This window comes from Mobula birostris, chromosome 5 (genome assembly GCF_030028105.1).
Source record: "Mobula birostris isolate sMobBir1 chromosome 5, sMobBir1.hap1, whole genome shotgun sequence".
In the NCBI taxonomy this organism is placed as follows: domain Eukaryota; kingdom Metazoa; phylum Chordata; class Chondrichthyes; order Myliobatiformes; family Myliobatidae; genus Mobula; species Mobula birostris.
In genome coordinates, this window is record NC_092374.1 from 181,089,275 (window position 1) to 181,160,578 (window position 71,304).

The window sequence follows — 71,304 nt, forward strand, 5'->3', positions numbered from 1 at the left end:
GTCAGCTGGCTTTCTGGTAGACACACAGCAGAAACGGACACTGGCTGAGCTTTGAGCGCCCACAAACGGGTGGGCTTTGTGGATCGATCGGGAGAATCGACCAGTGGCTCTCGCAGTGTGGAAAAGGGGTGGCCGGTGGAAAGCTATCAGTGTGTTTAACCCTTGCCTGGGTTGATAGTTTTACCACGTGAAGACGGTACCTTTAGTGTGGTCACATTCCGTGACCTTAAAGGATTCGGAGGACCACGGAAAGATCGACGGCATCGGTTTACTTGGATAACAAATCACCCCTCTGTCTCTCCTCAGTTCTACTCAACTCAATATCACGAACTGAACTGACTTCGTTTACCTACCATCGTAAGACTGTATCAATTACTACCTAAACACACCTATATATGCATAAACTCTGCTAACCTGTTTGAATTATCTGGTTTTATGTTACTTTATTACGTAGTTACTAATAAAATTGTGTTAGTTAACAGCAAAACCAGACTCCAGGTGTGTTCCATTTCTGCTGGTTCTTTTAACCGGTTACGGGGTACGTAACAACTCTCTCTACATAATTAATTATAGATTAATTATCAGTAACAGGGCTCTTCCAGCCCACAAGCCCGTAGTACCCAATTACACCCATATGACCAATTAAATTACTAATGTGGGTGGAAACCGGAACACACAGAGGAAATCCACGCAGGGAGAACGTAAAAACTCCTCACGGCCAACGGCGAAAATTGAACGTAGGTTGCTGGCACTGTAATAGCATTACAGTAACTGCTACACTAACATGCTGTCCAATGGCACTGTGTGTATGTATAGCAATACATATGTATTTCTTATTGTAACGGAGTATTTTTTTTCATGTGTTGCACTGTACTGCTGCAGCAAAACAACAATTTTCACCACGTGTCAGTGATAATATACCTAATTCTGATTCTGACTTGAGACAGCAGAATATTGTTGTCCACCTTCACCAACAGATGGCTCACGAGATTTGGAAGGTGGTCCATATATTTTAGTTCCCAGAAGATAGCATTGTGCAGTGGTTCAAGGATTGCAGTTTCTTTGGCGTGGTACTGCAGTTACATCCATAGAATAATACCCTGGCATCAAGTTTTCAACAAACAATTACACAAAGAAAAGATTCATGGTCAATGTCTGCGGATTCATCCAAAAGAAATACTTTCCTGCCACTTTGAAAGTCTGTGCTTGTTTAGGTGTTAGTCATACACTCACAAGCTTCTATAGATGTACCGTGGAGAGCATTCTGACAGTCTGCACCACTGTCTGGTATGGATGGGGGTCGAATGCACAGGACCAAAAGAAGCTACACAGGGTTGTAAATTTATTCGGCTCCATCTTGGGTACTAGACTACAAAGTACCTAGGACATCTTCAAGAAGTGGTGTTTCAGAAAGGCAGCGTTCATTATTAAGGACCTCCAGCACCCAGGACATGCCCTTTTCTCACTGTTACCATCAGGTGGGAGATACAGAACCCCGAAGGCACACACTCAGCGATTCAGGAACAGCTTCTTCCCCTCTGCCATCTGATTCCTAAATGGACATTGTGTCTTTGGACACTACCTCACTTTTTTAATATATGTTATTTCTGTTTTTGCATGATTTTTAATCTTTTCAATATACATATACTGTAATTGATTTACTTTTTTTTCTTCTATATTATGTATTGCATTGAACTGCTGCTGCTAACTAACACACTCTGGTTCTAATGGCTTTTATCACTGGATCAGGCGTGATGGGTTCAAATCTCAAATAGCTCAGGGAGTAAGTACCTCTTCATGTCTTGATAAATTTAAAAATCAAACTGTTGGTGGGGAGGCCAGCTGTATCTAGGAAATGCTTTGATATGGAAATTGGTTTTTGTATACACAATAAAAGAAGATTGAAACGTGGTTTTGGAGGCAGGTGAATTAAACACATTTATTGTGGTACTTTTTTAGAAGGGAAGTTGAAAATAAATATACAGACACCATAATATCATAGATGAAATACACTGATGCAGATGCCAATGGAAAAGGTATCTTTAAAAATACAGCAAAAATGAGTGACTAAATCACCAAGTCCTTGTACCAAACAAGTCAGATGCAAAACAATCTAACAAGAATTTTCCTGGGAAAATGGATCTTGAGAGCAATTAATGTGGCCCCTCTGCTCAGGGATAGAGAAAAGAATAAAATGAGTACCAATGGACAGCAAGTTTAATGTATTGTTCGTTAATTTTATAAAATGGCAGGTTGGGATAAACAAGAAGGAATAGGTGGGTAATTTCTCCTTTGGCTCCTCCCACTTCCTCCAAACTAAAGGTGTAGCTATGGGCACCCGTATTGGTCCTAGCTATGCCTGCCTTTTTGTTGGCTTTGTGGAACAATCTATGTTCCGTGCCTATTCTGGTATCTGTCCCCCACTTTTCCTTCACTACATCGACGACTGCATTGGCGCTGCTTCCTGCACGCATGCAGAGCTCGTTGACTTTATTAACTTTGCCTCCAACTTTCACTCCGCCCTCAAATTTACCTGGTCCATTTCCGACACCTTCCTCCCCTTTCTAGATCTTCCTGTCTCTGTCTCTGGAGACAGCTTATTCACTGATGTCTACTATAAGCCTACTGACTCTCATAGCTATCTGGACTATTCCTCTTCTCACCCTGTCTTTTGCAAAAACGCCATCCCCTTCTCGCAATTCCTCCGTCTCCGCCGCATCTGCTCTCAGGATGAGGCTTTTCATTCCAGGATGAGGGAGATGTCTTCCTTTTTTAAAGAAAGGGGTTTCCCTTCCTCCACTATCAACTCTGCTCTTAAACGTATCTCCCCCATTTCACGTACATCTGCTCTCACTCCATCCTCCTGCCACCCCACTAGGAATAGGGTTCCCCTGGTCCTCACCTACCACCCCACCAGCCGTCGGGTCCAACATATTATTCTCTGCAACTTCCGCCACCTCCAACGGGATCCCACCACTAAGCACAATTTCCCTCCCCACCCCGCTTTCCGCAGGGATCGCTCCCTACACGACTCCCTTGTCCATTCGTCCCCCCCATCCCTCCCCACTGATCTCCCTCCTGGCACTTATCCGTGTAAGCGGAACAAGTGCTACACATGCCCTTACACTTCCTCCCTTACCACCATTCAGGGCCCCAGACAGTCCTTCCAGGTGAGGCGACACTTCATCTGTGAGTCGGCTGGGGTGATATACTGTGTCCGGTGCTCCCAATGTGGCCTTTTATATATTGGCGAGATCCGACGCAGACTGGGAGACCGCTTTGCTGAACACCTACGCTCTGTCCGCCAGAGAAAGCAGGATCTCCCAGTGGCCACACATTTTAATTCCACATCCCATTCCCATTCTGACATGTCTATCCACGGCCTCCTCTACTGTAAAGATGAAGCCACACTCAGGTTGGAGGAACAACACCTTATATTTCGTCTGGGTAGCCTCCAACCTGATGGCATGAACATTGACTTCTCTAACTTCTGCTAATGCCCCACCTCCCCCTCGTACCCCATCTGTTACTTATTTTTATACACACATTTTTTCTCTCACTTTCCTTTTTCTCTCTCTGTCCCTCTGAATATACCCCTTGCCCATCCTCTGGGTTCCTCCCCCCCCGTCTTTCTTCCCGGACCTCCTGTCCCATGATCCTCTCATATCCCTTTTGCCTAGGCTGTTGGCTCCATCCCTCCCCCTCCTGTCTTCTCCTATCATTTTGGATCTCCCCCTCCCCCTCCAACTTTCAAATCCCTTACTCACTCTTCCTTCAGTTAGTCCTGACGAAGGGTCTCGGCCTGAAACGTCGACTGCACCTCTTCCTAGAGATGCTGCCTGGCCTGCTGCGTTCACCAGCAACTTTTATGTGTGTTGCTTGAATTTCCAGCATCTGCAGAATTCCTGTTGTTCACATACAACCATCAAAGGTTTGTTAAGTAAAATTCTTTTGACAAATGGATGGAAATTAGTGAGTGGCTGCTTTTGGATCTGGACCAGAATATATCTCTTCACACCTCATTTCAGGGATATGGATTTGAAAACTGAGGACTCATTCAAAACTTTCAGAGTGATAGGGCAAAAATGGAATATAACTGTGTTAGAATGAAGCAAAAAGTGAGTGTTATTAACCCATCTGTCTGATATATAGTGTCATTATATATTCTATAACAGAACATTAAAGAAGAGCACATAACCGCCACTGATTTGATCATCTGCTCTTTGCTTTACTATTAATTTCTAAAGCTGAGAGTTTTTAAGGTGTTATTTCGATGTGCTGTCAGTGAATTTCTATGACTAGAAGCAATATTCAATGAGGAACGTATGCTTGCATGAGATCCTAATCAGGCATAATCAGATCTGATAGGAAGACCGCATTGTCTGGCTGCCACACATTAGCCTCATGAAACTGTCATATTAATCTGAGGTCTATCATGGCAAGTGATTTCCAGGGGCTAAGACAACATCTCAAGGACTTTCAAGGACACATCCTCATCAATCTGCTGGAATCCTTCGCACATGATTAATCAACTTGGAGATGTTTCATCCAGGCAATGTGCGCTGAAGCTCCCTTGAGTCATTGGAATGGATCTTACCTGCCATCCTGAGGTTATGAGTTTAATGAGAGCATCAAATGAAGCAATGGTGACATAGTACAGTATGATCCAGCCCATCTGATCCAATTGTTGGAATCATTTGATCACCTGAAGGCCAGTGAGGCAGTCGTTCTACGGTTTGTGCCACTGTGCCTGAAAGGCTTTGCATGTTCTCCTTCTGATGTGATGTTCCTCCTAATGCTCTGGCTTCCTTCCACATCCCAAAGACAGGCAAGATGGTGGGCCAATTGGCCACTGTAAATTACCCCAGCTGTGCAGGTAAGTGCAACATCTGAGGGGAGTTGAAGAGAATGGTGAGAGAATAAAAAAAACATTTAAAAAATGGTATTAACACGGGATGGGTGGGTGATGGCTGATACAGACTTGATGGGCTGAAGGGCCTGTTTCCCTCTAACTCAACTTGAATATCAATAACTCAAACCTGGCACAACACTCACAAGCTATAGGATGTAACTGATCTCACCCTCCCTGTGCACTTCAGTGACAGACTACCCACAGCATGTAGCTCAACACACTGAAGAGGCAGCAGCAATGCCACCTCCACAAAGTCCTCAGGCAGAATAGGAGAGAAAATGACAGTGGCAGCAGCCACATCAAAGGCTTTGGTTACAGTCGACCGGCCACATTATTCACGCAGAAATTTCATGAAATTTTATCATGGCAAGAGATTAGCTGGAGAAAAGGGGAAACTAAAAGTACCTGTGCAAAGCCATTTTTAAAACAAAAATACAACATCCTCACTTCACTGAGCTGTGGGAATCTCTGGGCTTGTGCCTGCTCTAAATGGAGATCAAGCATCCTGGGTGGAAGTGAGACACAAGAGACTGCAGCTGCTGGAACCTGGAGCAGCTCAACAAGTCAGGCAGCATCTACAGAAGGAGATGGACAGTTGACATTTCACGTCAAGACCCCTCATCACATTTCCTTCTTCAAAAGATTTGAATGAAACAGATGGCCTTTTAATAACAATGCATGAGCTTATTGAGGCTAGTAACTCTCCACACCTCCAATACGCCCCCTGTTCCAACTGTGGAATCATCTGGAGATCATACGTTGGGCCTCATCCGCCAAGTGAAGTGATATAGAACTGCAGTGGAAACAGGCCATACTGGACTGAGAAGGACTATCTGAGAATGAAGTGATAGGAAGAGGATAATTTGGAGGAGGAGGAGGAAGTAAAAGAAAAAGGACAGCTAGAAAATGAGGCTGGAGAAATAATAATGGGGGACAAGGAGATGGCAGATGAACTAAATGAGTATTTTGCATCAGTCTTCACTGTAGAAGACACTAGCAATGTGCCAGATGTTGAAGGGTGCAAGGGAAGAGAAGTGGGTGCAGTTACTATTACAAGGAAGAAGGTGCTCAAAAAGCTGAAAGACCTAAAGGTACATAAGTCACCTAAGACAGATGCACTGCACCCTAGCATTCTGAAAGAGGTAGAGGTAGAGATTGTGGATGCATTAGTAATGATCTTTTGAAAATCATTGGACAAAGTCAGCATGGTTTTCTTAAGGGAAAATCCTGCCTGATGAACCTGTTGGAATTCTTTGAGATTAGAAGTAAAATAGATAAAGAGTATGCAGTGGATGTTGTATATTTGGACTTTCAGAATGTCTTTGACAAGGTGCCACACATGAGGCTGCTTACCAAGTTAACAGCCGATAGTATTACAGGAAAGTTACTAACTTGGTTAGAGCATTGGCTGATTGGTAGGAGTCAGCAAGTAGGAATAAAAGGATGTTTTTCTGGTTGGCTGCCAGTGACTAGTGGTGTTCCATAGCAGATGGTTTTGGGACCACTTCTTTGTATACAAAATATCAATGATTTAGATGATGAAATAAATGGCTTTGTTGCCAAGTTTGCAGATGATACAAAGATTGGTGGAGGGGCAGGTAGTGTTGAAGAAACAAGTAGCCTGCAGAAGGACAGAGAGATTAGGAGAATGGGCAAGAATGGCAAATGAAATACATTTTCGGAAAATGCATGGTCATGCACTTTGGTAGGAGGAATAAATGTGCAGACTATTTTCCAAATGGGGAGAAAATCGAAAAATTGGAGATACAAAGGGACTTGAGAGTTCTTGTGCGGAACAACCTAAAGGTTAATTTGCATGTAGAGTTGGTGGTGAGGAAGGCAAATGCAATGTTAGCATTCATTTCAAAAGTTCTTGAATACAAGAGCAGGGATGTGATGCTGAGGCTTTATAAGGCACTGGCGAGGCCTCACCTTGAGTATTGTGATCACTTTTGGGCTCCTCATCTAAAAAAAGATGTGCTGGCATTGGAAAGGGTTCAGAGAAGGTTCACAAGGATGATTCCGGGAGTGAAAGGGTTATCATATGAGGAACATTTTATATCTCTGGGTCTGTACTTGCTGGAATTTAGAAGGGTGAGGGGGGAATCTAATTGAAATGTTTTGAATGTTGAAAGGCCTAGACAGAGCAGATGTGGAAAGAATGTTTCCCATGGTGGGAGAGTCTAGGACGAGAGGGCACAGCCTCAGGATACAGGGACGTCCATTCAAAAGAGAAATGCGGAGAAATTTATTTAGCCAGAGGGTGGTGAATTTATGGAATTTATTGGCACAGGCAGCTGTGGAGGTTAGGTCATTGGGTGTGTTTAAGGCAGAGCTTGAGAGGTTCTTGATTGGACATGGCATCAAAGGGTACAGGGAAAAGGCTAGGGAATGGGGCTGAGGAGGAAAAAAGTAGAATCAGCCATGACTGAATGGCAGAGCAGACTCGATGGGCTGAATGGCCTGATTCTTTTACTATGTCTTGTGGTCTTATGGAATTGGGGACTTAAATACCTCAGTGTCAATTACAATGATGAAAACAAAATGGGTGTTTAAAGTAGACTAAAGCTAACTCAGAAGTTCCTCTCTGACCTCCACACCAAAATTCCTCTATTCAAATCACTTACTTCCACATCGCCAGATACCCCCTCATACACTGATCTATCTGTAAAATCTGGGCAATGCAAGTTGGTGGTCTAGGTTACTGTCAGAAAATTAACACACACAAAATGCTGGAGGAACTCAGCAGGCCAGACAGCATCTACAGAAAAAAGTAAACAGTCGACGTTTCGGGCCGAGACCCTTCATCACTTCCTTCACTTTTCACCTGCACCTTCATCCTCCGATCAAGAAATTGCTCAGAGTGATATCTGCAGCATCAGTTATCAAGCTCGAAGGAAATTATTTCAAACACCATATTAGAAAGGAAGAGTACTTGTTAAATGAGGAGCCCCTGGGTAATTTTAATGCTCAAAGCAGGACTTAAGTGCATTGAGTACAACTCAGTGAAGGCAGTATAATATTGGAAAGGCTTGATTATAGAAGTACAGAAATCTTATTGTAATTGTGCACAGCTGAATTACTGTATACAGTTTTGGTCATCTTACCTAGGAAATAATGTACCTACTGTGGAAGGAGTGCAGTAAATATTCGCTAGGCTGGTTCTAGGGAGGGTGGTTTCACTGCAGAAGGAGAGACTGATTAGACTAGGAATATATTCTTTAGAGTTTAGAAGTATATGAGGGAATATGATCAGAACCTACTTGACAGACTCGATGCAGGGAGGATGTTTCCCTTTACTGAGAGTCTAGAATGAGATATCACAATTTCAAAATAATGAGCAGAGCTTAAGACTGAGATGAGGAGAAATCTCTTAGGTCAGGGGAGGAGGACCTGTGGAATTCTCTGTCCAGGAGGTACAATCGTTACATCCATTCTAATCCTGTCCCTATTCCTTATCCTGTATGTTTTACCCAGCGAGCAGCCCAGCCTCAACCTGGACACATATCAAGTGTTAACAAACTGCCAGGCAGGGCCGGATTTAGTGGGGCTGGGGCCCCTGCCGACACCGTAAAATGCTGCTGTACCAAGCAAAAAAAAGGCAAGAACAAGAGCAAAGGTCGTACTGGTCTAAATATCAAAGCTGTGGACCAAGACATTGGTTTATTACAATACGTAGACTATAAGCTTACAGGTCTTAAGAGGGAGGACAGAAAGTAATGCAGATTCTTAGTTTGCAGCATCTAAAGCATTCAAAAATTGACCTAGGCTTAGTTGGCTTAGTAAAGTTATGAAGGAGATGAAGTATGATGTACCCAATCTTAAATCTTTATTTAGCTATTGCTGCACATACCATAGGCCTTATTTCTCTAAAAATGCCAAAGCACTTTTATCTAGGTATTTTTCTCAACCGTGTGTTCTGAGAAAGTAAAATGGAAATTAGAGACAAAAAGGCCAAGAGAGATGGCACTATAGCAAACTAGGAAACTTGACAATACTCCAACAGTCTTTTTGAAAAATGAGATCAGGCACATACTAACCTATTGCTGTGCTGTGTGGCTTGCAGAGTAAAGACCACTTATTACTTACTAGGTTTGTAAGAAGTCAACTATTAGCCTATTGCCACAAAAACAGGAACAGCACTGACACACAAGCCGAGATAGTTTCAAAGTTTTTCAAAATTAAAGCCTAGTTATTCTGGATTTCTTCACAGCAAGGTCCTTGTTCAAATCACTAAAATCCAGTTTCTGAACAAGATCACTTTCAAATGACATCAGAGAATTATGATTCAGCCTGTCCTGTCCCATTGTGGATCTGAGCCTATTCTTCACTAGCTTGAGCTTGGAGAAAGATCACTCACCACTTGCATTTGTGACAGGGAGAGCCAGGTAAAGCCCCAAAGCAATGCTTACATTTGCGAAGATGACCTGCAAGTTTTTTTTTCTCTCTGAGGAAGCATAAAAGCTCTGTTGTGGATGAAATATCTTTGCCACTTACAAATTCCCTGAAATGGACAATCTCCTCCACAAGGTCTAACTCCAGGTCAGCTGGAGATCAGATGCTCTCTTGCGCAGATCTTGTACAGACAGAGAAGGGATATTGTTTAGGATGCAAAATGTGTTGTTAAGGTCATTATATGATGCAAATCTGCAATCGTTTTCTGCAAGTAATCTATACATCACGACTGAAAAAACAGTAGCTGAGAATTTTTCTCTGGCTGACCAGTCAACATCAGGTGTTGTGGATTCATCCAGAAAGGCTTTACCTTTTCTTTTTCGTTGGGTGTCTTCTTTGTACATTTGTGAGACTGTTGGAGACGTAGTTTTAGCTTGGGTCTCTAAAGTATTAAATTGATTACACAAGCTTGCTATGTATCCCCGTAGTGATCTCACCAAATCCACAGCATTACAAAGGTCTAGATTTACAACTTGCAATGCAAAATTTGCACTTTCAAAGCGCTGAAGAATGCAATGCCACAATTTGCTCAGAAAAGCTATCTCAAGCTTGTCCATTTTTTTCTATAGTGACCTTGCTTCAGTTCTAGTTGCTACATTCTGATTAATGTCATCTGCAATGCTCTTTAACAAATCTTGAATATTGGCATAATTTCCGCACAATGCCTTCTGCATGTGCAGCCCATCCAGTATTAGAGAGAGACTTCAGAGTTTCAATGGCGCTTGTTCGCATTAGGCTGAAGTCCTGCAGTCACCACCTTCCACCTAGAAGTTGACTTGGAGCAGAAGTTGAACACATTCTGCACGAAGCTGAAAAAAATCAGCTGTTTCAACACAACAGTTGACACTGTTGATTCCAACGAGATTCAGTGTGTGTGCTGCACATGGAACTCACTCAGCAAGTGGATTGATTTCCTAGATGCGGGATTGTAAGCCTTTGTATGCACCAGACATATTTGCAGCATTGTCACAGCACTGCCCCCTGCAGTTGCTTATGTCAATATTCATCTCTCCTAAAACACTGAACACGGACTCACATAAAGCCTCCACTGTGTGGCTCTCAGTGGGTAAAAATCGCAAGAATCGCTCCTGAATGTTTCCATCAGTTGACACATAACGTAAAATGCATGTGAGCTGATCTACGTGTGCAACATCTGTGCTTGAATCGATGCTAATAGAAACGTATTTGGCATTTTGACTTCACTGACGATCTCTGACAGAACTCGATCGCTCATGAGCTCAATAAACTCCTCACATGTTTTAGGTGAAAGATATGAAGGGGTGCCTGATCCTGCATTTCCAAATTTTGTATGTGCCCCTTCAAAAATGGGTCAAACTCACTTATTACCTCTAGACTGCCCATGTAGTTGCCCTTATCAGGCCTGCCAAATATGTCACTGGAACTTCGGATAGCCAGTTCCCTCTCGACCAAAAACTTAACAACCGCCACCACTCTTCTCAATACGTCGGTCCAGTAGACACACTCTGCCTCGAACTGGTTTTGCAGTTGTAAGACTGTTGTAAGACGCGAGTGTAACGTAGGTCAGTATCGGTTTCCTGTGGCGGTCGCTATTTTCATGCTGTCCTATGCGCTCAGCGGCATGTTTCCAGTCGCCAAAGTCAGTTTCGAAGGTGGACTGACAGTTACCATCACTGAAGATGCAGCATGCAAAAGGAGAAAATAAGAGTCATTGCCTTGATATATACTAACGATTTACGAGCTTGCATTTGAAGTGAAATTTGGAGAAAAAACGTCGCTGCTGTTTGTACACTCGTTCCGAAGCTTTGATACCCACATCCTTATTCTGGCAGGACTCCGGCCCTTGCTTAGCCCAGTACGCTCGGACTGAATCATCTAACGTCTCCTTTCCCCAGCGAGCAGGATCAGTGCTGTAAGGATCCTCAGTAGCGGTAACGTTAACATTAATGGTGGCCCGACCTGGTTGTTCGGAGACCTCTGTGGTCGCGAATCCCAAGGTCATGCTCTCTGCTTCTTCAACGTTAGCTGCTGACTGTGGCAAGGACGGTGACCCTGTGCTAACGCTGGTGCTAGCGCTAGCTGTTGAACAAGTCTCCATTTGTCCACCGGTCTCAGACTGTGACAAGAACGATGGTACTGCTGCATCGTCGAGAACAGGTTTAAAAAATTCTGTCAATTTCAATGTCTTTTTGAATGCTTCCTTCTCACGGTCCTCTTTTTCTTGTTTATTTTTTTCTTTTCTGTGCTCCACTCTCGTATTTTTGTTTTGTCCGCCATGCTGATAGCTACATATTTTGCGCCCCTCTGCAGCTCTGGCCCCTGGGCTGCAGTTCAGCCTAGCCTTGCCTAAAGTCCAGCCCTGCTGCCAGGCCATTAGAAGATTCAGACATTATCGAACGCAGACATCCCACCCTGCAAAAACTCATTTTAAGGAGGTAGCACCCCCGCCCCCCGCAACCCCATATTCGCCCCTCCCCCACCCCGGCCGACCTCCAAGGATGTATGTAATACTTTGTTTAGTGATTTTGTCTAATCTGTAAACCAAGTTGGGTATATGCAGAAAATGTGACATTAAAATATGTACGTATATTATATTATATTATCATGTTTATTCTATTACAACTTTAAGCAAGTCTACAGGGAGTTTGGCCTCATCACGTAGGACATCAATAGCGTAGCTCCTTAGCAGCTAGCCAGCTAGTTTAAATAACGTCAGCTATGCTAATGAACGAATGAAACCTGTTAAACTCACCTCAGCATGTCTTTTACATTTTAACCCACCATTGGCAATAGAAACGTCACTGTTGCAAACAGTGCAGCGAGCAACACTGTCATTATTTTTGAGGTCGACTGTGAAGCCCGCCCACAGAGAAAACTGATAGGTCTACTTAGCAGGGGTCCCCAACCTTTTTTGCACCGCGGACCGGTTTGATATTGACAATATTCTTGTGGACCGGCTGACCGGGGGGGGGGGGGGGGGGGAGTTAATCACGACTGGAATATAAGTGATAAGTCACTAATACACTCAATTACGTTTCTAAAAGGGTTTATCTAACAAATTTAATATTAAACACACAGCGCATATTTTCCTCGCATGAATATAGTGATGTCAATTATAAGTCAATAGCATCATAACATTTTAAGTATTAAACACACAGCGCATATTTTCCTCATATGAACATATAGAATCACTGCAACACACCAATATCGCTGAATCAGTGGGAGCCCTGGGCTTGTTTCCCTGCAACAAGACGGTCCTATCGAAGGGTGATGGGAGACAGCAATGCTCATAGGGGGTTCCTTATGTCCAGTCTATTCTGAAATTTTGTTTTCATTGCATTTATTGAAGAAAACCCTGCTTCGCAGAGGTATGTTGGAAATGGAAGCAACATTTTCAGTGCTTCAGTGGCTTTCTCAGAATATTCAGCCTTGACTTTGATCCAGAATGCCGGCAAGGATGTTATGTCAAACATACTTTCCAGCCCACCGTCATTTGCAAGCTCGAGGCGTTGATCTTCCCGCGCTGACATGGATGATACGTGGGTAATGACCTCGAGTGCGCTCAAGTTCAACAGAGGGCATGACAGGGAATGATGAATGGTGCAGCTGACTCATATCATTTCATATCGCCAAATCATATCATTGCCTCACGCCCCGGTGGTTGGGGACCACTCTTAGCACGAAGAGAGACCAATCAGGATGCTTGCTCTCCCTCTCCCTCTCAAAAAAATCGATTTCCGGGATATTGTATATAATTTCTGGGCATCAGGGAGTCACTATCAATATGCGGGAGAATCCCAGAACTTCTGAGAGAGGTGGTATGTCTGCATTCCGAATGTGTCACTGCCAACAGGAAAAGGAAGTGCAAGAAGCAACGTGCAATTTACAGTCACAAAGTATTTCACAATCAAAGAATTTGCTTCAAGTTATAATCTATTGTACTGGAGGAACACACATGGTAATACAGTAATGTTGATGAATAGAGTGATACTAATGATTCAGGAACAACCTCTTCCCCTCTGTCATCTGATTATTAAGTAGTCCATGAAAACTACCTCATTATTCCTATTTTATGCACTATTTATCTGTTTTGTAATCTATAATTTTTATGTCTTTGAACTATCCTCCTACAGCAAATGAAAAGATTTCATGTCTAAGACCAGCGGACACAGCCTCAGAATAGAGGGGTGTCCTTTTAGAACAGAGATGAGGAGGAATTCCTTTAGCTAGAGAGTGGTGGCTCTGTAGAATTCTTTGCCACAGGCAACTGTGGAGGCCAAGATTTTATGTATACTTAAGGCAGAGGCTGATAGATTCGATAGGTCAGGGCATGAAGGGATAAGGATGAAGGCAGGAGATTGTGCTGAGAGGAACATTGGATCAGCCATGATGAAATGGTGGAGCAGACTCGATAGGTCAATCACCTAATCTCCTATATCTTATGATCTATGATCTTCTATAAGACTGTAATAATAAATATGATTCGAGAATACAAAGCCATGGATTTCTAAGATAACTGCACTGCTCCAAAGAGCACCATATGAGGTCACTCTTACCCTTGGCCATTAGACTCTATAATGAGTCAACCTATAGCTGGGGGAGTGATGATCCCCTCCTGTTTAAAGTAGGTAACTTATTTTTTATTTTTTCTTACTTCTAATATTTGTATATCTGTGCACATGCAATGGTACTGTGACACTGTAATCTCCTTGGGATCAATTAAGTATCTATTTATCTATCTATCCTTACCATTTAAGCACAGGTAGATATGGTAGGCACATAAGACATATGGGATGTTTACCTTCATCAGCCATGATAGAGAATGTAATAACTTTATATTGCTTAAACTATGCTTACAATATTATGTTCAGTTCTGGTCAGCACACTATAGGAAATATGTGATTGTGCTGGAGAGGATGCAGAGGAGATTCACCAGGATGTTTCCTGGGTACAGCATTTTAGTTCTAAGCAATGACTCCTTGTTTTCCTGGAGCAGAGGAGGCTGAAGGATGTTATGAGGGGGAATAGGTAGAATAGATAGCCCGAAGCCTTTTCCCTTGATGGGTCTGCCTAAACAAGAGCTCATGGGTATAAAATGTGGAGTAGAAGTTTTCGAGGGCAGATGATGCCCAGATGAGTGCTTGGAATCTGGAAAGTGCTACCTGGTGGAGGCTGGTTATCTCAACTGATCATCTTGAAGGCATGGAAAGCCTTGGATGAAGTGTGGGTAAAATGGGAATCAGACTGATAAGTAACATGGGGGTAGGCTGTTTCTGTGCTGTAAAATACTATGACTTGAAATGTCTCAGACAACTTTGCACAAAGGAAGGTCCTCAGTCAGTAGTGTGATGATTCAAGTTCAAAGTACGTATAGGTCACCATATATAACCCTGAGATTCATTTTTGCATATGGGCATACTCAACAGAAGATACTTTATTGACCCCAAAGGAAATCACAGTAGCATTACAAGTTCACAGATATACGAATATTAGAAGAGAAGTAAGAAAGAATCAAAATAAGTTATCTTATAAATAAGATGCACAAGATTTACAAGTCAAAGGTGGCAAGATTTACAAGTTCACACTGATAAGATGGTAGTGCAAGAATTACCGTAATATTATACAGTAATGGGTGCACATTCACACCATCCAGATAAGAAGTGTTGGTGCTATTGCACAGGGTGTCCGCGATAGCGGGGTGTGGTAAACAGAGGTTAATAATGGTCTAACAGGAGGGAGTAGGTTGACTCATTATGCAGCCTAATGGCCGAGGGTAAGAATGACCTCACTCTTTGGAGCAGCACAGTTGTCTTATTCTACTATTGAAAGTGCTCTTCTGTTCAGCCAAGTTGGCCCACACAGGGTGGGAAACATTGTTCAGAAATAGCCAGGATTTTCCGTAGGGTCCTTTGTTCTACCACAGCCAGTATGTCCCATTTAACTCCTATAGCAGAACCAGCCTGTCTATACATCTATAATAGAATAACAACCATAATAGAATCAATGAAAGACCGCACCAACTTGGGCTTTCAATCAGTGTGCAAAAGACAACAAAATCTGCAAGCAGAAAAAGAAAGAAAGAAATAATTATCAAGAACATGAAATGAAGAGTCCTTGAAAGTGAGTCCGAATGTTGCGGGCGCAGTTTAGTGATGGTGTGAGTGAAGCTGAGTGAAATTGTCCCCTCTGGTTCAAGAGCCTGATAGTTGAGGGGTAATAACTGTTCCTGAACCTGGTTGTGTGAGTCCTGAGGTTGCTGTACCTTCTTCCAGATGACTGCAGTGAGAAGAGAGCATGTCCTGGATGGCTGGGGTCCCTGATGATGGATGCTGCTTCCCTGTGACAATGTTTTGTGTAGATGTACTCATTGGTGAGAAGGGCGTAACCGTGATGGACTGGGCCACATCCACTACTTTTTGTAGGATTTTCCATTTGTTATCAGATTATTGACCGGGATAGAATAGAGAATTCCACAGGGAATAACCGGATGCACAAATAGCAAATGAAAAGGGAAACAAAATATTCATAGTATCTTACAACATGGAGAATATGGACCAAGATGCTAATCCAAGCTACTACCATTTTCTTGCATCTGGCCAATATTCTTCTAAGCCTTTCCTATACATGTCACTGTCCAACTGTCTTTTAAAGGTTGTTATTGTACCGGCCACAATCACTTCCTCTAGCATTTCAGTCCATATACATAACAGTCTTTGTGTAAAAAATGCCCCTTGATACAGTTTAAATCTTCCCCTCTCACCATAAAACTATATCCTCTAATTCTTGATTTCCCTGCTGCGGGAAAAAGACCCCATCTATGCCCCTCACAATTTTATACATCTTTGTAAGATCACCTCTCAGAGACAAAGGAAAATTGTCCTTGTCTGTCCAAGCTCTCTCTATAACACAGACCTTTGAGAAACTCAGAATAAGATTTCAGTGAGTGCTTACCAGCAGAGACACCCTGAACCAAAATATTAAGCTATACTGCGTGCCCGCACAGACAGAGACCAGGTAACTCATCAACTCTTTATTGGCCTTTAGCCCAAGAGGGTTAGAAGACAGCAGTTGTTGAGGTCCTGCTGAAATTTTACAGGGCTTTGATAGATTACATCTGGAGTACCCATTTGCAATTTAGTTATTTCCATACAAGGAAACATATACTTGCAAAAAAAGCATGTGGATTGATTGACGCCGTAAGTAATACAGAGAATAGGCTTCTGCTGTGCTCATTTTAGAAGAGTGGTTGACGCACACTCAGTCACCACTTTCCCAGGTGCAGGAGTGGAGGCTGGTGTGTTCTTCTGCTGCTGTTGCTCATCCACTTCAAGCTTAGATGTGTTGTCCATTCAGAGATGCTTTGCTGCACACTGCTATTGTAACGCATGGTTATCTGAGTTCCTAACACCTTCCTGGCTATTCTCCTTGCACCTTTCCTATTATCAAGGAATTTTTGCCCATAGAACTGCAGCTCACTGGATGATTCTTGTTAATCGTGCCATTCCCTGGAAACTCTCAGGACTGTTGAGCGTGAAAATCCCAGGAGATCTGCAATTTCTGTGATGCTTAGACCACCCTGCCTGGCACCATTAATTATTCCATGGCCAAAGTCATTCAGATCACATTTCTTTCCCCCACTCAAGTGTTTGGTCTGAACAACAACTGACCCTCTTGACCATGTGTGCATGCTCTTGTGCATTGAGTTGCTGCACATGATCGGCTGATTAGATACTTAACCACCAGCTGTACCTAATAAAGTGGCCACTGAGTGTAGAACACAATCAGGAACGATGAGAAGACCGTGGGCCTTTAGAATTTCTTTTAGACATCAGAAGGGCAAACATAGATACAAGAATAAAAAAAAATACCAGCATGAAGAAAAGTCCAATGGGACCATTAATCTTGTCCATGATTCATTAAGATTAAGGATGATCAACTCCCTATTCCTGCAGAACTACAAATATTTAAATTGAAATCCAAAATCTCTTTCTCAGCCTTGAATATACTCAATGACTGGATGTTGCTCAATAGTAGATCTTCATGGAAGAAAATAAAATTCTGTGATGAATTGATTGTGTGGGTACTAAGTGGTGAAGTCCAGAACTAACAAGCAGGGTCGGAGAGGTGTTTATTGTTGAAGACCGAGATGAGGGAAAGTTCTTTACTTGTAGATATTTGACTTTGCAGAAAGCTCTGCACAATGTTCAGTCATCAAATATGTGCACAGTTGAAGGAGGGTTATTTAGGATTTCACTTAAAGGTGCAATTACTATTCTGAATGAAGAGACTGTTCCGGCTCTCCCAATTCACGCCAACCAGTCGATCGCGGTCGATCAGTCGATCTTTGAGACTTGCCCAGTAGATCCCCAAAAAAATTAAAAATAAATACACGAATACATTATGCCTGATAAACCTTTTAATGCAAATATGTAGTAACTTCTACTTTGAAAAAGGACCACTCGACAACTTCATGCCCAAAAGGAAGAACTTTATCTAGGACGGTAAAATGATATTCGCATACAGAGCTTTTCACTAATGCGCACTGGGCAGAAAAGACCAGAAGGAAAACCCCACAACCCTGGAAACAATCTCTCTTTACAAACAGCTTTACCATGATCCTAATTGGTATTAACTTATCTTTATGATGCTCACATTACAACATCTCTCCCCCTTTAAATTCCAACATTCCCCAAATGTAAAGAAATGCGAAACAAAAACAGTGGTGTCATTAGCTTGTGTTCCTCTGAAACTTATACTAGTGTTTCAGTAACAGTTTAACAACACCAGGAAAGTTGAGGAGCTGAAATCGGGGTTGAAGGCTCAGAGGACGTGGATCGACAAGTGTTAAAGGACTTGTCACTCTGTGAATATTTTTCACGACAGTTCGATGAATCCATGGATGCAATGCAAACAGCACAGTTTGTTGTATTTGTCAGAATGGTTTTCCAGGATTTTACAACAAAGGAGGACTTCCTCACTCTTTTGCACTTAAAGGAGAGAATGAGAGGTGAGGATATTTACAATGAGTTTTAAAAAAATCTGTGAATATGACATGCCCATTCATAAACTGGTGGCAATTACTACTGATGGGGCCCCAACAATCCACGGTATGTGTGTTGGTTTCATCGCACTGTGCCATAATGACCCTGATTTTCCCAACTTCCTAGATTATCAATGTGTGATTCATCAGCAGGCCTTGGCTGGGAAGGTCGTGGACTTTTCTCAAGTAATGACACTGGTGGTCAAACTGATAAACTTGATTCAAGCAAAAGTGCTTCAGCACCGCTTATTCAAGGCGTTATGGGATGAGCTCGATGCTGCTATGGCCTGTTTGATATGCTAGTTAAACCTTTACAAGAAGGGTCAGAGCCGTCTCTATTTCCTGAGGAGACTGAGGTCCTTGAACATCTGTTGGACGATGCTGAGGATGTTCTACGAGTCTGTAGCGGCCAGCGCGATCATGTTTGCTGTAGTGTGCTGGGGCAGCAGGCTGAGGGTAGCAGACACCAACAGAATCAACAAACTCATTCGTAAGGCCAGTGATGTTGTGGGGTTGGAACTGGACTCTCTCACGGTGGTGTCTGAAAAGAGGATGCTGTCTAAGCTGCATGCTATCTTGGACAATATCTCCCATCCACTGCATAATGTACTGGTTGGGCACAGGAGTACATTCAGCCAGAGACTCATTCCACCGAGATGCAACACAAAGCGTCATAGGAAGTCATTCCTGCCTGTGACTATCAAACTTTACAACTCCTCCCTTGGAGGGTCAGACACCCTGAGGCAATAGGCTGGTCCTGGACTTATTCCCTGGCGTAATTTACATATTATTATTTAATTATTTATAGTTGATATTGCTATATTTATACTCTATTCTTGGTTGGTGCAACTGTAACGAAACCCAATTTCCCTTGGGATCAATAAAGTATGACTATGACTGGTTACAGTATTTTCTTGGTTGAATTAAATTGAAAGTTTGACAAAAGCATTTTATGTAATTCAGATACAATTACCCCAAATAAAAGGCCTCAAGTTGGAAATGCAACCTAAGCTGTTTTTTCTCTAAATGATTTAGTAGGTCGATCTTGCCTTTCAGTAAGGCCGAGGTAGGGGATCTTGGGCTTAAAAAGGTTGGTGACCGCTACTATACAACCAGAGGAGATCAAATAGATTTCCCTCTTGGCATCTGGCCATTAAACAGATGCTGTCTCTAAAGCTTTCAATGAAAATAGAAAAACTCAACAGAAGTTTAATAACTCTGAACTGAAAATCATACTCATCTTTAGAACTCCAAATAAATAGCCTTGCGAACACCATTGTATTTCACATTTTGACCTTCTCTCTTTCAGTGTATACACTAATCTAGGTCAGCATTACCTACACACATCAAAGTTGCTGGTGAACGCAGCAGGCCAGGCAGCATCTGTAGGAAGAGGTACAGTCGACGTTTCAGGCCGAGAGCCTTCGTCAAGACTAACTGAAGGAAGAGTTAGTAAGAGATTTGAAAGTGGGAGGGGTAGGAGGCAATCCAAAATGATAGGAGAAGACAGGAGGGGGAGGGATGGAGCCAAGAGCTGGACAGATGATTGGCAAAGGGGATTTCAGAGGATCATGGGACAGGAGGCCCTGGGAGAAAGAAAAGGGGGGGAACCCAGAGGATGGCCAAGGGGTATAGTCAGAGGGACAGAGGGAGAAAAAGGAGAGAGAGGGAAAGAATGTGTGTATAAAATTAAATAACAGATGGGGTACCAGGGGGAGGTGGGGCATTAGCGGAAGTTAGAGAAGTCGATGTTCATGCCATCAGGTTGGAGGCTACGCAGACGGAATATAAGGTGTTGTTCCTCCAACCTGAGTGTGGCTTCATCTTTACAGTAGAGGAGGCCATGGATAGACATGTCAGAATGGGAGTGGGATGTGGAATTAAAATGTGTGGCCACTGGGAGATCCTGCTTTCTCTGGCAGACAGAGCGTGGTCGTTCACCAGCAACTTTGGTGTGTGTTGCTTGAATTTCCAGCATCTGCAGAATTCCTGTTGTTTGTAGCATTACCTACCGTTGGATCAGGAGATTCTACGTTCAGCATGTTCAAGGAAGTTAATTTACAGTATTTACCACATATAATCTGTCATCAAAGTATTAAAGGTTTTATATTGGAATTGATTTATATATTTGGAATGGGTAATATAGTTCATTTCTGCATTGTGGCCATCTTGAGTATTCTTGTCAGCTCCTGTCGATTCCAATAAGTTCACTCAGTTGGATTGCTGGTTGACAAATTCTGAGAACGATTTAAAAAGATCAAAGCTTGTGTTAGGAAATAGCTGGCAAAAACAAAATAAATACATTGAACAATCTTGTCTGAGAAACAAGTACGTAAAACCAACAGGAGGAAATGCCAGACAATCTGGGTTAGTGATTTTTAGTTGTCTTTTATAAACTATTTTGTAATTCCTTTTACTGAATGAGATATTAGCTGAACATACTAGTAGTAGGCAGCCATCGATCCCAGGGGATCAGGGGTTTGCGCCTCTGGTGGACTGTGTCCTCTCCAGGGCGCAAGCCTGGGCAGGAAGATTTGAAGAACCGGCTGTTGTCCATGCAGCAGGTTCCCCCTCTCCACGTCGCTGATGTAGTTCAAGGGGAGGGCAAGCACTGATACAGCTTGGCACCAGTGCCATCGCAGAGGGTGCCAGAGTGAAGTTGTAAACAACATCAAACTGCCCCAGGGACCCCAGCTCTGGGTTTCTTCTTTGGGGTTTACTCCAGAAACCTTTCCCATGGGTGGGTATGGCTGCAAGGCAGCAGAGGTTTAAAATCAGAGTTTCCCTTCTCTTAGGCAGATTGCCGTCGAAGGCCGACGAGCCCCACCTGCCTATTAGCTGAACATACTGTAACTCTGAATAATCCAAAGATTCTTCCTTTTTCTAAACATTGCATGTCACACACAGGGATGTTACACACACACACACACACACACACACACACACACACACACACACACATCCAGTGAAGCCTATTTTATTATAGACCTATTTTTAAGGTTTGGTCCCTGTTATATCTGTGTTGTTTTTTTAATATAGTGGATGTAGTTGTGCTGTTTAGTTCACTTATTCAGGGACAGGGCATGATTTGAGACATGTCGGCAATTTACAATGTTTAATACGGTTGGATATAGTGTGGTGTAAGATCATGAGCTAGTTTTAATCTCTGTGGATCTATCTTGCTTGTAAAGTGACTATGATTTGTCCTTTCCTGAAGAATAGTTGGAAACCAAACATATAAACTCAAACATGAGGAAATCTGCAGATGCTGGAATTTCAAGCAACACACATAAAAGTTGCTAGTGAACACAGCAGGCCAGGCAGCATCTATAGGAAGGGGTACAGTCAACGTTTCGGGCCGAGACCCTTCGTTAGAACTAACTGAAAGAAGAGCTAGTAAGAGATTTGAAAGTGGGAGGGGGAGGGGGAGATCCAAAATGATAGGAGGAGGGGGAGCGATGGAGCCAAGAGCTGGACAGTTGATTGGCAAAAGGGATATGAGAGGATCATGGGACAAGATGCCTAGGGAGAAAGAAAGGGGGAGGGGGAAGCCCAGAGGATGGGCAATAACGGATGGGGTACGAGGGGGAGGTGGGATATTAATGGAAGTTAGAGAAGTCAATGTTCATGCCATCAGGTTGGAGGCTACCCAGACGGAATATAAGATGTTGCTCCTCCAACCTGAGTGTGGCTTCATCTTTACAGAAGAGGAGGCCGTGGACAGACGTATCAGAATGGGAATGGGACGTGGAATTAAAATGTGTGGCCACTGAGAGATCCCGCTTTCTCTGGCGGACAGAGCGTAGGTGTTCAGCGAAACGGTCTCCCAGTCTGTGTCGGGTCTCACCAATATATAGAAGGCCGTATCAGGAGCACCGGGCGCAGTATATCACCCCAGCCGACTCACAGGTGAAGTGGCGCCTCACCTGGAATGACTGTCTGGGGCCCTGAATGGTAGTGAGGGAGGAAGTGTAAGGGCATGTGTAGCACTTGTTCCGCTTACAAGGATAAGTGCTGGGAGGGAGATCGGTGGGGAGGGATGGGGGGGGAACGAATGGACAAGGGAGTCACGTAGGGAGCGATCCCTGCGGAAAGCGGGGGGGGTGGTGGGAGGGAAAGATGTGCTTAGTGGAGGGATCCCATTGGAGGTGGCGGAAGTTACGGAGAATTATACGTTGGACCCGGAGGCTGGTGGGGTGGTAGGTGAGGACCAGGGGAACCCTATTCCTAGTGGGGTGGCGAGAGGATGGGGTGAGAGCAGATGTGCGTGAAATGGGAGAGATGCGTTTGAGAGCAGAGTTGATGGTGGAGGAAGGGAAGCCCCTTTATAGAATAGTACAGCATATTACAGGCCCTTCGGCCCATAATGTTGTGCTGAACCTGAAACCCTGCCTCCCATATAACCCCCCCCACCTTAAATTCCTCCATATACCTGTTTAGTAGTCTCTTAAACTTCACTAGTGTATCTGCCTCCACCACTGACTCAGGCAGTGCATTACACACACCAACCACTCTCTGAGTAAAAAACCTTCCTCTAATATCCCCCTTGAACTTCCCACCCCTTACCTTAAAGCCATGTCCTTTTGTATTGAGCATGGACATCTCCTTCATCCTGGAATGAAAAGCCTCATCCTGAGAGGAGATGTGACTGAGAGAGAGGAATTGCGAGAAGGGGATGGCATTTTTGCAAGAGACAGGGTGAGAAGAGGAATAGTCCAGATAGCTGTGAGAGTCAGTAGGCTTAGAGTAGACGTCAGTAGATAAGCTGTCTCTAGAGACAGAGACAGAAAGATCTAGAAAGGGGAGGGAGGTGTCGGAAATGGACCAGGTAAACTTGAGGGCAGGGTGAATGTTGGAGGCAAAGTTAATGAAGTCAACGAGCTCAGCATGCGTGCAGGAAGCAGCACCAATGCAGTCGTCGATGTAGCGAAGGAAAAGTTGGGGACAGATACCAGTATAGGTTTGGAACATGGATTGTTCCACTAAGCCAACAAAAAGTCAGGCATAGCTGGGACCCATATGGGTCCCCATGCCTACACCTTTAGTTTGGAGGAAGTGGGAGGAGCCAAAGGAGAAATTATTAAGAGTAGGAACTAATTCCACTAGATGGAGCAGAGTGGTGGTAGAGGGGAACTGGTTAGGTCTAGAATCCAAAAAGAAGCGGAGAGCTTTGAGACCTTCCTGGTGGTGGATGGAAGTATATAGGGACTGGACATCCATGGTGAAAATAAAGTGGTGGTGGCCAGGGAACTTAAAATCATCGAAAAATTTCAAAGCTTGAGAAGTGTCACGAACATAGGTAGGAAGGGATCAAACAAGGGGGGATAAAACAGTGTCGAGGTATGCAGAAATGAGTTTGGTGGGCAGGAGCAAGCTGAGACAATGGGTCTACCTGGACAGGCAGGTTTGTGGATCTTGGGTAGGAGGTAGAAACGGGAAATGCGGGGTGTGGGAACTATAAGGTTGGTAGCAGTGGATGGGAGATCCCCTGAGCGGATAAAGCTGGTGATAGTGTGGGGGAGAATGGCCTGGTGCTTCTTAGTGGGGTCATGATCGAGGGGTAAGTAAGAGGAGGTATCTGCGAGGAGGTATATAAACTCAGTTCATTACAATGTTATTACAATTACCTTCAGTAGATTAAGATGGAGGGCTGTTTAAACAGGATGGTGCTATTTTCACATTCTATGGTAAAGAACAGATGGGTCACTATTGTGGTCATCCATATTTTTTCCACTCAATCATTTTTGTGGTTTAAGATAATGATACCATCATACTATCAGTAAACAGAAAACGGAAATAAAAGTTAAACTCTGCCACACCATTACTTCTGTGCTAACTGGAACATATGTTTAAGCACCACCGAACTAAAGGTGTAACCTTGCAGAGAGCTAAAAATAAATAAGATGGGCAGATGTTTCCTATAACCTTGTGCGGGGCAGCTCATGTCTTAATAACTTGCTGAAGTTTTTGAGAAGACGATGAAGATGATTGATGAAGGGAGGACAGTGGATGTAGTAAGGCATTGAATAAAGTTGCTCATGGTAGACTCATCCAGAAGAGTGAAATGCAATCTGATTCTCAGCCAGGTAGCAGTTCGGATTCAGAATTGGTTTGCCCATAGAAGACAGAGGATATTGGTCGATGGGTCTGTTCTGATTGGAGTGATGACTGGTGTTCCATAGGGATTTATACTGGGACCTCTGCTGTTTTTGATATATATGTGTGTGTGTGTGTGTGTGTGTGTGTGTGTGTGTGTGTGTGTGTGTGTGTGTGTGTGTAACTGGATGGGTTAGTTAGACAATTGCCAAAGGGAGTCATCAGACTATACATCTGTCACAGAACACATAAAAGTTGCTGGTGAACACAGCAGGTCAGGCAGCATCTTGTGTTCACCAGCAACTTTAATGTGTTTTGCTTGAAATTCCAGTATCTGCAGATTTCCTCGCATCTGTCACAGATATGGTTGCAGAAGTATTAGATGTGAGGTATTTAATTTTGGGAGAGGGGAAGTATACAGTTAATAACAGGGTCCTCAACAGAGAAGGATCCCGACATCCAAGTTCATAGCTTCCCGAAAGTAGCCTGACAAATCGGGTGATGAAGAAGGCATATGGCATGCTTGCTTTTATTAATCAGTCACTGAGTTTGAAGACATGTTGCAGCTCTACAGCGCTCTGGTTCGGCCACTTCTGGAGTTTTGCATTCAATTCTAATTGCCCCGTTACAGAAAGAATGTGCTGGCTTTGGAGAGGGTGAAGAAGGGGTTTATTATGATGGTCGAACAGGGCATACGTTATCAGGAAAAGTTGGGCAAACTTGAGCTGTTTTCTTTGGAGTGGCAGAGGGCGAGGGAAGCTGATAACATTATGAGAGGCAGAGACAGAGCAGACAATTGGTATCTCTTGCCAAGGGTAGAGAGCATGCATCGAAAGTGAGAGGGGGAATATTAAAAGCAGGAGTGCATGGCAGGTTTTATTTTACATGGAGAGTGATGGGTGCCTGGAATGAGATGGCAGGGGTTGAGGTGATGACATTGACAAGTGATGCAGTCAAGCGGCTTTTAGATACTGTAGGTATGTGAACCTGCAGAGAATGGAGGGATATGGACCATGCGCAGGCAGCAGGATCATTGTAATTAGGTATCATTAGCACAATTAGTTTGGCACAACATCACGTTCCTGTGCTGTACTGCTTTATTTTCTATGTTCTAACTAAATATTGGGAAGTTGGAACCCTTATCTTAGGGACCCACTGCACTCTCTGTACCATCATTATAAGTTCCACCTTATTCCCTTGACTGACTGAGGCTGAAGCTAATAACTTGTAGCCTTGGTATCCGACTTGATCCCTTGATGCGTCAGAGACCTATGAACCCAGAAAAGCTGCCCGATAACCATTTCTTAACTTATTCCGTACCCCACCCCAACTGGTCTAGAAACCCCTCTCCTGAGTTACCTCCAGAGTCCAACACTCTGCTGGTCAGCTTCCCTTGTTCTTCTCCTGTAAGCTTGAGGTCATTCAAATATATGTTGACTGCTTCCAAATTTGCATCTTTGCTCGAAGACCTGCATTGCTTCCCTGTGAGTAAAAGTTCTTGGCGCCATTTTCAAAGCATCCCTCTCTGTCATCTTCTCTAGCCTCCATTCCTGGCCTCATGCACATCTCTGATTTTAGTTTTGATGGTGTCTTGCCTGAACATAAGCTTTTAAATTCACTTCCAAAACCTGTCATTTCTACCTTCTTTCAAAAGTTGTCTCTCATCTGTGCTAATACTTCCTTACATGTCTCGGTGTCAAACTTAGTTTGACTGCACACCTACAGTATAAAAGTAGCTCAGTGGCTACTTTATTAGGCACAGGAGTGAAACCTGCTGTGGCCTCTGCTGCTGTAGCCCACCGACTCCAGGGTGTGACATGTTGTGCATTCAGACATGCTCTTGTGCACACCGCTGTTGTAACACGTGGTTATTTGAGATATTGTCACCTTCTTGTCAATGGGTTATGGCCTAACAAAACAATGGCTGGAGTCATTTAGCACTTTAGTGCAAGAGTGTTTCTTAAGTGTGTCAAAAATCAAACTGACAAAATTTAATGAAAATAGTGAAAAGGAAACCGCCAATATTTCCAAAAATATATCTAACTGATATAGCTCCCTACTATTTTTGTTCACTCTGAACTCCTGGCAGTCCTGTTCTCTCTCCCTCCCACTAAGAGCAAAGAGTTCTGTTTATTACCATCTTTAATTACCCATAAAGTTAATTTAAGACTACACATGAATTAGAATATGATGTACCCCATAACGTAATTATAATCCTGTTGCAAAATAAACAGAAGTACTGTATCTACCTTAAACACAGTATACAAACAACATACACACATTTACATCACTAAAGAAATGTAATATTCCACTGTGTATGGCAGGAAAGGCACCATGAAGCAAGCCTAATGCATCAGCCTGATTTGAAACTGAGGAAGACACTGCAGACAGCACAGTGACAGCAGAATGACAAGGCAATGTGTGTGTGTGGTGTGTGTGTGTGTGGTGTGTGTGTGTGTGTATAAATTCCATGTAAGGAGTGCATTTACTGAGCGCTCTCTGTTACGCACACTATTCTCTGTAAATTCTAGAGACTGCTGTGCATGAAAACCCCAGGAGATCAGCAGTTTCTAAAACACTCAAACAACCCCCTCTGATGCCAACAATCATTCCACAGGCAAAGTCATTTCTTCCCCATTCTGATGTTTGGTCTGAACAACGACTGAACCTCTTGACCATGTCTGCATGCTTTTACGTATTGAGTTGCTGACACATGATTGGCTGATTAGATATCTGCATTCAGCAGCACAGGTGTACAGGTGTACCTAATAAAGTGAGCACTCAGTGCAGTTTGAGATCTGAAAGGAGAGATATAGTGAAGGTACTAATTACACAGAGAGGTTAAATAAATACAAGTTATACTTAAGGTTAATAACTATAACCAAGGTTAAGAAAATACAAATTGCAATTAATAAACTTTCCCCAGATTCCAAAAGAATTTAGCAGAAACAATATTCACTTCAACTAGCAAAGTTATTTTTACATCTCCCTCACAAATGCTTGTGTTGCCCTGTGAGGACATTATTCCCAAAGGAGGAGAAGAGTCTTTGAGTAGTATTGGTTCAGCAGAGCTGAGAAAGCAGTCAGGGAATTGTTAATAGAAACCAAACAGTAGGGAACTCAATCTCTTTACCTTTTCACAAAGTTCCCCACTTTGATCTTGAGCACTTAGTGTTTCTCTTTGCACTTGAGTTCGTTTGCAACCTGAAAGGAAAAGCCTTTTTTTAAATGTTTCTAGGTCATGATTCATTGTTATCTCCCTGAGCCTACAACCATTGACAAGAAATGAAACCGGACAAAGCACGTTAATACTGTAGGTGCAAGAGAAGAACAGTGGCTGGCTCTCTTCTAACCTCCCACAATCTTTCCATCATCTACAAAGCATGGTCAGAAACATGATAGAATACACCCCTCTGCACTGCTGAGTGTTCACCAATAATGCTCCAGGAGCACCATCCTGGAGAAATCAGGCCACTTAATTAGCACCCCATCCATCAGCCTAAACATTCATTCCCTCCGGCACTGGTGCACCGTGGCTGCAGTGTGCACAACTTGCTAAAGTGAACTGTGGTACCTAATTTGGGCATTTCAAAACCAGTGCCACGTCGGGCAAGCGCAAGGGTTCAATGCAAACACCCCCTCCAAGATGCATACATCCCAACTTGGAAATGTTCCTAAACTCCCTAAGCAGAACACGTCCATCAGAAAGGTAAGTTAAGTTCAAGATGATAGGTTGACACATTCTTCAGGAACAATTGGAGATGATATGGATACACAGGTCCAGAAAAGATTGTAAATAAATGAAGAGGACACACAGTCTTGATCAACATAACTTGCATTAAAATTATTACACCTTAATAATAGCTACCATTAAAACAAAGTTAAAGAAACTGAAACGTGGGGAAAAAAGAAAAAGAAGTATATGTTGGGAGAACTTAAGCAACAATTCAAAACAGCTGTAGAAGAACACCTTAACAAAAATGAAACAACACCTATTTGGGACAGATTTAAATATGCTATACAGCAATCAGCAGAGGAGATAATCCCAGTACAAGAAATCCAACACACCAACAAGGGCTGGATATCCCAAGAAATTCTAGATCTGTTGGAACAGAGAAGGTTAGCGAAGAATAATGAAGTGCAATACAGACAGCCAGACAGGCAGACCAGACAGTTGTGCAATATTGCAAAGGAAGAGTGGCTGAATCAAAAATGCAATGAAGTAGAAGGCCATATTAACAACAGCAAAGAAAGGCACAAGAAAATTAAGGAAATTACTGGAATTAAGAAAACCTCTTCTACAGGATGCATAAGATCAGCAGACAGATCCATACTAACAGATCCAGATAAAGTATGTGAGAGGTGGATTCGGTATATAGAGCAGCTGTTTGAAGATAATAGAGGGGAACCCCCAGATATTAAACATCCTAATTCTGGCCCACCTATTACCAAAGAAGAAATAACTAAAGCAATGAAAAGCATGAAACATGGTAAAACCACTGGACCTGATGAAACTTCAGTGGAAATGATACAAGCCCTAAAAGATCTGGGCATAGATATTCTTTTTGAACTTTTTACTGGCATATATGAGTCTGGTGTATTGCCTGACGATCTCTTGAAATCAGTATCTATAACTCTGCCAAAAGTTCCTGGAACTATTGACTGTGAAAATCACAGAACAATCAGTCTTATGAGTCACATAATAAAGATTTTGTTGAGAGTTGTTCTGAGTTGAATTAAAAACAAGCTAAGACCAGAAGCTTCTAAACTGCAATATGGGTTTATTGAGGGTAGGGGAACTAGGAACGCAATTTTCCTACTACGAATGCTTTCAGAAAGGGCAATTGAATATCAAAATGATGTCTTTTTATGTTTTATTGATTTCACGAAAGCATTCGACAAAGTGCAACATGAAAAATTATTTCAAATTCTCGCTCAAATAAACATTGACGGAAGGGACCAACAACTGCTTCAAAATTTATATTGGAATCAAACGGCAGCGGTAAAAATTGATGATAATATAAGCAGTTGGACTAAAGTTCAAAGAGGGATTTAGACAGGGATGCGTTGCCTCACCGGAATTATTTAATATCTATAGTGAAATGACTCTCAGAGAAATAGAAAACCTAGATGGGATAAAAATTGGAGGTGTTAACATCAACAATATACGATATTCAGACAATACCACCCTAATAGCAAGTGCGGCAGAAGACCTACAAATCCTCCTAGACAAAGTAGTACAAACAAGTGCAGATTTTGGTCTAACCAACAACTGTAAAAAAAACAAATGTATGGTAATATCAAAACATCAGGATACTCCCAACTGCCAATTGTACATTGGTAACCAAGAGATTGAACAAAAGACCAGCTTTAATTATCTTGGTAGCTTTATATCACAAGATGCTAGAAGTAAAGTAGAAATAAAAAGAAGAATTGCCATTGCCAAAACCAACTTCCAAAAACTGAAACCCATTTTTACCAACAGACACATTTCTATGACAAGAAGGCTTAGGCTACTAAAATGTTACATCTGGTCAATCTTGCTGTATGCTTCTGAAACATGGACTATAACACCAGAACTCCAAAGAAACTTAGAAGCAACAGAAATGTGGTTTCTTAGAAGAATGCTGAAAATATCATATAGAGATAGGGTAACTAGTGAGACAGTACTCCAACGTACCCATACAAAAAGATCTTTAATGAGAACATTAAATGAGAGGAAACTTAAATTCCTGGGCCTCGTCATCAGAAAGGGAGAAATAGAATGCCTTACATTACACGGTCATATACCTGAGAAACACAGAAGAGGAAGGCAAAGAAGAAAATATATGAACACTGTGAAAGAACTAACAGATCTAAGTGTGCGAGATATCATTGGCGCTGTGAGGGATCGTTCAATGTGGAGAGCAATGATCGCCCAAGCGTGTAACACGCAAGGCACTGAAGAAGAAGACACCTTAAGAGAAATACTTAGAACTGCATGCCACTGTAGTTCCAGATCTGATACTGCAGCCTTTTTCACAGGTCATTATCTGATCAAATATCACATTTTTAACAACACCTCTGTGTCAAGCACACCATGAGGAAGACTGTTTTGCACTGATGGCAGTTACTGGTCATTTAAACTGTGTGATGAGACCTGGTGTTCAGTAGGAGAGAAAATATCTCGGAACTGCAAGGCTTCTAAGGTTCTTGAATAATGATAAAAGGAAAACATCAGGATTGTGCAGAATTATTATTTCATTTTTATCTGTATAGTTAATGCATAGCATTGATATTTGTGAAATACTTACTGTCTTACATTTATCAGAGATTGTAATCTTACCTGAATATTGGGGAAGCAATAGGATTGGGCAGAATCCCAAATGTTCATCTTTGCTGATCTTATTCTCTTTTGAATTTAATGGAATAAGGTTTTGAGCAGTGTGTGCAGTGGGCATACTTTCCAATCCTGGGGATTTTCATTTGACCAACTTGGTTAAAATCACACTACTGTTTTACCCAGTATGAGGAACAATTAAGGTTGGGCAATGCTGAGCCATGAACAAGAACATTCATGTCACTTTCATGAGCACAATTTGAACAAAGGTTTAAACCTTCAATTAATTACTGTGATCTACAGAAGAGCATTTGTTTGAACGTAGGCTGTCAGTGATCTATTTGAAGGCAACAGTGAACACAGAGTGTACTGGAGACTATGTCACAGCAGTCCTGCTTACCTCCATGGGATTTCACGATCAAATAGAGGAAGATAACGTAAACAACAAGTCCAATGTATCGAAGGTTAATTCCAATTCCCAGCAATGGCCCATTGTCTGTATCTGTCCAAGATGTGAAGAGAGAAATGGCAGATACTAATTATCATTTCAGTACATCCATCCCAGAAGCTTCAGTGTAGATAACTTTCCGATGCATTAATAATGGAATTAATGGCTTCCCATTGACTAATATACCAGAAAACGATAAGACCATAAGACATAGGAACAGAGGTTGCTCTGCCATTCATACCTGGCTGATTTATTTTTCCACTCAACCTCATCCACCTGCCTTCTCCAGGTAACATTTGATGGCATTACTAATCAAGAATCTATCAACCTCTGCTTTAACCATACCAATGACTTGGCATCCAAAGCCATCTTTAGCAATGAATTCCACAGATTCACCACCCTCTGGTGAAAGAAATTTCTCATCTTGTTCTAAAGGGACATCCTCCTATTCTGAGTCATTGATCTCTGGTCCTATCCTCTCCCACTGTTGGAAACATTTACCCCGTGTCCACTCCATCCATGCATTTGCCTTCCTTACTACCAATTCAACCTGCTAGTTAACCTACACTAGGTCCCCCAAGTTCCTTTGAACCTCTGATTTCTGAATTTGCCCCATTTAGAAAATAGTCTACACCTTTTTTCTTCTACCAAAGTGCATGACCATGCACACCCCTATACACTATTCTGTCTTCCAATTTTTGCTCATTCTCCTAATCTATCTAAATCCTTCTTCAGACTTCCTACTTCCTCAACATTACCTGCCCTCTACCTATCTTTGTATCATCTGAAAACTTAGTCACAAAGCCAAATTCCACCATCTAGATCATTAACTTATAACATGAAAAGTAGCAGACCTCTGTGGGTTATCACTGGTCACCAGCAGCTAACCAGAAATGGCCCCTCTTCTCCCCACTCTTTGCCTTCTGCCAGTCAGCCAATCTTCTGAATTTGCTAGTATCTTTCCTGTACATAATACCATGGGCTCTTATCTTGTTTGGCAGCCTCAAAGGCCTCTGAAAATCCAAATAAATAAAATCCTATGACTCTTCTGTGCCACATCTTACTTCCTCAAGAATTTTTTTAAAAACTGTCAGACAAGATTTCCAGTTGAGGAAACCATGTTGACATTGGTTTGCTGATAGAACTTCTGCTAAGTTGCTTCTGAATATGTAGAAACTTCAAAGGCCAGAAGGCTTTACTCTATAATATTATGAAGTTTTATTAAAAGTAAGATGAATAAAATAGAACCTATCACTGTTTTTCAATCTTGATCTCAATCTTCACTCAAAGGGTGTTTTGCAGGGTGCAAAGACAAAGGTTTGCAACATTCCTGGCTCGAAGGTGAAAGTTAAAGCAAGTGTCAGCCTTGCAGTTATTTGTGGCAATTAATTTTAAACTGTTTAAGTTGTTCCTCACATGCTTTTCACTTTTAAAATTACTTGCATCAGGTTTAATATGTTAAGAATGTTTCAAAGGTTCAATACAAATCCTTCCAGTTTTGACCAGAGATGAAGCTGCTGACCTGCCTTTTGTCAACAGCCGAGGACATGCACTGCGACTCAGTGGAAGGCCTGTAGGTCCTATGCTGTCTGAATCCTGAGTGCAGTGGGTCAGAGAGAGTCAGAGGGCCAGTGGGTGCAGATGGGTGATCGTGTGTGGGGAGATCAGATGCTGGCCCAGACCCAGTGAGATCTATCCCATTAGCGAAGGTGGAGAGATTTGTTCCCAAGTATATACAGCACTGTAACAAGGCCGCTGGCTGTCCATGAAGCACATAGTTTTGCACATACTAATCCTGTCCTAATACATTTCGTTCTGCACACTTTCCCATCAACTACCCCCAGATGAGGGAATTCTGTCAACTGGACATGGCAGAAGGGCAAGAATGGGCAAGGAGGGTGGAAAGGACTGAGGACACTCGGGAGTGTAAAAGAGGGTTGAAGGAGGGAGGGAGAGGGTGAGGAAGGAAAACAAAGGGGGGTGTCATAGTGGGGATGGTGACAGCAAGGTGCATTGTGAAAGTGAGTTGTCAATATGTGGTGTAAATAACAGGAAAAAAAAACAAACTGCTGGAGGAGCTCATCAGATTGAGCAACATCTATGGACATCACCCAATGCACCCTCTAATCTTACAACTTCCAATTCCCTGGCTTTACCTGCCTTATCTTCATGTTCAGTGTTCCAGCAAGCTCGATGGCAGCTTCCACCCTGCTGTGATATGGCTCTCATATGGACCTCTTTAATGATAAAGATGAACTCTTGGTCTCTCAGTTCACCTCACAATGGCCCTTGAACTTTATCAGTCAACTTGCATTGCATTTTCCTTGTGACAGTAAAGCTATAATCTATCTTCTCTATTTTTGTTTTCTTTTGTACTACCTCAATGTTGTGATGAACTTAGGTATGGGATTCACTCAGCGATTCAGGAACAGCTTCTTCCCCTCTGCCATCCGATTTCTAAATGGACATTGAATCCATGAACACAACCTCACCACTGTTTTATTTCTGTTTTTGCACTATTATTCTTAATTTACCTATTATATATATATATATATATATATATATATATATATACACACACACACACACACTGTAAATCCTTTATTTATTTATTTCTATATTTATCATGTATTGCATTGTACTGCTGCTAAGTCAACAAATTTCACAGCGTATGTCGGTGCTTTTAGACCTGACTCTGATTTGGCTGAATGAATTGTAATCACAGTACCTCAGCATGACAGTAGTGAACCAATGAACAATTACCTATCTTTGCACACCTCCAAATTCCCCAGCAGCAAGGTCTTGGGGCCCTTCATTTTTTTCTGGAACAAAGACCCAACCAGTTCTCCTCCTACTACTCTTTTCGTTCACCTCCCTGAAAACTATTTCTCCACAGAAGTAGGTCCAGTCCTTTTCCTCCACAGATGTGGTTTGATCCACTCAGTTCCTCCAGCTGTTTGTTTTTCACCACGATCCAACATCTGCAGACTTTTTTGTCTCTGTGCATTGGAGGAGCAGAATCCACAGGAGCACGGGTAAACAGGAGTGGTAGTAGGCCATGCAGCCCTTCAAGTAGATCCTATTCAATATGATCATGACTGATCCATCCCAGGCCCCTTCTCCTCTCTGGGAGTTCCTCTTGGCCCTCAATTCTCCAACCCTTCAAAAACCTACCTACATCACTTGAAGTTCTATTGATCTAACCTCCACAATTTTCTGGGGCAGAGAATTCTTGATTCAGCACCTTTTAGACAATAGACAATAGGTGCGGGAGTAGGCCATTTGACCCTTCGAGCCAGCACCGCCATTCTCTGTGATCATGGCTGATCATCCACAATCAGTATCCCCATACCCTTTGATTCCACTATCTTTAAGAGCTCTATCCATCTCTTTCTTGATAACATCCAGAGACTTGGCCTTCACAGCATTCTGAGGCAGAGCATTCCATATATCCATCACTCTCTGGGTGAAAAAGTTTTTCCTCAACTCTGTTCTAAATGGCCTACCCCTTATTCTTAAACTGTGGCCTCTGGTTCTGGACTCACCCATCAGCGGGAACATGCTTCCTTCCTGCAGCATGTCCAATCCCTTAATAATCTTATATGTTTCAATAAGATCCTCTCTCAGCCTTCTAAATTTCAGAGTATACAAGCCCAGTCGCTCCAATCTTTCGACATATGACAGCCCCACCATCCTGGGAATTAACCTTGTGAACCTACATGGCACTCCCTCAATAGCAAAAATGTCCTTCCTCAAATTTGGAGACCAAAACTGCACACAGTTCAACTCATCCACCATTTCCTTTTTCCCCGTAATAAATTCACCCGCTTCTGTCTTCCAGGGCCCAATTTTGGTCTTAACTATTTTTTTCCTTTTCACGTACCTAAAGAAGCTTTTACTATCCTCCTTTATATTCTTAGCTGGTTTACCTTCGTACCTCATTTTTTCTCTGCATATTGCCTTTTTAATTACCTTCTGTTGCTCTTTAAAAGTTTCCCAATCCTCCGGCTTCCCACTCATTTTTGCTATGTTATACTTCTTCTCTTTTATTTTTATACGATCCATTACTTCCCTTGTCAGCCACGGCCTCCCCTTACTCTCCTTAAGATCTTTCTTCCTGTTTGGAATGAACTGATCCTGCACCTTCTGCATTATTCCCAGAAACACTTGCCATTGCTGTTCCACTGTCATCCCTGCTAGGGTATTGTTCCATTGAACATTTGTGAGAGTCATTACCAGCTGGTAAAAATCTAAATGATGTAAATAATGAAATTCTTCACCATTTTTTTTTACCTCTAACTTTCTGATGAAACTTTAAACATTCACAGTTTTTCCTCTTCAAAGATGCTGCCTGAGTTAATGAATATTTCCGGTATTTTCTAATTAAACTAATTTATCTCTTAGGACATTGAAGATCTGTATAGTAAAGTATTTCAGCAAATATAAACACAAACCCAAACAATTTTTAAAGCAAGTCCTACAGGCGTGAAACTGTGAAAAATAAACAAATTTTCAGGGTACGTTTGAATTTGACAATAATCTTGAACTTGACACCTGCTAATCACTGTTGGCATCTACAATTGTTACCTACCAAACAACACAATCTGAGTGAAGACATTCTGAATAATTTAGCAAACTCACCCCACTCCTTCTGAGAGTACCAACTGGTTCTATTACTGGTGTCTGGCTGAACCATCAATTTCAGACTGCGACTCTCAGTTCCCGCTGAGTGGCCGATGGATAAATAATAAATCCCGCTGTCGCTGATCTGCAAATCTCTCAGCAGCAAGGATGTGTTCTCCGGGAAAAGCACCGTTCGACCCTTATAGTGATCGTCAGTGAGCCTGGTCTGGGCACATCCAGCAAGGGTGCCATTTCTGCTTGAGGGGCATCGATAATCTGCAATTCTCCTCCCGGCTTTGGTCCACGTGATCCGCAGATACCCGTGTGAGTCCGGGTCGGTGTAAGAGGTGGGTAGGGGCACAGACTGCCCGACGGTTCCATTCATGCGGTCCTGATGCACAGTCAGTGTTACAGCACCTAACAGTGGAGATGGTAATTGTTTCATGATATGGTAACTCTATCGCAATAAAACATTATAGTTGCAAATACACGGTAAATCAGACCGAATCCGTGACAAATTTCTAGAATCTCCAATTGTTCTTTCTCTGTGAATAATAGATCAATTGTTTAAACCGTGGAGCAAAACCAGATGAAGTAAACATTTTCTGCGTTTCACATCTTTCCAAAAGCATATAAGGGTGTGATTAGGTACACGGACTCTACGCTGTCGTAATATTCCCTGTAAACTGTTTCTCCATTCATATATTTCACACCTTGCCCCGCCCAGCGCTGTTCTTGGATCTCTTAGGCTTAATGCAGGAACTTTCTGCTTTCTGGGTCGAAGCTGCTTTCCAACATAAATTAAAATCTGTGAGATTATTGACGTTACACTGATATTAGTAAAATGACCAGCACAATAATTGTATCGCTCATTTATAAAGTATAACTAATGTAGACAATGACGGTCTTATGTATTTGACTCGCAGGGTTGACACGTGGAATTATGACGTTGTAGCAATTAGTGAAACTTGGCTACAGGAGGGGCAGGACTGGCAGTTCAATATTCCAGGGTTCCGATGTTTCAGATGTGATCGAGGCAGAGGAATGAAAGGTGGGGGAGTAGCATTGCTTGTCATGGAAAATGTTACAGCAGTGCTCAGGCAGGACAGATTAGAGGGCTTGTCTACTGAGTCCTTATGGGTGGAGCTGAGAAACAGGAAAGGCATGGCCACATTATTCGGGTTGAGTTATAGACCACCCAATAGTCAGCGAGAATTGGAAGAGCAAACCTGCAGAGAGATTGCAGCAACTGCAGGAAACATAAAGTTGTGGTGGTAGGGGATTTTAATTTTCCATATATAGATTGGCACTCCCATACTGTTAGGGGTCTAGATGGTTTAGAGTTTGTAAAATGTGTTCAGGAAAGTTTTCTGAATCAATATACAGAGGGACCAACTAGAGGGGATGCAATATTGGATCTCCTATTAGGAAAGGAGTTAGGACAAATGAAGGAAGTCTGTGTAGGGGAGCACTTTGGTTCCAGTGATCATAACACCATTAGTTTCAACCTGATCATGGGCAAGGATAGATCTGGTCCTAGGGTTGAGGTTCTGAACTGGAAGAAGGCCAAATTTGAAGAAATGAGAAAGGATCTAAAAAGCGTGGATTGGGACAGGTTGTTCTCTGGCAAGGATGTGATCAGTAGGTGGGAAGCCTTCAAAGGAGAAATTTTGAGAGTGCAGAATTTGTATGTTCCTGTCAGGATTAAAAGCAAATTGAATAGGAATAAGGAACCTTGGTTCTCAAGGGATATTGCAACTCTGATAAAGAATAAGAGGGAGTTGTATGACATGTATAGGAAACAGGGAGTAAATAAGGTGCTTGAGGAGTATAAAAAGTGCAAGAAAATACTTAAGAAGGAAATCAGGAGGGCAGTCAAAGTGAAGGATAATCCAAAGAGCTTTTACAAGTATATTAAGAGTAAAAAGAGATAAAATTGGTCCTCTTGAAGATCAGAGTGGTCGGCTATGTGCGGAACCAAAAGAAATGGGGGAGATCTTAAATGGGTTTTTTGCGTCTGTATTTACTAAGGAAACTGGCATGAAGTCTATGGAATTAAGGGAAACAAGTAGTGAGATCATGGAAAATGTACAGATCGAAAAGGAGGAGGTGCTTGCTATCTTGAGGAAAATTAAAGTGGTTAAATCCCCGGGACCTGACAGGGTGTTCCCAGGGACCTTGAAGGAGACTAGTGTTGAAATTGCAGGGGCCCTGGCAGAAATATTTAAAATGTCGGTGTCTATGGGTGAGGTGCCGGAGGATGAGAGTGGCTCATGTTGTTCCGTTGTTTAAAAAAGGATCGAAAAGTAATCCAGGAAATTATAGGCTGGTAAATTTGATGTCGGTTGTGGGTAAGTTATTGGAGGGAGTACAAGCATTTGGCATCTACAAGCATTTGGATAGACAGGGACTTATTAGGGAGAGTCAACATGGCTTTGTGCGTGGCAGGTCATGTTTGACCAATCTATTGGAGTTTTTCGAGGAGGTTACCAGGAAAGTGGATGAAGGGAAGACAGTGGATATTGCTACATGGACTTCAGTAAGGCCTTTGACAAGGTCCCGCATGGGAGGTTAGTTAGGAAAATTCAGTCACTAGGTATACATGGAGAGGTGGTAAATTGGATTAGACATTGGCTCAATGGAAGAAGCCAGAGTGGTGGTAGAGAATTGCTTCTCCGAGTGGAGGCCTGTGACTAGTGTTGTGCCACAGGGATCAGTGCTGGGTCCATTGTTATTTGTCATCTATATCAATGATCTGTTTGATAATGTGGTTAATTGGATCAGCAAATTTGCTGATGATACAAAGATTGGAGGTGTAGTGTACAGTGAGGAAGGTTTTCAGAGCCTGCAGAGGGACTTGGACCAACTGGAAAAATGGGCTGAAAAATGGCAGATGGAGTTTAATACAGGCAAGTCTGAGGTATTGCACTTTGGAAGGACAAACCAAGGTAGAATATATAGGGTAAATGGTAAGGCACTGAGGAGTGCAGTAGAACAGAGGGATCTGGGAATACAGATACAAAATTCCCTAAAAGTGTCGTCACAGGTAGATAGGGTCATAAAGAGAGCTTTTGGTACATTGGCCCTTATTAATCAAAGTATTGAGTATAAGAGCTGGAATGTTATGATGAGGTTGTATAAGGCATTGGTGAGGCTGAATCTGGAGTATTGTGTTCAGTTTTGGTCACCAAATTACAGGAAGGATATTAATGAGGTTGAAAGTGTGCAGAGAAGGTTTACAAGGATGTTGCCGGGACTCGTGTAAAAGGTTGAAATAGGTTAGGACTTTATTCCCTGGAGTGTAGAAGAATGAGGGGAGATTTGATAGAGGTATATAAAATTATGATGGGTATAGATAGAGTGAATGCAAGCAGGCTTTTTCCACTGAGGCAAGGGGAGAAAAAAAAACAGAGGACGTGGGTTAAGGATGAGGGGGGAAAAGTTTAAATGGAACATTAGGGGGGCTTCTTCACACAAAGAGTGGTGGGAGTATGGAATGAGCTGCCAGACGAGGTGGTAAATGGGGGTGGGATTCTTTTTTAACATTTAAGAATAAATTGGACAGATACATAGATGGGAGGTGTATGGAGGGATATGGTCCATGTGCAGGTCAGTGGGACTAGGCAGAAAATGGTTCGGCACAGCCAAGAAGGGCCAAAAGGCCTGTTTCTGTGCTGTAGTTTTTCTATGGTTTCTACGGGTCAAGTTCAGATGGTATAATCAGCTACAATCCGGCTTGAGAGTAACCCTGAGTAGCTTCATTCAGTGAATTTGATTCTGCTTGTAATGCAAGAGCGCAGGAGGATGAAAATCAGCCCATCCTGCTGGTGCTAGTTCTTTAATAAATCTTTCTGCTTAGGGTTACTGGTCCCTTTCCCTCACAACCCTGTAAAAATATTGTTTCCTCAAACTCTAATATTAAAACACTGGATCTGAGGGAGCTGCAGATTTAGTTCACTGAATTAACAATGTACATTCCCTGATATTTATTTACTTATTTTAGAGAGACAGTGCAGAAAAGGCTCTACCAGCCCTTGCAGCCACGCTGTTCAGCGACACCCAACAGCTCCGATTAACCCTAACCTGATCATGGAAGAATTTATAATGCCCAATTAACCCACTACCTGGTACATCTTTTGGACTGTGGGAGGAAAGCGGAGCACCCAGAGTAAACATAGAAACCTACAGCACAATACAGGTGCTTCAGCCCACAATGATGTGCCAAACATGTACTTACCTCAGAAATTTCCTAGTGTTACCCATACCCCTCTATTTTTCTAAGCTCCAGTACCTGTCCAGGAGCCTCTTAATGGATCCTATCGTATCCACCTCCACCACCATTGCCAGCAGCCCATTCCACGCACTCACCACTCTCTGCGTAAAAAAAGAACTTACCCCTGACATCTCCTCTATACCTGCTTCCAAGCACCTTAAAACTGTGCCCTCTCGTGTTAGTCATTTCAGTCCTGGGAAAAAGCCTCTGATTATCCACATGATCAATGTCTCTCATTATCGTGTACACCTCTATCGTCACCTCTCATTCTCTGTCGCTCCAAGGAGAAAAGGTCGAGTTCACTCAACCTATTCTCATAAGGCATGCTCCCCACTCCAGGCAACATCCTTGTAAGTCTCCTCTGCACCCCTTCTATGGTTTCCACATCCTTCCTGTAGTGAGGCAACCATAACTGAGCACAGTACTCCAAGTGGGGTCTGACCAGGGTCCTATATAGCTGCAACATTACCTCTCGGCTCTTTAACTCAGTCCCATAGTTGATGAAGGCCAATGCACCGTATGCCTTCTCAACCACAGAGTCAACCTGTGTAGCAGCTTTGGATGTCCTATGGACTCAGACCCCAAGATCCCTCTGGTCCTCCACACTGCCAAGAGTCTTACCATTAATACTATATTCTGCCATCATATTTGACCTACCAAAATGAACCACCTCATACTTATCTGGGTTGAGCTCCATCTGCCACTTCTCAGTCCAGTTTTGCACCCTATCGATGTCCCACTGTAACCTCCGATAGCCCTCCACACTATCCACAACACCCCCAGCCTATGTGTCATCAGTAAATTTACTAACCCATCCCTCCACTTCCTTATCCAGGTCATTTATAAAAATCACAAAGAGTATGGGTCCCAGAACAGATCCCTGAGGCACACCACTGGTCACCGACCTCCATGCAGAATATGACCCATCTACAACCACTCTTTGCCTTCTGTGGGCAAGCCAGTTCTGGATCCACAAGACCCTAATTTACCCTGTAACTGCAGACCTATTTCTAAACTTCCATTCCTGTCAAAGCTTCTTGAAAAGATTATTCTCAGTCAATTACTGCATTACTTACACCAAAACAACATCTTGGAAAGACTTCAGTCTGGTTTTAAGGCTTATCATAGCACAGAGTCTGCCCTGCTGAAAGTGTACAATGACCTGCTCCTCTCTATCCACTCAGGTGACTCTGCCATTCTAATTCTTCTTGACCTCAGCGCAGCATTCGATACTGTGGATCACGCCATTTTAATAGACAATCTCCAATACAGGGTTGGTGTTGATGGCACTGCCTTGAACTGGTTTATAGCTTACCTCAAAAATAGAAGCTTCTCTGTCAACATAGGCAAATTCTCTTCTCCCTCAGCTAGTGGGGTCCCACAAGGTTCCATCTTAGGTCCCATCCTTTTCTCTATATATACGTGCTTCCCCCCTGCCAAATCATTCAAAATTATGACATTTCTTTCCACTGTTATGTTGACGACACACAGTTTTATCTCCCCCGAAACCAATGGACCAGTCAAAAATAACCAGCCTTATGAACTGCCTTGAGGACATAAAGTGTTGGAATGCACAAAACTTCTTACAGCTGAATGAAGGCAAGTCTGAAGTTGTCCTATTTGCCCCCCTGACTCCATCAAAGTGATTACCAACAGTCTTGGTAACTTGTCCACCCTTGTCAAACCCCATGTTAAATCCCTTGGTGTGATATTTGATTCCAGTTTTAAGTTTGACAAGCAAGTTAATGCAGCAGTAAAAGCCAGTTTTTTCCAGCTTCGTACTATTGCCAAAATCAAATAGTTTCTCCCTTTTAAAGATCTTGAGAAAGTCATCCATGCCCTTATATCCTCCCGCTTGGACTACTCCAACTCTCTGTATACTGGGATTAGTCAGTCGTCCCTGTCCCGCCTGCAACTGGTCCAGAATGCCGCAGCCAGGCTCCTGCTGGGTGCCTGGGACCATATTACTCCTATCCTGGCCTCCCTCCACTGGCTGCCATTACAGTTCAGAATTGATTTTAAGATTCTCCTGTTTGTTTATAAAGCCCTAAATGGGCTAGCTCCCCCTTATATCACAGACCTCCTAACCCCATATTCTACTTCCAGGTCCCCCAGGTCGGCTGACTTGAGGCTCCTGGCTGTCCCGCGATCTAAACTTAAGTTCAGGGGTGACTGCACCTTTGCTATTGTAGCCCCTAGACTGTGGAACAGCATTTCCCTCCCTATCAGATCTACCCCCTCCATCGACTCTTTTAAATCCAGGCTCAAAACTTAATTTTATTCACTAGCGTTTGAATCCTCCTGATGTGGCTGATTTTTGGCGCGTGCCTGGGCCCATGTGTTGTTTCTTTTGTGCCTATAAGCTGTTTGCCTTGTTGGTTATGTCTGTGTTTCTTGTATTTGTGATTTTAGCTATCTGCCCTGATCTGTACAGTTCTTTGATGAATGTGGGTTGTTTTAAAATGTGCTATATAAGTATATCTGACTTGACTTAACTTGACAATGTCCAGTTGGATCCCATGCCTCCTTACTTTCTCAATAAGCCTTGCATGGGGTACCTTATCAAATGCCTTCTCAAGCCCACACATTCCACAGAGAGGACGTATTGATTCATTGCGGAGGACGTGGGAATTGAACTCTGAACTCCAACGTCTCAAACACTAACCGCTACACTGCTGTGGCACTTAATGCAATTAAAAGTGTGTTTTAACATTTATTCAGAACAAGATTTCATTCTGAGTACAGGTCAACGTACATTTTCAATTGCTAATCATGCAAACCCTCACCATTAATAGCAAAGAGATGTGAAAAAAAGATGTCAACATACACTCCCAAAATCTCTTTAAACTGCACTTCAATTGTTGAAAGTAACTTAAGTTTATAGAAGGATGTTCAGCCATTGTAAATACAGAAAAATCGACAGTTGTATTGATCAAATCTTGTGTTGGGGACTCCAATGAGATCTGGGATGGGGGTCTGCTCGGGTTTAACATATTGACGAGGGCCAAACCAACCCCAGCACTATTTTCTGCTTCCCTCAGGCAGAAGTGCATAGAAAACAATGCAAACAACGTCTTCATGTATTTAATATGTCTGTGATGGGAGTGTGTAAAGACAGCGTTGCATTATTAGTGAGATTTTTTTTTAAATCACATGTGCACAGCGTACTCATGCAAAAAAAAAATGGCAGTTGGTTGGAGGCATGTGCCAAGGTAGACTGTCAGCGCTGCCCAGCTCGCGCGCTCATCCTCACTCCCGTTAATCCCGTGCCTCACCACGGGCACGCTCAGCCCAGTAACCTGTCCCACTGGTGGGGCATCACCAGGCGGAAGGGTAGAATTCTCAGCCACACTCAGGCAATCAGAATCCCTGCTGGCAGAAGGCGTCACCCTCAAGCTGAAATTGTTTCCCAAGTTAACCGCAACCGCTGGTGAACGGAGTAAAGTGAGGTTAACATAGATGGTCAAAACCTGAAATAAAAATGCTGGAACTGTTCAGCTGTCCAAGCAACATATGCAAGGAGAGAATGTGCTTTTAGTGAAGGCTACACCTCACTTCTCTCTCCACAGTAGATTCAACAGGATGAGGGGTTTGACATTTGAAGAGGTTGAGTACCTAGTGCCTCACTGAGAAAGATAATTGAGGCATGTCATAATTTAGAGTTTTCCAGCGTGGAAACAGGCCCTTTGGCACAAGTCATCCATGGCGAACATGATACTGACCTGAACTAGCTCTATTTGTCCCATATCTCTCTCAGCATTTCCTATGCCCGTACGTGTCCAAGTATCCCTTAAACATTGTCATTGTACCTGTCTCTACCACTTCCACTGGCAGCTCATCTGTCATATCCACCGCTATCTGTGAAAAAGTTGCCCCTCAGTTTAAAAGAGTCTGCTCTCACTTTAAACCTGAGTCCTCTCATTTAACACTCGGAAAAGGACTGTGATCACCCATCATATCTATGTCTCTCATGATTTTATAGATCTCAGTCGGGTCAATTCCTTAGCCTCTGACACATCAGGGAGAACAGTTGTAGCCTATCCAGTCTCTTTTTACATTTGAACTCTCCATTTCCAGTATAATCCTCATGAATCTTTCCTGCACCATTTACAACTTAATGACTTCCTTCCTGTAGCTGGGTGACCAGAAATACACACAGTTCTCTAGGTGGTCTCATCAGCATCCCAGCTCCAGTTACACAGTATCCTGACTGATGAAGGTCAGTGCCCAATCACTTTCTTCACCACCCTGCCTTCACCTCACTTTCAGGGATCTACGCAGGTATCCGTCAGTCACTCTAGTACAACACTCTACAGGGTTCTGTCATTTCCTGTGTAAAATCCTGCCCAATTTAGCTCAAACAAGGGTACAGTGTAGCAGTGTGCTAAGTTAAGTTCCATTTGGTATTCCTTGGCCCACTTGGCACTGAACACACCTACATGAAACGCTGTCACAGGAAAGCAGCATCGATCATCAAAGGTCCTCATCCCCCAGGCCATGCTCTTTCTTCGCTGCTGCCATCAGGTAGAAGGTACCAGAGTCTCAGGACTTGCACCACCAGCTTCAAGAACAGTCACTACCCCTCAACCATTAGGCTCGTGAACAAAAGAGGATAACTACACTCATCTATTGAGATGATCCCACAACCAATGGTTTCACTTTAAGGACTCTATCTTATTACTTCTGTTAAGGCATAGTAGTGTAGTGAGAATGGCTCCAGGGGCCGTGTTTTGTATTGTGTGTGGATGCAGGAAGTCCGGGAGACATCCAGCCTCCCAGATAAACACATCTGCACCAGGTGTATTGAATTGCAGCTCCTGAGAGAACAGATTAGGGAACCAGAGATGCAGCTCGATGACCTTTGACACATGGGAGAATGAGGAGGTGATAGACAGGAGCTACAGGGAGGTAGTCACACTGAGATTGCAGGAGATAACCAAATGACTGTCAGGAGAAGGAGGGGAAATGCACAGCCAGTGCAGAGTACACCTGTGGCCATTTCCTCAGTAATAATTATACAACTTTAGATATTGTGAGTTTAATGTTGAAGGATACACACTGCATCCAAAGGATAGGCAGGAAGGCAGATGGGTAGCGTTATTCTGTTGGTAAAAAAATAAATCAAATCATTAGAAAGAGGTGACATAGGGTCGGAAGGTGTTGATTCATTGTGGATAGAGCTAAGGAACTGCAAGAGTAAAAGGACCCTGATGGGAGATGTATACTGACCCCCAAACATTAGTGAGGATGTGGTCTACAAATGACAATGGGAGATAAAAATGCATTACAAGAGGCAGTACCCTCTTGGGATATTTCCATATGCAGGCAGATTGGGGAAATCAGGTTGGTGCTGAATCCCAAGAGAAGGATTTCTAGAATGCCTACAAGGTGGCTTTTTAGAGCAGCTCATTGTTGAGCCCACAAGGGGAATCAGCTATTCTGGACTGGGTGTTGTGTGATGAACCAGAACTGATTAGAGATCTTTAAGGTAAGGGAACCCTTAGGGGAAAGTGATCAAAATAAAATTGAATTCACTCTGAAATTTGAGAAGGAGAAGTTAAAGTCAGATGTATCAGTACTACCATAGAGTAAAGGGAATTACAGAGGCATGAGAGAGAAGTTGGCCAAAATTGATTGGAAAAGAACACTGGCAGGGATGATGGCAGAGCAACAAAGGCTGGAATTTCTGCAAACAATTTGGAAAGCACAGAATACATACATCTCAAAGAGGAAGGAATATTCTGAAGGAAAGTTGTCACAACTGTGGCTAACAAGAGAAGTCAAAGCCAACATAAAAGCCAAAGAGACAACATATAACTGAGCAACAATTAGTGGAAGCTAGAGGATTGGGAAGCTTTTAAAAACCAACAGAAGGCAACTGAAAAGTAATTAAGATATAGCTGGAATATGAAAGTAAGCTAACCAATAATATTAATGGTGATAAAAAATGTTTCTTCAGATACATAAGGTGGAACAGCGAGAAGAGAGTGGATATCTACAATTGGAAAATCATGCTGGAGAGGTAGTAATTGGGGTCACGGAAATGGCAGACAAACTGAATGAGTATTTTGTATCATTCTTCACTGAGGAAAACACTAGCAGTATGGTGTATGGTGGAAGTTCAAGGTGTCAGGTGTCACAAAATGTGTGAAGTTATCATAACTAGAGAGAAGTTTCTTGGGAGACTTAAAGATCTGAAGGTAAATAAGTCACCCAGACCAGATGGTGTACACCCCCAGGATTCTGAAAGAAGAGGTAGAAGAGATTGTGGAGATATTAGTAATGATCTTTCAAGAATCAGTAGATTCTGGAATGGTTTTAGAAGACTGGAAAATTGCAAATGTCATTCCACTCATCAACAAGGGAGAGAAGCAGAATAAAAGGAAATTATAGGCCAGTTAGGCTGACCTCAGAGGTTGGGAAGATGTTGGAGTTGATTGTTTTGGGGTACTTGGAGATACATGATAAAATAGACTGTAGTCAGCATGATTTCCTTAAGGAAAAAATCTTGTCTGACATATCTGTTGGAACTCTCTGAAGAAGTAACAAGCTGGATAGACAAAGGAGAATCAGTTGATGTTGTGTACTTGCATTTTCAGAAGGCCTTTGACAAGATGCCACACGAAGCTGCTTAACAAGCTACGAGCCCATAGTTTTACAGGAAAGATTCTAGCATGGATAATTGGCAGTGACTGATTGGCAGGAGATGAAGAGTGGGCTGCTGGTGACTAGTGGGGTTCTGCAGGGATCTGTGTTGGGACCAATTCTTTTTACATTACATTACAATGATTTGAATGATGGAATTGCTGGCTCTGTTGTAAAGTTTGCAAAAAATATGAAGATAAGTGGAGGGGCAGGTAGTTTTGAGGAAGTAGAGAGGCTACAGAAGGAATTAGGCAGATTAGGTGAATGGCCAGATTAGAAGCAGTAGATGGCATACTATATTGGAAAGTGTATAGTCATGAACTTTGGGAGAAGAAATGAAAGGGTTGACTATACAAGATACAAAAAACTGAGGTGTAAAGGGACTTGGGAATCCTTGAGCAGGAATCCCTAAAGGTTACTTTGCAGGGTGAGTCTGTGGTGAGGAAGGCAAATGTGATGTTAGCATTCATTTCAAGAGGACTAGAACGTAAAAGCAAGGTTGTAATGTTGAAACTTTATAAAGCACTGGTGAGGCCTCACTTGGAATATTATGGGCAGTTTTGGGCTCCTTCTCTTAGAAAGGATGTACTGAAAGTCAAGAGGGTTCAAAGGAGGTTCACAAAAATAATTCCAGGTTTTAGTGGCCTATCGTATGAAGAGTGTTGATGGCTCTGGACCAGTATTCACTTGAATTCGGAAAAAATGAGGTGTTACCTCATTGAAACCTATCAAATGATGAAAGGCCTTGATAGAGTGGATGTGGAGAGGATGTTTCCTATGGTATAAGAGTCAAAGACCAGAGGACACAGCCTCAGAATAGAAGGGTGTCCTTTTAGAACAGTGATTATGAGGAGGTTCTTTAGTCAGATAGTGGTGAATTTGTGGAATACATTGCCACTGGCAGCTGTGGAGGCCAAATCTCTATGCATATTTAAGGCAGAGGTTGATAGATTCTTGATTGGTCAGGGTATGAAGGGATACGGGGAGAAATCAGGAGATCGGGGCTGAGAGGAAAATGGATTGGCCATCATGAAACAGTGAACAGACTCAATGGACCATATGGCCTAATTCTGTTCCTATATCTTATGGTCTTATATTAGAACTTTAAAAATTGTCAGACAAGGATAAAAACAAAGACGATATTTGGGAACAAAATCCTTCAGGCGTGGGCACCAAGCAGTATGGCGAGTATATGGGGCAGACTAAGAAGCGGACTCACATTTACTGTTCTTCACTACACAGGAACTATTCCAGACTCAGATTAATTTTGAAAGTAATAACCAATGCATCTGTAATGGCCAATGCAATAACAATAGAAACTCAAAAATGTTGATCACAGCATCCTTGGGATGTATGGGATTTTAGTCTCAGTAACCTCTCTGCTACATTTTACTTAGTCATAGAATATCTTCCACGGAGATTTACTGGCAGGGTGCACAGTGGTGCAGCTCATAGAGCCTCTGTCTTGCAGTGACAGGGATCCATAGGGTTCAATTCTGACCTTGGGAGATTCTGCAGATGCCAGAAATCTTGAGGAGTACACAAAAATGCTGAAAGAACATAGCAGGTCAGATAATACCTGTGGAGGGCATTAAATAGTCAATATTTCAGTCCGAGACCCTTCATCTGGACTGGAAAGGAAGGGAGCAGCACCCAGTATCGTAAGGTGGGGTGGGATGAGGATGGATGGAGGACAAGCTGTGGTGATAGGTAAGACCAGGTGGGAGGGGTGAAGTATGATGCAAGAATACCCCCTTAGTGTTGATGAGTGTAATTATTGACTGGGTGTTCACATATAAATGCCTGAATGCAATAATGGGTCAAAGGTTGGCAATGTCAGCATTGTCGTTGAAAATGCTTGACTTGCTTGGATGAATGTAGTTTTGATTACTATCAAGAAGATTGACACTGTCCAGTAAAAAGAAAATTGTTTGATTGGTACCTCAGCTACTATCAGAAACATTCCTTCTATCTTCCCCAGTTCACAGTAGCTGCACAACGTACCAACCAAAATACAATACTTTACTTGACCAGGAGACCCGGACCTAAACCTGCAACTTGTGCTGTGACGAAAGACAAGGGAAGCAGATGCAGGAAACCACTATCATGCGCAGGTTTCCTTCATTGTCACTGATGTAAGCCCTTGGATGCCCTCCAATAGCATAGTTAGCACCTCAAGTAGAAGGATTGCAATTCAAGTAGCTGGCTCACACAATTTCTTAAAGGCAACTTGCGGTAAACAATATGTTCATGTCCAGATCTGAAAAACAAATAAATAGAATTTTAAAACTGCCTAAGTGTAATGCTTAGTAGTATAAAAGAAATGTGCTCTGCTTAATATGGGAAGTGATGTATACTGTAACTGGGGAAAAGAATTGTATTTATCAAGGCCACAATCTGTTATGATCCTTAGTCATATTTGGCAGTCAGTGGTTTGATTCCGTTTTTGTTGATTTGTCTGCAGTTGGAAGCTGCAACTGCTCCTAGATGCCTGGAAAGGGAAGAAACTTTCTGAAATATTTCCTGAGGGATCTGGTTTATATTGTGCAAGAAGTTCACCAAAAGTGCTTAATTAAAGGCACCATCTGCCCGTGGCACTTCTGACAGAACAAAACCTGTGCCGCTTGCAAAATTCCAGTTACTTAACATGTTTAAATATTCAGAGAAGTAGTTGTATTAGCTCCTGTTTGTTTGTCTATAATGTACAGTTCTTTCAACACACATCAAAGTTGCTGGTGAACGCAGCAGGCCAGGCAGCAGCTCTAGGAAGATGTACAGCTGACGTTTCAGGCCGAGACCCTTCCTCAGGGCTAACTGAAGGAAGAGCTAGTAAGAGATTTAAAAGTGGGAGGGGGAGGGGGAGATCCAAAATGTAGAAATCCAAAATCCAAAAGTAGTTGAGGTACCAATCAAACAAGTTCTCTCAATGTGTTCGGCACATTTGGCTTGGTAGACCATACTGGTTGAGGAGGACAGGAAATCTGCTTACTTGTGGCTTATACGTCCTGAAGCTGCTCTATCCATTACATTAAACAGCTCTCTAGTTACCCTCAGACATAGAAATATTTGTTTTTCCATAACTATTCATGATCCTATAGTATTATGTGCTCCCCGCAAAGTATGTTCCATATCATGCACTTATTTCCCTAGAGCTAGACGTCACAGAGGTTTCCTTGTTTGCTGAGTTGGAAATACTCTGTCTTCATTAAATAATTTCTCTTCAATGTACAGTATGTCCAGCACTGCTCCCTCTCTTCACCCTTTAATATTATCCCATATCAGAATACATGAATCCATTGTCACATTATTTTGTAATATGCCTGAAAATTTAATCCTCCTCCCCATGCCAAGCTTTCTCTCTTCCCAGTGTTTTTAAATCACTGTGAGTCAACTATTAAATTCTCAGTCCTGAAAATCTTTGCGCCATGTTACGTGTTCATGCATATGCACTTCAGACTCATCTGAGTTTGCTTTGCATAATCCTCCTGAACTCCTCACTCTGTTGCTATTTTCCAATGAGCAGCTTTTTTTTGCACTTAATTAATATCTCACTGCGTTGTTCATTTTGCTGCCAAATAAGTTTAAATTCTCCAAAAATATTATCAATACCTTACTGTGAGGATTTAATCCATTTTTTGTGTGGATGCTCTCATTTCATTCTAAAGAAAGTAACCCCTTTCCCCCAGCACTGGCTGAATACCATCTCCATTGTACACACTCTCCAGTCACACCTCAACTGTGTAATCTGTAAGAATTTCATAATTTCCTTGACATTATCCTCTACCAGTAATCACAATAAAGTGACTTAAGAAGAATGTAATACCTTCAGTAATTATACTTCTATATTTAATTTATTATCCAGCTTACTCTTAATACATTAAAAACAAATTAATGCATAGTAATATTACAAAAGGGCATTATGTTCAGAATCAGAATCAGGTTTTGTATCACCGGCATATGTCATGAAACTTCTTGTTATGCGGCAGTGGTACATTGCAATAAATAATAAAAACACTTATAAATTACAGTAAATATTCTATATATATATTAAAAAGTTAAATTAAATATAAAGTGCAAAAAGAGAGATAAAAAGTAGTGAGGTAGTGTTCATGGGTTCAGTATTGCTTTGGCTTTTAATCTATTTTACCTTAAACACTTATTTCAAGACTAACTTCAGTTCATGTGTCTCACTGAATACAATTTGTGTGTTAATTCTGAAACTACTTTTGATGCCTGTAATAATATGCAGACAATAATTCCGTGTACAATAATGGAATTAGCAGAAACACTGGGAGATTATCAGACATTGCCAAAAAGAAAATGAAATTATCATTCAGACTTTAGACTACGTGAAAATGGAATACCAAGGCATTAGGGAAGATAGGGGAATCAAATTCTTTGCTTAATCTAGGAAAATTATGCAGTCAAAAGTTAACAGTCTTTAAAAGTGGTAATCTCCTGACCTCTGTAAAGCATATCCGCGTCAGGATTTGCAGTGGAAGTCATCACAGAAAGACACAACATGGAAACAGACCCTTTTACCCACTCGGTCCATGCCGATCATCAGCAACCTATTTACATAAATCTTAGATTAATTTCTAATTCCTCCCCAGATTCTGCCAGTGATCGAGACACCAAGGGCAACATGTTGTGCTAATGCACCAAAAGACATGCATGTCATTGGAAATTGAGGAACTGCAGGCGCTGCAAACCGAAAACAAATGGGAAATGCTGCTGGAATTGGCAGGTCAGACTGATGCTTCAGGTCAAAGAATCTTCATCAGAATTATGATTTGGCCTGACTTGCTGAGTATTTCTGGCATTTTCAATTTTCTTATATTGCATATCTTTGGGACGTGGGAAGAAATTGGAATATGCAGAGGATACCCACATTGTCATAGGGAGAATGTATAAATTCAACACAGACACAGCATCCAAAAATCAAGATTGAACCCAGGTCCCTTGTGCCCTGAGGGATTGTTCTACTAATTGAGCTACTGTGCCGATGTGAACTTGTGTTCAAGACATGCCCATTGTTTCTCTCTGTAGTATAATGAATCATGGAAAAGCTGTCAAGTTTTGATGGAAAGCTCTACTTCAACAATTGACCAGGTATCTCTCGTCAGTGTTTTTCTGCAGTATAAATTAATTTAGATTTTTTTCTACATCTTTCCTATCCATTATTCCAGATGATAATCATAATGAAAGAAATGCTCGAGGCCAGAGCTTCCCTTTTACCAGTCCCCATGGCATATTGATCCTGGCTTAAAATGCATTTATCAATAGTTAAGTAAAATGGAGGTCATAATGAACATATTCTTGAAGTGTTAGTCAATGTCATTAATGTACACAAATAATTTCAAAGCTCCCAGTTGTCACAAAACAAGAAAATGAGGTAAACAATGAGGTTTCAGTCCAGCCCCATGGGCCTTCTTTTGGTGTTGGATTGGCAGACCATTAGATATTGCTCCAAAGAAATTTGTTCATTTCAGATAGAGAAGCTTTAGAGAGGATGCAGAGGAGAATACCAGGACATGTCTTATGGCGAAAGGCTGAGTGAGCTATGTTTTTTTCCCTTCGGAGCAAGGCAGGATGAGAAACAACTTGGAGCTGTGTGCATTATATGAGGCATCAACAGAATGAACGGCCAGAACAGCCACTATCTTTTTCCCAGCATGACAATGGCTAATACCAGAGCATATCCTTTCAAAGTGATTGGAGAAAGATTCAGAGGAGATGTCAGAGGTAGCTTTCTTTTTTACACGGAGAATTGTAAGTGTCTGGAATGCACTGCTTGTGATGATAGTAGAGTGTGATGGATTAGGGGCATTTATGAGACCTGTTCATGAGCACATGCATGAAAGAACAGTGGAGGGTCAGGGATAGTATAGCAGGGAAGGGAATGATTAACACAACTTCCTGGGCTGACAGGCCAATAGTGTGCAGTATGGTTCTAGTTAATATTCAAATTCACCCATTTTTCAAAATCAGAATCAGGTTTAATGTCACAGCTCAACACAGCAGTGTAATAAAATTCCCAGTGCCCCCAGTAAGTTTAAAGGAAATGCAGAAAACTGAACCCAGTGAATTTAAAGGGAGTGGTAAAAATTGAGTGAGATTAAAGGGAGTGTGGGAAACCAGGCCCAGGTGAGTTTAAAGGGAACAATGGAATTATTAAATTATATTAGGTACAATTTATTAAACAGGGGAAACTGGGCAGCCCTGTTTATAAAGCAACTACAGGAAATGGGCCTCTGGTAAAAAAGTGATGAGTATTTGGGATTTCCAAACAATGGACGAGCAGATTATTAATGTTTTACTTGAGCATGATTCACAGTTAGTGTGATTATGAACACAGCAGGTGGGATTTAAAAAATGAGGTATATAAAACAATATACTAGATGATACAATTTTAATATGTTGTAAGATAATTGAAAAGCTTGTAAAATGGCAATATCATATCTACAGCAAGGAATATACATCTACTTAAGTTTGTAAACACCAGTTGAATAATTAATTTAGTACATCAAAATCTATAAGTTGTGTGGGGAAGATTTTCTAGAAGAGTGCCTGGGAAATGCTGGTCACGAGACCATTGGAGAATATTTTTCCTTCCCATATCAGAGATGTTCAACATTACATGGGTTTCAAAGAATAAATGGAAAATGAACTACAGTGGCGGAGGTAGTGGGGGGAGTTGGAGGGGAAATCAATAAGTATTGGGACATTAGCAGATACGTTTTAGGTAGCAGTGACATCTTAAAATTGCAAAGGTAGTGATCATATCCAACACCAAAACACCTACTCTTGATATTCAATAACATTATCATCACTTCCTGACCAGCGTTACTAAGGTCAGCAATGAACAGAAACTCAACTGGGTGTACCACATAAAACTGACAATGGGCTGTGTGGGGTACCCACCGCTGATATGCAGAAGCTCCACTCCACTATCTATGAAACCCACTGCAGTCACTTCTGAGGCTATGCTGACAGCTCCTCCCAAAACCCCATCTCTCCCTCCCATATGGATAATGAAAGGAGGCATAAGGGCAACATACCGGCAGTAGTTTCCCGTCAAGTCACTCACCCTCCTGAATTAAAAATGGATTGTTCTTCCACTGTTGCTCGGATTAAACACGGAGGTTGTCGTGAGCACCATGATAAGGAGGACTTTCAAGTGGGTGTCTCGCTCTGAAGTTTCAGGATCAATAGGCCGTGGGTAATGCCTATATTCCGATATTTATTGCATTTTAAATAGAGGCTAGGTACTTGCCACAGCCAGCATGAGGGGAAGCAAACATCAGAGCAAATTGCTCTGATCTTTTGAAAGCAAATTGAACAAAAGCTGGAAATTGAAACATCAGAGAGCGGTGGAAACACCGGGCGACACAGTGACACAGCGACTGCCTCTGTCCCAAGCTCGGGAGCTGCCGGCGTGGAGAATGCACATTCTCCCTATGAGGGCATGGGTTCCCCCCGGATGATCCCGGTTCTTCCCGCATCCCAAACACTGTTGATTGGTTATTGTAAACTGCCCTCACTAGGTAGGTAAATGGTACAATCAGACTGCAGTTGGTGAGAACATGCAGAGATTAAAAACATATGTATAATGCCGACATTCCGGAAATAAAAAGCCTGAACCTTGTACAGGAGAGGACACTCAACAAAGCTTTAGTTATAAATCTCATGATTAATGTTGAGTCTGGATGTCACTGGATTCGGAATGAAAACTTTCCTAACAACTGCAAAGAGGACTTCATATCATGAAAATGTACCTACCCATTCTATCAGACGGCTGCACGGTCAAGTACAAACTGCCTTTTTCAGTTCCCGTTGAGCAGCTAATGGATAATTCATAAATCCCGCTGTCGCTGGTCTGCAAATCTTTCATCAGTAAGGATGCATTCTCTGGAAAAAGCACGGCCCGGTATTTATAGTGGTCGGCAATGGGAATGGTGTGGGTAAATCCAACTAAGTTGCCGTTTCTGTCCGAGGGACATCGAAAATCTACAATTCTTGTGCCGGTCTTGGTCCATGTGATCCGCAGATACCCGCCCGAGTCTGAGTTGGTGTAGGAGGCCGGTAGGAGCACAAACTGTCCGACCGTCCCTGTCAGGCGGTCCGGATGCATTCTCAGTGTTACAGCGGCTAAAGGAAAAATAGCAATCCTCTTAATTTATAGAACTTGTTACCACAGGCAGCTGTGGAGGACAGGCCGTTGGGTGTATTTAAGGCAGAGATTGATCGGTTATTAATCGGACACGGCATCGAAGGTGACGGGGAGAAGGCCGGGGAGTGGGGAAAAAACGGATCAGCAATGATTGAATGGCGGAGCAGACTCGATGCGCCAAATGGCCTAAATCTGCTCCCATGTCATGGTCTTCATAAAAACCACTCTATCTGAATACGTCTCCAATATACGTTGCTGATCCTTTACGTTCAGTACTGGAAATTTCAGCTCTTTGGTTCGCTGAGCTGTTCTTAGAGCCCGTCTGTGAAATTCAATATTAACATTACACTAGGGGAGAACACATTCAAGTGGTGATTAGTCTGTTCTGCCTTGCACAGTAACTGATGGAAACAACGCCAGAATTTAGATTCCGCAGCCCCGTCCGAGCTTGGCGACAGACAGCCGAGTTGATTTAGGTCTGCAGCAGTCGGGCCAATGCGCTAACAGGGTGTCCAAATGTGTCTCTTTTAAACCAGTTTGCAAGTTACAGTTTGTCAATGATACCCACCACATATTGTTTTATGTCCGCTGAGCCAGAAGGGTGTGTGTGTGTGTGTGTGTGTGTGTGTGTGTGTGTGTGTGTGTGTGTGTGTGTGTGTGTGTGGCGGGGGGAGAGGGGTGTAGTACCCTGACGAGTCCAAGGGGCGGTCTCCTGGGACGAGAGGTAGTTGCTTGCGGAGCCTTCGGTGATCCCGCCCGGAGGTTGTTTTTGAGAGATCTGGATTAAAATAACACAACCCAGTCTGCTGATGCCAGCTCTGAAAGCGCTTTCTGGTTAGTAAAACCGCCTCGCCCTTTCTCCACCAGCCTGCATTTATCTTATGCTCTTAAATCTAGTATCCAAACAGAAACCAACTATTCAATCTGCGGAAACACGAGGAATTCTGCAGATGCTGGAAATTCAAGCAACACACATCAAAGTTGCTGGTGAACGTACACCAACGATATGTGTTGTTTATTCAATCTGCGGGACGTGGTTTTATTAAATATCAGTTCCACCAACATCTGACACGGACGTACGTAGTATATTCGTTGCTTTGAATACATTCTGAAACAACCTTGAAACACAAACTGTTTGTCTGATCGTTAGTTCTGAAAACTCTTACCGTTAACAACAACGAGGTAGGTAAAAAGATAGAAGCTGCACAGCCCAGAAGCTTCTTTCAATGGCACTTTGTCGGAGGCCGTGTTTACTGTTAGAGTAAGTTGAGTTTCTGGAATGAGTATTTAAATGCCGTGTTGATACTCGTCCAGTCTCGGCTTAGGGATGGACCTCAGCTCAGCAGCAGCTCAGGTAGTTCGGTGCTTCCGGGAAGAGCGAGTGGACTATCTAAATTTACATAAGAGTTAAATACTTCATTGGCCGTATACGATCGCTGTTCGACACTAGATTCACACTACGGAAAAATAATATTGCAACGCCAAGTTCAAGCAAATGACTCTCGACCCCGCCTTCCCACCAAGAAACAAACCATTAACATTCAACACTTTCTCGAGAACAAAGGCAATCACACAGACGTAAACTATTGCTCTTAGGCCACGTGCAACAGTCTTTGTCTCTGACCTGCTGGGGGGCGCATTTCTCCAAATCTCTTTCAGATACACTGATAACAACAGGGCGGTTGCTTCCTACACTTCTGCAGAACTCGAAAATATCATCACTTTTCCAATCAGTTCTCATTCCGCCGTCAACTTCAGGAGCCTCCAAATCAGAATCAGGTTTATTATCACAAACGTGTTGTTTTGAGTATCAATGCACGACAAAAATTCTGAAAGTAACATGAAGTGAGTAAATAGAAAGAGAAAAGGTGAGACAGTGTTCATGTGTTCATTGACCGCTCAGAAGTCTGATGGCGGAGAGGGAAAGATGTTGCTAAGACGTTGACTGTCGGTCTTCAGGCTCCTGTATCACCTCGTTAATGGTAGTGATGATAAGAGGGCCTATCCCGGATGCTGAGAGTTCCTCATGAAGCAGCGCATTTTGAAGGTGTCTTCCGATGGTGTACAGGGAATTGCCCGTAATGGAGCTGGCTGGTATAACTTTCCAGGGAACCTGTTTTGGTCCTCTGCGATGGAGTCTTCATATCAGACCAGTCAGAATGATCTCCATGGTACATCTGTAGAAATTTACTAGAGTCCTTAGTGACATAAGCAGATATCCCACCCTGCAAAAACTCATTTCGGGGAGGTAGCACCATCAATTTGCGGGAGACTCCCAGAACTTCCGGTAGAGGTGGGATGTCTGCAATAGAGCAGCTCCTTAGCAGCTAGCCAGCTAGTTTAAATAACGCTCACAACACGCTGGAGGAACTCAGCAGGTTGGGCAACATCCGTGGAAAAGATCAGTCAATGTTTCAGGCCGGAACCCTTGTCAGGACTGTAGAGGGAAGGGTGAGAGACCCTATAAAGAAGGTGAGGGGAGGGTGGGAAGGAGAAGGCTGGTAGGTTCCAGGTGAAAAACCAGTAAGGAGAAAGACAAAGGGTGGGGGAAGGGGGAAGCATGGAGGTGATAGGCAGGAAAGGTGAAGAAAGAATAGGGGAAAACACAATGGGTAGTAGAAGGAGGTGGAACCAAGAGGGAGGTGATAGGCAGCTGGGGGAGGGGGCAGAGTGAAATAGGGATAGAGGAAGGGAGGGGGAGGGAATTACTGGAAGTTGGAGAATTCTATGATCATAGCAAGGGGCTGGAGACTACCCAGATGGTGTATGAGGTGTTGTTTCTCCTACCTGAGTTTAGCCTCATCATGGCAGTAGAGGAGGCCATGTATGGACATATCTGAATAGGAGTGGGAAGCAGAGTTGAAGTGGGTGGCTACCAGGAGATCCTGTCTGTTGTGGTGGACGGAGTGGAGGTGCTCGATGAAGCGGTCCCCCAATCCGCGTTGGGTTTCACTGATGTAGAGGAGGCCACATCAGGAGCACCGGATGCAATAGATGACCCCAACAGACTCACAAGTGAAGTGTTGCCTCACCTGGAAGGACTGTTTGTGTCAGAAGGCGGTGGTTGGGAATGGACCCAAGTGCAAGACACAGACACTAAAGTACTAGGGACAGGACTAGGATACAGGCTGAGGGCAAGGACATGGACAGGAAAACCAGGAACCTGGAACAAGACTGGACAAGAGAGCTAGCATCCCAGTCTTGGACTCTGAGCTAAAAACTGGACAAGGACTCAGTACCTGGTCTTGCCTCTGGCTCGGACCCCAGAACTAGGCAAGGACGAGGCTTGCAGGCAGGACGAGGCTGGTGTCTTCAGGCTTGAGGCTAGAGGCTAGAGACTTGGCTTGGCTTGGCAAGAGGATAGAGGATAGAGACTTGGCTTGGATGGCAAGAGGCTAGAGGCTAGAGACATGGCTTGGCAAGAGGATAGAGGATAGAGACTTGGCTTGGATGGCAAGAGGCTAGAGGCTAGAGACATGGCTTGGCAAGAGGATAGAGGCTAGAGGCTAGAGACGGCTTGGCTTGGCAAGAGGCTAGAGGCTAGAGGCTAGAGACTTGGCTTGGCTTGGCAAGAGGCTAGAGGCTAGAGGCTAGAGACTTGGCTTGGCTTGGCAAGAGGCTAGAGGCTAGAGACTTGGCTTGGCAAGAGGCTAGAGGCTTGGCTTGGCAAGAGGCTAGAGGCTTGGCTTGGCTTGGCTAGAGGCTAGAGGCTAGAGACTAGAGACTTGGCTTGGCTTGGCAAGAGGCTAGAGACTAGAGACTTGGCTTGGCTTGGCAAGAGGCTAGAGGCTAGAGACTTGGCTTGGCAAGAGGCTAGAGGCGAGGCTTGGCTTGGCTTGGCTAGGTTAGAGGCTAGAGGCTAGGCAGGAGGCTGGAGTCTTCAGGCTAGAGGCTAGGCAGGAGGCTGGAGTCTTCAGGCTAGAGGCTAGGCAGGAGGCTGGAGTCTTCAGGCTAGAGGCTAGGCAGGAGGCTGGAGTCTTCAGGCTAGAGGCTGGGCAGGAGGATGGAGTCTTCAGGCTTGAGGATAGGCAGGAGGCTGGAGTCTTCAGGCTAGAAGGTAGGCTGGAGACTGGAGGCTGGATAGACTCCAAGCCAGAGACTGGACAAGGACCCAGTACTTGGGTCTTGCCTCTGGCTCGGACCCCAGAACTAGGCAAGAGACGAGGCAAAGCAGGGCTGTGGGCAGGAGCCTTGAGGCGAAGCGAGGCGAGGCTGGGGGTAGGAGCCTTGAGGCGAGGCGAGGCGATGCTGAGGGCAGGAGCTTTGAGGTGAGGCGAGGCAAAGCAAGGCGATGCTGAGGGCAGGAGCCTGGAGACGAGGCAAGGCTGGGGGTACGAGCCTTGAGGTGAAGCGAGGCTGGGGGTACGAGCCTTGAGGCGAGGTGAGGCGAGGCTGGGGGAAGGAGCCTTGAGGCGAGGCGAGGCTGGGGGCAGGAGCCTAGAGGTGAGGCGAGGCTGAGGCTGGGGACAGGAGCCTTGAGGTGAGGCGAGGCTGAGGGCAGGAGCCTTGAGGCGAAGTGAAGCGAGGCTGTGGGCAGGAGCCTTGAGGTGAGGTGAGGTGAGGCGAAGCTGGGGGCAGGAGCCTTGAGGCGAGGCTGGGGGCAGGAGCCGTGAGGCGAGGCGAGGCTGGGGGCAGCAGACTTCAGGTGAGGCGAGGCTGGGGGCAGGAGCCGTGAGGCGAGGTGAGGCTGGGGGCAGCAGACTGCAGGTGAGGCGAGGCTGGGGGCAGGAGCTCTGAGGCGAGGTGAGGCTGGGGGCAGGAGTCTTGAGGCAAGGGGAGGCGAGGCTGAGGGCAGGAGCCTAGAGGTGAGGCGAGGCTGGGGGCAGGAGCCTTGAGGCGAGGCGAGGCTGGGGGCAGGAGCCTTGAGGCGAGGCGAGGCGACTCTGAGGGCAGGAGCCTTGAGGCGAGGTGAGGCTGGGGGCAGGAGTCTTGAGGCAAGGGGAGGCGAGGCTGAGGGCAGGAGCCTTGAGGCGAGGCGAGGCGAGGCGAAGCGAGTCTGAGGGCAGGAGCCTTGAGGCGAGGCGAGGCTGGGGGGCAGGAGCCTTGAGGCGAGGCGAGGCTGGGGGCAGAAGCCTTGAGGTGAGGGGAGGCGAGGCTGAGGACAGGAGCCTTGAGGCGAGGCTGGGGGCAGGAGCCTTGAGGCAAGGGGAGGCGAGGCTGGGGACAGGAGCCTTGAGGCGAGGCGAGGCGACTCTGAGGGCAGGAGCCTTGAGGCGAGACGAGGCGAGGCGAAGCGAGGCTGAGGACAGGAGCCTTGAGGCGAGGCGAGGCTGGGGGCAGAAGCCTTGAGGTGAGGGGAGGTGAGGCTGAGGACAGGAGCCTTGAGGCGAGGTGAGGCTGGGGGGCAGGAGCCTTGAGGCGAGGCGAGGCGAGGCTGAGGACAGGAGACTTGAGGCGAGGCGAGGCGAGGCTGAGGGCAGGAGCCTTGAGGCGAGGTGAGGCTGGGGGGCAGGAGCCTTGAGGCGAGGCGAGGCGAGGCTGAGGACAGGAGCCTTGAGGCGAGGCGAGGCGAGGCTGAGGACAGGAGACTTGAGGCGAGGCGAGGCTGGGTGCAGGAGCCTTGAGGCTAGGCGAGGCGAGGCGAGGCTGGGGGCAGGAACCTTGAGGGGAGGCGAGGCTGAGGACAGGAGCCTTGAGGCGAGGTGAGGCTGAGGGCAGGAGCTTTGAGGCGAGGTGAGGCTGAGGACAGGAGACTTGAGGTGAGGCGAGGCTGGGGGCAGGAGCTTTGAGGCGAGGTGAGGCTGAGGACAGGAGACTTGAGGTGAGGCGAGGCTGGGGGCAGGAGCTTTGAGGCGAGGTGAGGCTGAGGACAGGAGACTTGAGGTGAGGCGAGGCTGGGGGCAGGAGCTTTGCGGCGAGGCGGGGCTGGGGGCAAAAACATTGAGGCGAGGTGAGGCGAGGCTGAGGGCAGGAGCCTTGAGGTGAGGCGAGGCTGGGGGCAGGAGCTCTGAGGCGAGGTGAGGCTGGGGGCAGGAGTCTTGAGGCAAGGGGAGGCAAGGCTGAGGGCAGGAGCCTAGAGGTGAGACGAGGCGAGGCGAAGCGAGTCTGAGGGCAGGAGCCTTGAGGCGAGACGAGGCGAGGCGAAGCGAGTCTGAGGGCAGGAGCCTTGAGGCGAGGCGAGGCTGGGGACAGGAGCCTTGAGGCGAGGCGAGGCGACTCTGAGGGCAGGAGCCTTGAGGCGAGACGAGGCGAGGCGAAGCGAGGCTGAGGACAGGAGCCTTGAGGTGAGGCGAGGCTGGGGGCAGGAGCCTTGAGGTGAGGGGAGGCGAGGCTGAGGACAGGAGCCTTGAGGCGAGGTGAGGCTGGGGGGCAGGAGCCTTGAGGCGAGGCGAGGCGAGGCTGAGGACAGGAGACTTGAGGCGAGGCGAGGCGAGGCTGAGGGCAGGAGCCTTGAGGCGAGGTGAGGCTGGGGGGCAGGAGCCTTGAGGCGAGGCGAGGCGAGGCTGAGGACAGGAGACTTGAGGCGAGGCGAGGCTGGGTGCAGGAGCCTTGAGGCGAGGTGAGGCGAGGCTGGGGGCAGGAACCTTGAGGTGAGGCGAGGCTGGGGGCAGGAACCTTGAGGCGAGGTGAGGCGAGGCTGAGGGCAGGAGCCTTGAGGCTAGGCGAGGTGAGGCGAGGCTGGGGGCAGGAGCCTTGAGGCGAGGCGAGGCGAGGCTGAGGGCAGGAGCCTTGAGGGGAGGCGAGGCTGGGAGTAGGAGCCTTGAGGCAAGGCGAGGCGAGGCTGAGGGCAGGAGCCTAGAGGAGAGGCGAGGCTGGGTGTAGGATCCTTGAGGCGAGGCGAGGCGAGGCGAAGCGAGTCTGAGGGCAGGAGCCTTGAGGCGAGGTGAGGCGAGGCTGAGGGCAGGAGCCTTGAGGCGAGGTGAGGCGAGGCTGGGGGCAGGAGCCTTGAGGCGAGGCGAGGCGAGGCTGGGAGCAGGAGCCTGGAGGCGAGGCGAGGCTGGGGGCAGGAGCCTTGAGGCGAGGCTGGGGGCAGGAGCTCTGAGGCGAGGCGAGGCTGGGGGCAGGAGCCTTGAGGCGAGGCGAGGCTGGGGGCAGGAGCCTTGAGGCGAGGCGAGGCGACTCTGAGGGCAGGAGCCTTGAGGCGAGGTGAGGCTGGGGGCAGGAGTCTTGAGGCAAGGGGAGGCGAGGCTGAGGGCAGGAGCCTTGAGGCGAGGCGAGGCGAGGCGAAGCGAGTCTGAGGGCAGGAGCCTTGAGGCGAGGCGAGGCTGGGGGCAGAAGCCTTGAGGTGAGGGGAGGCGAGGCTGAGGACAGGAGCCTTGAGGCGAGGCTGGGGGCAGGAGCTGTGAGGCGAGGCGAGGCTGGGGGCAGGAGTCTTGAGGCAAGGGGAGGCAAGGCTGAGGGCAGGAGCCTAGAGGTGAGGCGAGGCTGGGGGCAGGAGCCTTGAGGCGAGGCGAGGCTGGGGACAGGAGCCTTGAGGCGAGGCGAGGCGACTCTGAGGGCAGGAGCCTTGAGGCGAGACGAGGCGAGGCGAAGCGAGGCTGAGCACAGGAGCCTTGAGGTGAGGGGAGGCGAGGCTGAGGACAGGAGCCTTGAGGCGAGGTGAGGCTGGGGGGCAGGAGCCTTGAGGCGAGGCGAGGTGAGGCTGAGGACAGGAGACTTGAGGCGAGGCGAGGCGAGGCTGAAGGCAGGAGCCTTGAGGCGAGGCGAGGCGAGGCTGAGGACAGGAGACTTGAGGCGAGGCGAGGCTGGGTGCAGGAGCCTTGAGGCTAGGCGAGGCGAGGCGAGGCTGGGGGCAGGAACCTTGAGGGGAGGCGAGGCTGAGGACAGGAGCCTTGAGGCGAGGTGAGGCTGAGGGCAGGAGCTTTGAGGCGAGGTGAGGCTGAGGACAGGAGACTTGAGGTGAGGCGAGGCTGGGGGCAGGAGCTTTGAGGCGAGGCGGGGCTGGGGGCAAAAACATTGAGGCGAGGTGAGGCGAGGCTGGGGGCAGGAGCCTTGAGGTGAGGTGAGGCTGGGGGCAGGAGTCTTGAGGCAAGGGGAGGCGAGGCTGAGGGCAGGAGCCTAGAGGTGAGACGAGGCGAGGCGAAGCGAGTCTGAGGGCAGGAGCCTTGAGGCGAGGCGAGGCTGGGGGCAGAAGCCTTGAGGTGAGGGGAGGCGAGGCTGAGGACAGGAGCCTTGAGGCGAGGCTGGGGGCAGGAGCTGTGAGGCGAGGCGAGGCTGGGGGCAGGAGTCTTGAGGCAAGGGGAGGCAAGGCTGAGGGCAGGAGCCTAGAGGTGAGGCGAGGCTGGGGGCAGGAGTCTTGAGGCAAGGCGAGGCGAGGCTGGGGGCAGGAGCCTTGAGGCGAGGCGAGGCTGGGGACAGGAGCCTTGAGGCGAGGCGAGGCGACTCTGAGGGCAGGAGCCTTGAGGCGAGACGAGGCGAGGCGAAGCGAGGCTGAGGACAGGAGCCTTGAGGTGAGGGGAGGCGAGGCTGAGGACAGGAGCCTTGAGGCGAGGTGAGGCTGGGGGGCAGGAGCCTTGAGGCGAGGCGAGGTGAGGCTGAGGACAGGAGACTTGAGGCGAGGCGAGGCGAGGCTGAGGGCAGGAGCCTTGAGGCGAGGCGAGGCGAGGCTGGGGCAGGAACCTTGAGGGGAGGCGAGGCTGAGGACAGGAGCCTTGAGGCGAGGTGAGGCTGAGGGCAGGAGCTTTGAGGCGAGGTGAGGCTGAGGACAGGAGACTTGAGGTGAGGCGAGGCTGGGGGCAGGAGCTTTGAGGCGAGGCGGGGCTGGGGGCAAAAACATTGAGGCGAGGTGAGGCGAGGCTGGGGGCAGGAGCCTTGAGGTGAGGCGAGGCTGAGGGTAGGAGCCTTGAGGCGAGGCGAGGCTGGGGGGCAGGAGTCTTGAGGCAAGGGGAGGCGAGGCTGAGGGCAGGAGCCTTGAGGCGAGGCGAGGCTGGGGGCAGAAGCCTTGAGGTGAGGGGAGGCGAGGCTGAGGACAGGAGCCTTGAGGCGAGGCTGGGGGCAGGAGCTGTGAGGCGAGGCGAGGCTGGGGGCAGGAGTCTTGAGGCAAGGGGAGGCAAGGCTGAGGGCAGGAGCCTAGAGGTGAGGCGAGGCTGAGGGCAGGAGCCTTGAGGTGAGGCGAGGCGACTCTGAGGGCAGGAGCCTTGAGGCGAGACGAGGCGAGGCGAAGCGAGGCTGAGGACAGGAGCCTTGAGGCGAGGCGAGGCTGGGGGCAGAAGCCTTGAGGTGAGGGGAGGCGAGGCTGAGGGTAGGAGCATTGAGGCGAGGTGAGGCGAGGCTGGGGGGCAGGAGCCTTGAGGCGAGGCGAGGCGAGGCTGAGGACAGGAGCCTTGAGGCGAGGTGAGGCTGGGGGGCAGGAGCCTTGAGGCGAGGCGAGGCTGAGGGCAGGAGCCTTGAGGGGAGGCGAGGCTGAGGGCAGGAGACTTGAGGCGAGGCGAGGCTGGGTGCAGGAGCCTTGAGGCGAGGTGAGGCTGGGGGGCAGGAGCCTTGAGGGGAGGCGAGGCTGAGGGTAGGAGCATTGAGGCGAGGTGAGGCGAGGCTGGGGTGCAGGAGCCTTGAGGTGAGGCGAGGCTGAGGGCAGGAGCCTTGAGGCGAGGCGAGGTGAGGCTGAGGGCAGGAGCCTTGAGGCAAGGCGAGGCTGGGGGCAGGAACCTTGAGGGGAGGCGAGGCTGAGGACAGGAGCCTTGAGGCGAGGTGAGGCTGAGGGCAGGAGCTTTGAGGCGAGGTGAGGCTGAGGACAGGAGACTTGAGGTGAGGCGAGGCTGGGGGCAGGAGCTTTGAGGCGAGGCGGGGCTGGGGGCAAAAACATTGAGGCGAGGTGAGGCGAGGCTGGGGGCAGGAGCCTTGAGGTGAGGCGAGGCTGGGGGCAGGAGCCTTGAGGCGAGGCGAGGCTGGGTGTAGGATCCTTGAGGCGAGGCGAGGCGAGGCGAAGCGAGTCTGAGGGCAGGAGCCTTGAGGCGAGGCGAGGCTGGGGGCAGGAGCCTTGAGGTGAGGCGAGGCGAGGCTGAGGGCAGGAGCCTTGAGGCGAGGCGAGGCAAGGCTGAGGGCAGGAGCCTTGAGGCGAGGCGAGGCGAGGCTGGGAGCAGGAGCCTGGAGGCGAGGCGAGGCTGGGGGCAGGAGGCTTGAGGCGAGGTGAGGCGAGGCTGAGGGTAGGAGCCTTGAGGCGAGGCGAGGCAAGGCTGAGGACAGGAGACATGAGGTGAGGCGAGGCTGGGGGCAGGAGTCTTGAGGTGAGGCGAGGCTGGGGGCAGGAGACTTGAGGTGAGGCGAGGCGAAGCTGGGGGTAGGAGCCTTGAGGCAAGGCGAGGGTGGGGGCAGAAGCCTTGAGGCGAGGTGAGGCGAGGCTGAGGGCAGGAGCCTTGAGGCGAGGTGAGGCGAGGCTGGGGGCAGGAGCCTTGAGGTGAGGCAAGGCGAGGCTGAGGACAGGAGACTTGAGGTGAGGTGAGGCGAGGCGAGACTGGGGGCAGGAGCCTTGAGGTGAGGCAAGGCGAGGGGAGGTGAGGCTGACGGCAGGGGCCTTGACGTGAGGGGAGGCGAGGCTGGGGGCAGGAGCCTTGAAGTGAGGGGAGGCGAGGCTGGGGGCAGGAGCCTTGAGGGGAGGCGAGGCGAAGCTGGAGGTAGGAGCCTTGAGGCAAGGCGAGGGTGGGGGCAGAAGCCTTGAGGCGAGGGGAGGTGAGGCTGGGGGCAGAAGCATTGAGGCGAGGGGAGGTGAGGCTGAGGACAGGAGACTTGAGGCGAGGCGAGGCGAGGCTGAGGGCAGGAGCCTTGAGGCGAGGCGAGGCGAGGCTGAGGACAGGAGACTTGAGGCGAGGCGAGGCTGGGTGCAGGAGCCTTGAGGCTAGGCGAGGCGAGGCGAGGCTGGGGGCAGGAACCTTGAGGGGAGGCGAGGCTGAGGACAGGAGCCTTGAGGCGAGGTGAGGCTGAGGGCAGGAGCTTTGAGGCGAGGTGAGGCTGAGGACAGGAGACTTGAGGTGAGGCGAGGCTGGGGGCAGGAGCTTTGAGGCGAGGCGGGGCTGGGGGCAAAAACATTGAGGCGAGGTGAGGCGAGGCTGGGGGCAGGAGCCTTGAAGCGAGGCGAGGTTGGGAAAAGGAGCCTTGAGGCAAGGCAAAGCGAGGCTGGGGGCAGGAGCCTTGAGGCTATGCGAGGTGAGGCGAGGCTGGGGGCAGGAGCCTAGAGGAGAGGCGAGGCTGGGTGTAGGATCCTTGAGGCGAGGCGAGGCGAGGCGAAGCGAGTCTGAGGGCAGGAGCCTTGAGGCGAGGTGAGGCTGAGGGCAGGAGCCTTGAGGCGAGGTGAGGCTGAGGGCAGGAGCTTTGAGGCGAGGTGAGGCTGAGGACAGGAGACTTGAGGTGAGGCGAGGCTGGGGGCAGGAGCTTTGAGGCGAGGCGGGGCTGGGGGCAAAAACATTGAGGCGAGGTGAGGCGAGGCTGGGGGCAGGAGCCTTGAAGCGAGGCGAGGTTGGGAAAAGGAGCCTTGAGGCAAGGCAAAGCGAGGCTGGGGGCAGGAGCCTTGAGGCTATGCGAGGTGAGGCGAGGCTGGGGGCAGGAGCCTAGAGGAGAGGCGAGGCTGGGTGTAGGATCCTTGAGGCGAGGCGAGGCGAGGCGAAGCGAGTCTGAGGGCAGGAGCCTTGAGGCGAGGTGAGGCTGAGGGCAGGAGCCTTGAGGCGAGGCGAGGCTGGGAGCAGGAGCCTTGAGGCGAGGCGAGGCTGGGGGCAGGAGGCTTGAGGGGAGGTGAGGCGAGGCTGAGGGTAGGAGCCTTGAGGCGAGGCGAGGCTGGGGGGCAGGAGTCTTGAGGCAAGGGGAGGCGAGGCTGAGGGCAGGAGCCTAGAGGTGAGGCGAGGCTGGGGGGCAGGAGCCTTGAGGTGAGACGAGGCGAGGCGAAGCGAGTCTGAGGGCAGGAGCCTTGAGGCGAGGCGAGGCGAGGCTGGGGGCAGGAGCCTTGAGGCGAGGTGAGGTGAGGCTGAGGACAGGAGACTTGAGGCGAGGCGAGGCGAGGCTGAGGACAGGAGACTTGAGGCGAGGCGAGGCTGAGGGCAGGAGCCTTGAGGCAAGGCGAGGCGAGGCTGAGGACAGGAGACTTGAGGCGAGGCGAGGCTGAGGGCAGGAGCCTTGAGGCAAGGCGAGGCGAGGCTGAGGACAGGAGACTTGAGGCAAGGTGAGGCAAGGCTGAGGACAGGAGACTTGAGGCGAGGCGAGGCTGGGGGCAGGAGCCTTGAGGCAAGGCGAGGCGAGGCTGAGGACAGGAGACTTGAGGCGAGGCGAGGTTGGGAGAAGGAGCCTTGAGGCGAGGCGAGGTGAGGCTGGGAGAAGGAGCCTTGAGGCGAGGCGAGGCGAGGCTGAGGACAGGAGACTTGAGGTGAGGCGAGGCGAGGCTGAGGACAGGAGACTTGAGGTGAGGTGAGGTGAGTCTGAGGGCAGGAGCCTTGAGGCGAGGCGAGGCGAGGCTGAGGACAGGAGACTTGAGGCGAGGCGAGGCTGAGGGCAGGAGCCTTGAGGCAAGGCGAGGCGAGGCTGAGGACAGGAGACTTGAGGCGAGGCGAGGCTGAGGGCAGGAGCCTTGAGGCAAGGCGAGGCGAGGCTGAGGACAGGAGACTTGAGGCAAGGTGAGGCGAGGCTGAGGACAGGAGACTTGAGGCGAGGCGAGGCTGAGGGCAGGAGCCTTGAGGCGAGGCGATGCTGGGAGCAGGAGCCTTGAGGCGAGGCGAGGCTGGGGGCAGGAGGCTTGAGGGGAGGTGAGGCGAGGCTGAGGGTAGGAGCCTTGAGGCGAGGCGAGGCTGGGGGGCAGGAGTCTTGAGGCAAGGGGAGGCGAGGCTGAGGGCAGGAGCCTAGAGGTGAGACGAGGCGAGGCGAAGCGAGTCTGAGGGCAGGAGCCTTGAGGCGAGGCGAGGCGAGGCTGGGGGCAGGAGCCTTGAGGCGAGGTGAGGTGAGGCTGAGGGCAGGAGCCTTGAGGTGAGGCGAGGCTGGGGGGCAGGAGCCTTGAGGTGAGACGAGGCGAGGCGAAGCGAGTCTGAGGGCAGGAGCCTTGAGGCGAGGCGAGGCGAGGCTGGGGGCAGGAGCCTTGAGGCGAGGTGAGGTGAGGCTGAGGGCAGGAGCCTTGAGGTGAGGCGAGGCTGGGGGCAGGAGCCTTGAGGTGAGGTGAGGCTGAGGGCAGGAGCCTTGAGGCGAGGCGAGGCGAGGCTGAGGACAGGAGACTTGAGGCGAGGCGAGGTGAGGCTGAGGGCAGGAGCCTTGAGGCAAGGCGAGGCTGGGGGCAGGAACCTTGAGGGGAGGCGAGGCTGAGGACAGGAGCCTTGAGGCGAGGCGAGGCTGAGGGCAGGAGCTTTGAGGCGAGGCGAGGCTGAGGACAGGAGACTTGAGGCGAGGCGAGGCTGGGGGCAGGAGCTTTGAGGCGAGGCGGGGCTGGGGGCAGGAGCCTTGAGGTGAGGCGAGGTGAGGCTGAGGACAGGAGACTTGCGGTGAGGTGAGGCGAGGCGAGGCTGGGGGTAGGAGCCTTGAGGCGAGGGGAGGTGAGGCTGGGGGCAGGAGCATTGAGGCGAGGTGAGGCTGAGGCTGAGGGCAGGAGCCTTGAGGCGAAGCGAGGCGAGGCTGAGGGCAGGAGCCTTGAGGCTATGCGAGGTGAGGCGAGGCTGAGGGCAGGAGCCTTGAGGCGAGGCGAGGCTGGGAGCAGGAGCCTCGAGGCGAGGCGAGGCTGGGGGCAGGAGGCTTGAGGGGAGGTGAGGCGAGGCTGAGGGTAGGAGCCTTGAGGCGAGGCGAGGCTGGGGGGCAGGAGTCTTGAGACAAGGGGAGGCGAGGCTGAGGGCAGGAGCCTTGAGGTGAGGCGAGGCTGGGGGGCAGGAGCCTTGAGGTGAGACGAGGCGAGGCGAAGCGAGTCTGAGGGCAGGAGCCTTGAGGCGAGGCGAGGCGAGGCTGGGGGCAGGAGCCTTGAGGCGAGGTGAGGTGAGCCTGAGGGCAGGAGCCTTGAGGTGAGGCGAGTCTGGGGGCAGGAGCCTTGAGGCGAGGCGAGGCTGGGGGCAGGAGCCTTGAGGTGAGGTGAGGCTGAGGGCAGGAGCCTTGAGGCGAGGCGAGGCTGAGGACAGGAGACTTGAGGCGAGGCGAGGTGAGGCTGAGGGCAGGAGCCTTGAGGCAAGGCGAGGCTGGGGGCAGGAACCTTGAGGGGAGGCGAGGCTGAGGACAGGAGCCTTGAGGCGAGGCGAGGCTGAGGGCAGGAGCTTTGAGGCGAGGCGAGGCTGAGGACAGGAGACTTGAGGCGAGGCGAGGCTGGGGGCAGGAGCTTTGAGGCGAGGCGGGGCTGGGGGCAGGAGCCCAGAGGTGAGGCGAGGCTGGGGGCAGGAGCCTTGAGGTGAGGTGAGGCGAGGTGAGGCTGAGGACAGGAGACTTGTGGTGAGGTGAGGCGAGGCGAGGCTGGGGGTAGGAGCCTTGAGGCGAGGGGAGGTGAGGCTGGGGGCAGGAGCATTGAGGCGAGGTGAGGCTGAGGCTGAGGGCAGGAGCCTTGAGGCGAAGCGAGGCGAGGCTGAGGGCAGGAGCCTTGAGGCTATGCGAGGTGAGGCGAGGCTGAGGGCAGGAGCCTTGAGGCGAGGCGAGGCGAGGCGAGGCGAGGCTGAGAGCAGGAACCTTGAGGCGAGGTGAGGCGAGGCTGAGGGCAGGAGCCTTGAGGCAAGGCGAGGCGAGGCTGAGAGCAGGAACCTTGAGGCGAGGTGAGGTGAGGCTGAGGGCAGGAACCTTGAGGCGAGGTGAGGCGAGGCTGAGGGCAGGAGCCTTGAGGCAAGGCGAGGCGAGGCTGAGAGCAGGAACCTTGAGGCGAGGTGAGGTGAGGCTGAGGGCAGGAGCCTTGAGGCGAGGTGAGGCGAGGCTGGGGGCAGGAACCTTGAGGCGAGGTGAGGCGAGGCTGGGGGCAGGAGCCTTGAGGTGAGGCGAGGCGAGGCTGAGGACAGGAGACTTGAGGTGAGGTGAGGCGAGACGAGGCTGGGGGCAGGAGCCTTGAGGTGAGGCGAGGCGAGGCTGAGGGCAGGAGCCTTGAAGTGAGGGGAGGCGAGGCTGGGGGCAGGAGCCTTGAAGCGAGGCGAGGCGAGGCTGGGGGGCAGGATCCTTGAGGCGAGGCGAGGCGAAGCGAGTCTGAGGGCAGGAGCCTTGAGGTGAGGCGAGGCTGGGGGCAGGAGCCTTGAGGCGAGGCGAGGCGAGGCTGAGGACAGGAGACTTGAGGCGAGGGGAGGCTGAGGGCAGGAGCCTTGAGGCGAGGCTGGGGGGCAGGAGCCTTGAGGCGAGGCGAGGCGAGGCTGGGGGCAGGAGCCTTGAGGCGAGGCGAGGCGAGGCGAAGCGAGTCTGAGGGCAGGAGCCTTGAGGTGAGGCGAGGCTGAGGGCAGGAGCCTTGAGGTGAGGCGAGGCTGAGGGCAGGAGCCTTGAGGTGAGGCGAGGCTGAGGGCAGGAGCCTTGAGGTGAGGCGAGGTGAGGCTGAGGGCAGGAGCCTTGAGGCGAGGCGAGGCGAGGCTGGGAGCAGGAGCCTTGAGGCGAGGCGAGGCTGGGGGCAGGAGGCTTGAGGGGAGGTGAGACGAGGCTGAGGGTAGGAGCCTTGAGGCGAGGCTGAGGACAGGAGCCTTGAGGCAAGGGGAGGCGAGGCTGAGGGCAGGAGCTTTGAGGCGAGGCGAGGCTGGGTGCAGGAGCCTTGAGGCGAGGCGAGGTGAGGCTGAGGGCAGGAGCCTTGAGGTGAGGCGAGGCTGGGTGCAGGAGCCTTGAGGTGAGGCGAGGCTGGGGGCAGGAGCCTTGAGGTGAGGTGAGGCTGGGGGCAGGAGCCTTGAGGCGAGGCGAGGTGAGGCTGAGGGTAGGTGCCTTGAGGTGAGGCGAGGCTGGGGGCAGGAGCCTTGAGGCGAGGCGAGGCTGGGTGCAGGAGCCTTGAGGCGAGGCGAGGTGAGGCTGAGGGTAGGTGCCTTGAGGTGAGGCGAGGCTGGGTGCAGGAGCCTTGAGGCGAGATGAGGCGAGGCGAAGCGAGTCTGAGGGCAGGAGCCTTGAGGTGAGGCGAGGCTGGGGGCAGGAGCCTTGAGGCGAGACGAGGCGAGGCGAAGCGAGTCTGAGGGCAGGAGCCTTGAGGCGAGGCGAGGCTGGGGGCAGAAGCCTTGAGGCGAGGCGAGGCGAGGCTGAGGACAGGAGACTTGAGGCGAGGCGAGGTGAGGCTGAGGGCAGGAGCCTTGAGACAAGGCGAGGCGAGGCTGGGGGCAGGAGCCTTGAGGCGAGGCGAGGCTGAGGACAGGAGCCTTGAGGCGAGGCGAGGCTGAGGGCAGGAGCTTCGAGGGGAGGCGAGGCTGAGGACAGGAGACTTGAGGTGAGGCGAGGCTGGGTGCAGGAGCTTTGAGGCGAGGCGGGGCTGGGGGCAGGAGCCTTGAGGTGAGGCGAGGCTGAGGGCAGGAGCCTTGAGGTGAG

At 47.2% G+C, this 71,304-nt stretch overlaps 1 protein-coding gene across 3 annotated transcripts; it reads right to left on the bottom strand.

Moving 5' to 3' along the window:
* Positions 1-17,805: 17,805 nt before the first annotated feature.
* Positions 17,806-56,388, bottom strand: LOC140197387 (uncharacterized). Of its 3 annotated transcripts, XR_011885938.1 has the most exons (7): positions 56,130-56,388; positions 54,573-54,941; positions 35,891-36,289; positions 31,202-31,303; positions 27,616-27,686; positions 20,458-20,623; positions 17,806-18,333 (listed from the first exon to the last, which is right to left on the bottom strand). XR_011885938.1 is itself a non-coding variant. In XM_072257347.1 (6 exons), the coding sequence occupies exons 2-6, from the start codon at positions 54,922-54,924 to the stop codon at positions 20,594-20,596; spliced, it is 954 nt and encodes a 317-aa protein (XP_072113448.1). In that variant the 5' UTR covers positions 54,925-54,941; positions 56,130-56,388; the 3' UTR covers positions 17,806-20,593. The 3 variants fall into 3 exon arrangements, 2 of the variants coding, with proteins under 2 accessions (XP_072113448.1, XP_072113449.1); XM_072257347.1 differs by having other exon boundaries at positions 17,806-20,623; XM_072257348.1 differs by lacking the exon at positions 56,130-56,388 and adding an exon at positions 55,532-55,589 and having other exon boundaries at positions 17,806-20,623.
* Positions 56,389-71,304: the final 14,916 nt, after the last annotated feature.

Excerpts from the sequence above, each read along its gene's own strand:
- LOC140197387 (XM_072257347.1), bottom strand. The coding sequence starts at position 54,924 with ATGCATCCGGACCGCCTGACAGGGACGGTCGGACAGTTTGTGCTCCTA. Across the intron at positions 27,687-31,201 it reads GATCGTGAAATCCCATGGAG|GTTGCAAACGAACTCAAGTG; the intron begins GTAAGCAGGACT and ends TTTTCCTTTCAG. Across the intron at positions 20,624-27,615 it reads GTGGGGAACTTTGTGAAAAG|AATTTGTCAACCAGCAATCC; the intron begins GTAAAGAGATTG and ends AATCGTTCTCAG.